Source organism: Coregonus clupeaformis, unplaced genomic scaffold (genome assembly GCF_020615455.1).
Source record: "Coregonus clupeaformis isolate EN_2021a unplaced genomic scaffold, ASM2061545v1 scaf0085, whole genome shotgun sequence".
In the NCBI taxonomy this organism is placed as follows: domain Eukaryota; kingdom Metazoa; phylum Chordata; class Actinopteri; order Salmoniformes; family Salmonidae; genus Coregonus; species Coregonus clupeaformis.
The window spans coordinates 191,140-263,228 of record NW_025533540.1 but is presented as its reverse complement, the minus strand read 5'-3'; the positions used below and the strand labels follow the sequence as shown (position 1 = coordinate 263,228).

Below are 72,089 nucleotides of genomic sequence, written 5' to 3'. Positions count from 1 at the left end.
GTTAGTACAGCTAGTAGAGCTAGTACAGCTAGTAGAGCTAGTACAGCTAGTAGAGCTAGTACAGCTAGTAGAGCTAGTACAGCTAGTAGAGTTAGTACAGCTAGTAGAGCTAGTACAGCTAGTAGAGTTTGTACAGCTAGTAGAGCTAGTACAGCTAGTAGAGCTAGTACAGCTAGTAGAGCTAGTACAGCTAGTAGAGCTAGTACAGCTAGTAGAGTTAGTACAGCTAGTAGAGTTAGTACAGCTAGTAGAGCTAGTAGAGCTAGTAGAGCTAGTAGAGTTAGTACAGCTAGTAGAGTTAGTACAGCTAGTAGAGCTAGTACAGCTAGTAGAGCTAGTACAGCTAGTAGAGTTAGTACAGCTAGTAGAGCTAGTACAGCTAGTACAGCTAGTAGAGCTAGTACAGCTAGTAGAGCTAGTACAGCTAGTAGAGTTAGTACAGCTAGTAGAGCTAGTAGAGTTAGTACAGCTAGTAGAGTTAGTACAGCTAGTAGAGCTAGTACAGTTAGTACAGCTAGTAGAGCTAGTACAGCTAGTAGAGCTAGTACAGCTAGTAGAGTTAGTACAGCTAGTAGAGCTAGTACAGCTAGTAGAGCTAGTACAGCTAGTAGAGCTAGTACAGCTAGTAGTGTTAGTACAGCTAGTAGAGTTAGTAGAGCTAGTAGAGCTAGTACAGCTAGTAGAGCTAGTACAGCTAGTAGAGCTAGTACAGCTAGTAGAGTTAGTACAGCTAGTAGAGCTAGTACAGCTAGTAGAGCTAGTACAGCTAGTAGAGTTAGTACAGCTAGTAGAGCTAGTACAGCTAGTAGAGCTAGTAGAGTTAGTACAGCTAGTAGAGTTAGTACAGCTAGTAGAGCTAGTACAGCTAGTAGAGTTAGTACAGCTAGTAGAGCTAGTACAGCTAGTAGAGCTAGTACAGCTAGTAGAGTTAGTACAGCTAGTAGAGTTAGTACAGCTAGTAGAGCTAGTACAGCTAGTAGAGCTAGTAGAGCTAGTAGAGCTAGTACAGCTAGTAGAGCTAGTAGAGCTAGTACAGCTAGTAGAGCTAGTACAGCTAGTATAGTTAGTACAGCTAGTAGAGCTAGTAGAGTTAGTACAGCTAGTAGAGTTAGTACAGCTAGTAGAGCTAGTACAGCTAGTAGAGTTAGTACAGCTAGTAGAGCTAGTACAGCTAGTAGAGCTAGTACAGCTAGTAGAGTTAGTACAGCTAGTAGAGCTAGTACAGCTAGTAGAGCTAGTACAGCTAGTAGAGCTAGTACAGCTAGTAGAGCTAGTAGAGTTAGTACAGCTAGTAGAGCTAGTAGAGCTAGTACAGCTAGTAGAGTTAGTACAGCTAGTAGAGTTAGTACAGCTAGTAGAGCTAGTACAGCTAGTAGAGCTAGTACAGCTAGTAGAGCTAGTACAGCTAGTAGAGTTAGTACAGCTAGTAGAGTTTAGTACAGCTAGTAGAGTTAGTACAGCTAGTAGAGCTAGTAGAGTTAGTACAGCTAGTAGAGCTAGTACAGCTAGTAGAGCTAGTAGAGTTAGTACAGCTAGTAGAGTTAGTACAGCTAGTAGAGCTAGTAGAGTTAGTACAGCTAGTAGAGCTAGTACAGCTAGTAGAGCTAGTACAGCTAGTAGAGTTAGTACAGCTAGTAGAGCTAGTACAGCTAGTAGAGTTAGTACAGCTAGTAGAGCTAGTACAGCTAGTAGAGTTAGTACAGCTAGTAGAGTTAGTACAGCTAGTAGAGCTAGTACAGCTAGTAGAGCTAGTACAGCTAGTAGAGCTAGTACAGCTATTAGAGTTAGTACAGCTAGTAGAGTTAGTACAGCTAGTAGAGTTAGTACAGCTAGTACAGCTAGTAGAGTTAGTACAGCTAGTAGAGTTAGTACAGCTAGTAGAGTTAGTACAGCTAGTAGAGTTAGTACAGCTAGTAGAGCTAGTAGAGTTAGTACAGCTAGTAGAGCTAGTACAGCTAGTAGAGTTAGTACAGCTAGTAGAGCTAGTACAGCTAGTAGAGCTAGTACAGCTAGTAGAGTTAGTACAGCTAGTAGAGCTAGTACAGCTAGTAGAGTTTGTACAGCTAGTAGAGCTAGTACAGCTAGTAGAGCTAGTACAGCTAGTAGAGCTAGTACAGCTAGTAGAGCTAGTACAGCTAGTAGAGTTAGTACAGCTAGTAGAGTTAGTACAGCTAGTAGAGTTAGTACAGCTAGTAGAGTTAGTACAGCTAGTACAGCTAGTAGAGTTAGTACAGCTAGTAGAGTTAGTACAGCTAGTAGAGTTAGTACAGCTAGTAGAGCTAGTAGAGCTAGTACAGCTAGTAGAGTTAGTACAGCTAGTAGAGTTAGTACAGCTAGTAGAGCTAGTACAGCTAGTAGAGCTAGTACAGCTAGTAAAGTTAGTACAGCTAGTAGAGTTAGTACAGCTAGTAGAGTTAGTACAGCTAGTAGAGCTAGTAGAGTTAGTACAGCTAGTACAGCTAGTAGCAAGGCAGCCCTCTCTGTCGGCATCATTTTCTTTCTTTCTAGGAGATAAAGGTCAGGGGTCAGGGGCCAGGCTGCCCCAGAAAGAAAACATTAAGGAAACATTACAGTTCAATATGCCTCCTAAAGCAGGAAACATTACAGTTCAATATGCCTCCTAAAGCAGGAAACACTACAGTTCAATATGCCTCCTAAAGCAGGAAACATTACAGTTCAATATGCCTCCTAAAGCAGGAAACATTACAGTTCAATATGCCTCCTAAAGCAGGAAACACTACAGTTAAATATGCCTCCTAAAGCAGGAAACACTACAGTTCAATATGCCTCCTAAAGCAGGAAACATTACAGTTCAATATGCCTCCTAAAGCAGGAAACACTACAGTTCAATATGCCTCCTAAAGCAGGAAACACTACAGTTCAATATGCCTCCTAAAGCAGGAAACACTACAGTTCAATATGCCTCCTAAAGCAGGAAACATTACAGTTCAATATGCCTCCTAAAGCAGGAAACACTACAGTTCAATATGCCTCCTAAAGCAGGAAACACTACAGTTCAATATGCCTCCTAAAGCAGGAAACATTACAGTTCAATATGCCTCCTAAAGCAGGAAACATTACAGTTCAATATGCCTCCTAAAGCAGGAAACATTACAGTTCAATATGCCTCCTAAAGCAGGAAACATTACAGTTCAATATGCCTCCTAAAGCAGGAAACACTACAGTTCAATATGCCTCCTAAAGCAGGAAACACTACAGTTCAATATGCCTCCTAAAGCAGGAAACATTACAGTTCAATATGCCTCCTAAAGCAGGAAACATTACAGTTCAATATGCCTCCTAAAGCAGGAAACATTACAGTTCAATATGCCTCCTAAAGCAGGAAACATTACAGTTCAATATGCCTCCTAAAGCAGGAAACATTACAGTTCAATATACCTCCTAAAGCAGGAAACACTACAGTTCAATATGCCTCCTAAAGCAGGAAACATTACAGTTCAATATGCCTCCTAAAGCAGGAAACATTACAGTTCAATATGCCTCCTAAAGCAGGAAACACTACAGTTCAATATGCCTCCTAAAGCAGGAAACACTACAGTTCAATATGCCTCCTAAAGCAGGAAACATTACAGTTCAATATGCCTCCTAAAGCAGGAAACATTACAGTTCAATATGCCTCCTAGAGCAGGAAACATTACAGTTCAATATGCCTCCTAAAGCAGGAAACATTACAGTTCAATATGCCTCCTAAAGCAGGAAACATTACAGTTCAATATGCCTCCTAAAGCAGGAAACACTACAGTTCAATATGCCTCCTAAAGCAGGAAACATTACAGTTCAATATGCCTCCTAAAGCAGGAAACACTACAGTTCAATATGCCTCCTAAAGCAGGAAACATTACAGTTCAATATGCCTCCTAAAGCAGGAAACACTACAGTTCAATATGCCTCCTAAAGCAGGAAACATTACAGTTCAATATGCCTCCTAAAGCAGGAAACACTACAGTTCAATATGCCTCCTAAAGCAGGAAACATTACAGTTCAATATGCCTCCTAAAGCAGGAAACACTACAGTTCAATATGCCTCCTAAAGCAGGAAACATTACAGTTCAATATGCCTCCTAAAGCAGGAAACATTACAGTTCAATATGCCTCCTAAAGCAGGAAACACTACAGTTCAATATGCCTCCTAAAGCAGGAAACATTACAGTTCAATATGCCTCCTAAAGCAGGAAACATTACAGTTCAATATGCCTCCTAAAGCAGGAAACATTACAGTTCAATATGCCTCCTAAAGCAGGAAACATTACAGTTCAATATGCCTCCTAAAGCAGGAAACATTACAGTTCAATATGCCTCCTAAAGCAGGAAACACTACAGTTCAATATGCCTCCTAAAGCAGGAAACATTACAGTTCAATATGCCTCCTAAAGCAGGAAACATTACAGTTCAATATGCCTCCTAAAGCAGGAAACACTACAGTTAAATATGCCTCCTAAAGCAGGAAACACTACAGTTCAATATGCCTCCTAAAGCAGGAAACACTACAGTTCAATATGCCTCCTAAAGCAGGAAACACTACAGTTAAATATGCCTCCTAAAGCAGGAAACATTACAGTTCAATATGCCTCCTAAAGCAGGAAACACTACAGTTAAATATGCCTCCTAAAGCAGGAAACACTACAGTTCAATATGCCTCCTAAAGCAGGAAACATTACAGTTCAATATGCCTCCTAAAGCAGGAAACATTACAGTTCAATATGCCTCCTAAAGCAGGAAACACTACAGTTCAATATGCCTCCTAAAGCAGGAAACATTACAGTTCAATATGCCTCCTAAAGCAGGAAACACTACAGTTCAATATGCCTCCTAAAGCAGGAAACACTACAGTTCAATATGCCTCCTAAAGCAGGAAACACTACAGTTCAATATGCCTCCTAAAGCAGGAAACACTACAGTTCAATATGCCTCCTAAAGCAGGAAACATTACAGTTCAATATGCCTCCTAAAGCAGGAAACATTACAGTTCAATATGCCTCCTAAAGCAGGAAACACTACAGTTCAATATGCCTCCTAAAGCAGGAAACATTACAGTTCAATATGCCTCCTAAAGCAGGAAACATTACAGTTCAATATGCCTCCTAAAACTCTCTGTGTGTGCACGTGTGTGACGTCAAGACGTCACTAAGCTTCCAATGAATGGTAGGAATGACTCACCTTTTAAAATGATTGACTGTAGTTCTGTGATGACTAAACTGAACAGATGTTCAGGTTTTGGTTGCTTAAAGGAGGGAAGGATTCTCCCCGTTCCTTTGTCAGCGGAAGCCTGGAATGTCAGCTGGGGCCACCTGGAGGAAAATAAGATTAGGAAATTCAGCTGTGATAGAATGGATGGGGATTTGGAGGACTCAGTCAATAACCTATAGTGGAGGCCTCACAGGCAGCGCTCGCTCTCTCTCATTTGGAACACACGATGAGGTCCAATGAGGACTGATTCTGCCCCTGTTTGAACAGTCCAGGCTGCATCCCAAACAGCACTCTATTCCCTCCATACAGCGCCTTCACAAAGTATTCACACCCCTTGACATACAGCGCCTTCACAAAGTATTCACACCCCTTGACATACAGCGCCTTCACAAAGTATTCACACCCCTTGACATACAGCGCCTTCACAAAGTATTCACACCCCTTGACATACAGCGCCTTCACAAAGTATTCACACCCCTTGACATACAGCGCCTTCACAAAGTATTCACACCCCCTTGACATACAGCGCCTTCACAAAGTATTCACACCCCTTGACATACAGCGCCTTCACAAAGTATTCACACCCCTTGACATACAGCGCCTTCACAAAGTATTCACACCCCTTGACATACAGCGCCTTCACAAAGTATTCACACCCCTTGACATACAGCGCCTTCTACAAAGTATTCACACCCCTTGACATACAGCGCCTTCACAAAGTATTCACACCCCCTTGACATACAGCGCCTTCACAAAGTATTCACACCCCCTTGACATACAGCGCCTTCACAAAGTATTCACACCCCTTGACATACAGCGCCTTCACAAAGTATTCACACCCCTTGACATACAGCGCCTTCACAAAGTATTCACACCCCTTGACATACAGCGCCTTCACAAAGTATTCACACCCCCTTGACATACAGCGCCTTCACAAAGTATTCACACCCCTTGACATACAGCGCCTTCACAAAGTATTCACACCCCTTGACATACAGCGCCTTCAAAGTATTCACACCCCTTGACATACAGCGCCTTCACAAAGTATTCACACCCCTTGACATACAGCGCCTTCACAAAGTATTCACACCCCTTGACATACAGCTCCTTCACAAAGTATTCACACCCCTTGACATACAGCGCCTTCACAAAGTATTCACACCCCTTGACATACAGCGCCTTCACAAAGTATTCACACCCCTTGACATACAGCGCCTTCACAAAGTATTCACACCCCTTGACATACAGCGCCTTCACAAAGTATTCACACCCCTTGACATACAGCGCCTTCACAAAGTATTCACACCCCTTGACATACAGCGCCTTCACAAAGTATTCACACCCCTTGACATACAGCGCCTTCACAAAGTATTCACACCCCTTGACATACAGCACCTTCACAAAGTATTCACACCCCTTGACATATAGCGCCTTCACAAAGTATTCACACCCCTTGACTTTTTCCACATTGTGTTGTGTTACAGCCTGAATTTTAAATGGATTAAAATGAGATTGTTTTGTCACTGGCCTCCACACAATACCCCATAATGTCAAAGTGGAATTATGTTTTTCAAATCTTTTTTCAGATTAAAAATGAAAAGCTGAAATGTCTTGAGTCAATAAGTATTCACGCCTTTGTTATGGCAAGCCTAAATAAGTTCAGGAGTAAAAATGTGCTTAACATTTAAATTTTTACATTTTAGTCATTTAGCAGACGCTCTTATCCAGAGCGACTTACAGTTAGTGAATACATATTTTATTTTTTCATACTGGCCCCCCGTGGGAATCGAACCCACAACCCTGGTGTTGCATGCTCTATCAACTGAGCTACATCCCTGCCGGCCATTCCCTCCCCTACCCTGGGCCAATTGTGCGCCGCCCATGAGTCTCCCGGTCGCGGCCGGCTGCAACAGAGCCTGGATTCGAACCAGGATCTCTAGTAGCAAAGTTAGCACTGCGATAGTGCCTTAGACCACTGCGCCACTCAGGAGTACATAACAAGTTAACAAGTGACATAATAAGTTGCATGGACTCACTGTGTGCAATAAGTGTTTAACATGATTTTTGAATGACTACCTCATCTCTGTACCCCACACATACAACTATCTGTAAACTCCCTCAGTCGGGGAAGGGAATTTCAAACACAGATTAAACCACAAAGACCAGGGAGGTTTTCCAATGCCTCGGGCAAAGAAGGGCACCTATTGGTAGATGGGAAAAAAAAAAAAAGCAGACATTGAATATCCCTTTGAGCATGGTAAAGTTATTAATTACACTTTGGATGGTGCATCAATACACCCAGTCACTATAAACATACAGGCATTCTTTCTTAACTCAGTTGCCAGAGAGGAAGGAAACTGCTCAGGAATTTCTGCATGAGGCCAATGGTGACTTTAAAACAGTTACAGAGTTTAAAGGCTGTGATAGGAGAAAACTGAGGATGGATCAACAACATTGTAGTTACTCCACAATACTAACCTAAATGACAGAGTGAAAAGAAGGAAGCCTGTCCAGAATACAAATATTCCAAAACATGCATCCTGTCTGCAACAAGGCACTAAAGTAATACTGTAAAAATGTGGCAAAGCAATTCATTTTTTGTCCTGAATACAGGTGTTATGTTTGGGCCAAATCCCATACAACACATTACGGAGAACCACTCTGTCAGGTCAAATCCCGCTCCCCCGCTCCAGCGCTCAACATCACCGGATTACTAACCACCGGTCCTGGCAACCCATCATTATGCACACCTGGCAACCCTCATTATATGCACACTTGCGCCCCATCATTAGGCACACCTGGACTTTATCAATAAACTGATCACTCCCCCTTTATTTACCCCTCATTTGTCATCAGTCCTTAGGTGTTGTTGGGTTTCTCTCACGTTCAGTACGCTTCCCATGTTTGTTCTTTTGTATCTGTTCCGTATTAAACTCCCCTTCTGCACCTGCCTTCTGACTCCCGCCGTATACATTACACACGCTCCATATTTTCAAGCATACTGGTGGCTGCATCATGTTATGGGTATGCTTGTAATCTTTAAGGACTGGGGAGTTTTCTAGGATAAAAATAAATGGAATAGAGCTAAGCACAGGCCAAATCCTAGAGGAAATCCTGGTTCAGTCGGATTTCCACCAGACACTGGGAGATGAATTCAACTTTCAGCAGGACAATAACCTAAAACCCAAGGCCAACTCTACCAAGGAGACAGTGAATGTTCCTGAGCGGCCAAGTTACACATTTTGACATAAATCTGCTTGAAAATCTATGGCAAGACTTGAAAATGGCTGTCTAGCAATGATCAACAACCAATTTGACAGAGCTTGAATAATTTTGAAAAGATTAATGGGCAAATGATGGCCCGATTCCAATTTAGGAAATTACGCCTTTCTTACGCACTTCTCAGTAGTTGTATTCAGACTTACCTTATGAAGGTGCATAATAGACTTTGCAGGCGTGGTTCCCTTCCGCTGAAAACCCTCCCACTTGCTGGCCAAGAGATTTTGTCATGGAGTTTTCATTCAATAGGGTTTTCTGTACATTTATCTTACGCCATCCCTTTAAATACGATGTACCTTTAATTTGAATTTTATCGACAGACTAGAACATGGAGAGAACGGGTTCAGAAAATACAAATAAATTAAAGAGATCCATCTATGCAGATTCGTCTCAGTTTCAGCACAAACTGGTAGATTAAAAAAATACTCTGATTTTGTAGATTATTTAGGCACATTTTTGGGTTAGAAAAGTATGAATCATTAAAAAAAACAGGTTTGGAGAGCCTTTATGCCCCTAATATATTGATGAATAAAAAAGACAGTGGTTTGATTCATCCTGAAAGTCATATTCAAGTTCAATCCATAAAATATTGGAAGGTGGAAAAAAGTGTACAACAAGGGGTTGAACAATAGTCCAATAGATCTACGCTGATCACGGAACTGGACGACAACGGTCCAGTCGTGGTGAACCGTGCGCCAGGCTCCAGGTTTAACCTGCTACGTGTGGTCTGAATCCCATAATGACTCAAATAGACTACATGTCACAAATTATTGCATGTTAGCCTAATATGATCCCCTAATGCTAGCTACTCTCAGGAACAACTACACTGACATGACAGAGGAAATAAAAGGTAAACGGAATGGAATGATGCTAAATGGAAGCTATAAATTGAAGAAAACAAACACTAAAGTGTCAGTTATAAATGTATGTGTGTATTACCGACGGCGGCTCCCGATGGTGGGTAATATTTAACAGGATACAAATTGTAAAATAAAACGGAGAAAAAGCCGGGCAATAGGCTATAAATGAAACATTCTAAAGCGCATATATCAATTACAGAGACCTATAGCTTGGGTGTCCAGAGACCTATAGCTTGGGTGTCCAGAGACCTATAGCTTGGGTGTCCAGAGACCTATAGCTTGGGTGTCCAGAGACCTATAGCTTGGGTGTCCAAATTTCATCCACACAAATTATGAGGGCACACAATTACAATTTTGAATAACTGCACAGCTGTTTATAGCCTACTTCACTGTGGAAAAGGGGCTGATGTACACATTTGTTTACCTTTAAGTCAGTCAAGAACAAATTCTTATTTACAATGACGGCCTACCAAAAGGCAAAAGGCCTCCTGCGGGGACGGGGGCTGCGATTAAAAATACAAAAATAAAATAAACAACAACACACGACAAGAGAGACAACACAACACTACATAAAGAGAGACACCACAACACTACATAAAGAGAGACGCCACAACACTACATAAAGAGAGACACCACAACACTACATAAAGAGAGACACCACAACACTACATAAAGAGAGACGCCACAACACTACATAAAGAGAGACGCCACAACACTACATAAAGAGAGACACCACAACACTACATAAAGAGAGACGCCACAACACTACATAAAGAGAGACACCACAACACTACATAAAGAGAGACCTAAGACAACAACACAGCATAGCATCAACACATGACAACACAGCATGGTAGCAACAGAACATGACAACAACATGGTAGCAACCCAACATGAAAACAACACGGCAGCAGCACAACATGGCAGCAGCACAACAGGGTAGCAGCACAACAGGGTAGCAGCACAAAACATGGTACAAACATTATTGGGCTCAGACAACAACACAAAGGGCAAGAAGGTAGAGACAACAATACATCACGTGAAGCAGCCACAACTGGCAGTAAGAGTGTCCATGATTGAGTTTTTGAATGAAGAGATGGAGATAACTGTCCAGTTTGAGTGTTTTTTGCAGCTCGTTCCAGTCGCTAGCTGCAGCGAACTGAAAAGAGGAGCGATCCAGGGATGTGTGTGCTTTGGGGACCTTTAACAGGATGTGACTGGCAGAACGGGTGTTGTATGTGGAGGATGAGGGCTGCAGTAGGTATCTCAGATAGGGGGGAGTGAGGCCTAAGAGGGTTTTATAAATAAGCATCAACCAGTGGGTCTTGTGACGGGTACACAGAGATGACCAGTTTACAGAGGAGTATAGAGTGCAGTGATGTGTCCTATAAGGAGCATTGGTGGCAAATCTGATGGCCGAATGAGAGCACCCTTACCTGCCAATCTATAATTTACGTCTCCATAATCTAGCATGGGTAGGATGGTCATCTGAATCAGGGTTAGTTTGGCAGCTGGGGTGAAAGAGGAGCGATTACGATAGAGGAAACCAAGTCTAGATTTCACCTCAGCCTGCAGCTTTGATATGTGCTGAGAGAGCGTGGGGCCTAGGATGGAGCCTTGGGGTACTTCCTTGGTGACAGGCAGTGGCTGAGACAGCAGATGTTCTGACTTTATACACTGCACTCTTTGAGAGAGGTAGTTAGCAAACCATTTGATAGCCCTATTTGGTAAAAGACCAAGTCAATATTATGGCAAGAAAAGCACAAATAAGCAAAGAGTAACGACAGTCGATCATTACTTTAAGACATGAAGGTCAGTCAATACGGAACATTTCAAGAACTTTATTTCTTCAAATGCAGTCGCAAAAACCATCAAGCGCTATGATCAAACTGGCTCTCATGAGGACCAACACAGGAAAGGAAGACCCACAGTTACCTCTGCTGCAGAGGATAAGTTCATTAGAGTTACCAGCCTCAGAAATTGCAGCCCAAATAAATGCCACAGAATTCAAGTAACAGACACATCTCAACATCAACTGTTCAGAGGAGACTGTGTGAATCAGGCCTTCATGGTCGAATTGCAGCAAAAAAAACACTACTAAAAGGACACCAATAAGAAGAAGAGACTTGCTTGGCCCAAGAAACACAAGCAATGGACATTAGACCAGTGGAAATGTATTATTTGGTCTGGAGTCCAAATTTGAGATTTTTGGTTCAAACCGCTGTGTCTTCGTGAGACGTGGTGTGGGTGAACGGATGATCTCCGCATGTGTATTTCCACTTAACCAGCATGGCTACCACAGAATTCTGCAGGGATACGCCATCCCATCTGGTTTAGGCTTAGTGGGACTATCATTTGTTTTTCAACACGACAATGACCCAACACACCTCCAGGGTGTGTAAGGGCTATTTTACCAAGAAGAAGAGTGATGGAGTGCTGCATCAGATGACCTGGCCTCCACAAACCCCCGACCTCAACCCAATTGAGATGGTTTGGGATGAGTCAGACCGCAGAGTGAAGGAAAAGCAGCCAACAAGTGCTCAGCATATGTGGGAACTCCTTCAAGACTGTTGGAAAAGCATTCCAGGTGAAGCTGGTTGAGAGAATGCCAAGAGTGTGCAAAGCTGTCATCAAGGCAAAGGGTGGCTATTTGAAGAATCTCAAATATATTTTGATTTGTTTAACACTTTTTGGTTACTACATGATTCCATATGTGTTATTTAATAATTTTGATGTCTTCACTATTATTCTACATTGTAGAAAATAGTAAAAATAAAGAAAAACCCTTGAATGAGTAGGTATTCTGAAAGTTTTGACCGGTAGTGTATATAATCTGAAAAATTATGAAAGTATCTTTGTTAAGATAGGATTTTAGTTTTCTAATGAGATAATTGTTTTTCATATAAGCTTTGTACAAGTATGTAGCCACGCCCCGAGGGAGCTCAGAGAGCATATCAGCATGACGGAAAGCCCTTCGGCCAGAGTGCATAAAAAGCCTTGGGCGGTGGCTACACGTCCGAAAATGGTTGGAACGTTGAACCTCAACATGAAGTAAGGCGGCAGGTAGCTTAGTGGTTAAGAGCGCGTGCCAGTAACCGAAAGGTCGCTGGTTCTAATCCCCGAGCCGACTAGGTGAAAAATGTTGATGTGCCCTTGAGCAAGGCACTTAACCCTAATTGCTCCTGTAAGTCGCTCTGGATAAGAGCGTCTGCTAAATGACATTTTTTAAAAATTTTAAGTAAAGAAGATCAACTCCCAGACTAGATCCGAACATTGCCAGGCTGCAGCTGTGCATGTAAAGTGGTTCAAACTCTGTCTAACCACACGAGGTGGGAAGGAGAAAATCCCCTCTCAGACAATCACTGGGACAGCTAAGTAGCTGCTCTGAAGAAAGACCCCACTACTAGACCAGACAACTAAGAAGAAGGACATTGTGACCTCTTGTGGACAATCAGAGCCTTACACCCACAGGATCAAAACCCAAGAAGGCTTGATGTCGACGGAGAAACGACGAACGATGCCGTTTCATGCATTCATGATTTCTTACTCCAAACGGGCGGTGGTTCGTGAACAAAGTATTATGATTACTTTGAGAGTTTCCAAATGTATAAGTGTCTCTTTGTCTCTCTCTCCCTCTACCCCTCCCTATTTTGGTAACAAAGCAGTCATGTTGTTGTTAGTCCGCTAGGGACTTTTTCTCATGTATTAAGTGTGTATGTTATTCTGTGTTATTATTTAGTTAGCTAGTAAATAAATAATTTAACCAATTTGTGTAGTGCTGAATCATAAGTAAAGCTGGGGTTCTTGCGGATCCAAGAAGTCTACGACCGTTCAGAATGACGACTGATAAGAGGTAATGGTTAATACGTTGACTGTTTTATATATATTGATAGGTAAAGTATGAAAAATGTATGCACTCACTAACTGTAAGTCGCTCTGGATAAGAGTGTCTGCTAAATGACTAAAATGTAAAAATGTAAAGACCTTTATAGTTTAATTTGGGAGATGGTAACTCTATAAACAACTTCTTCTGTGGTTCCCCAAATCCTAATGAGTTAATTTAATCAAGTAACAATTAAACATGGTTAGTTGATTGGATAAATAACAGTCATCAGATTAATGAAAGTCACATCTTAGACAATTGCTTAGAATCAAGGGCAATGGTGACATCATTTAGGCCTTTAAGGTTGCAAGGACACATCCATAACCTGTCATAACCTGTCATGTTGATATGATTTTCAGTTTGCTTCCATCCATAACCTGTCATGTTGATATGATTTTCAGTTTGCTTCCATCCATAACCTGTCATGTTGATATGATTTTCAGTTTGCTTCCATATGACTGTTTTCACAATCGTCTCCAGGGATCATAAAGAAAAATCACCTCAAAACAATTGCTGTGCATTTAAAATCCCCTTCTCCAAACGGATTACTAATTTACCTAGTTCTTATCAATAGCTCTTATCAATGTGTAAATTAGAGTGCATGGAGAATGCTGTTATTTCTATTGGAAAAAATAAAGTGGATGCTTTTTCCACTTGGAACTGGCAGGTTCGCTCAACCTTATTCAGGTTTCCCCGTGCATAAAGATGGTGGAATTATGAGGGGAATTAAGTCAAATCAAATCACATTTTATTTGTTACGTGCGCTGAATACAACAGGTGTAGACCTTACCGTGAAATGCTTACTTACAAGCCCTTAACCAACAATGCATTTGAAAGAAAAGTAAGAGTTAAGAAAATATTTACTAAATAAACTAAAGTAAAGAAAATTAAAGAGCAACAATAAAATAACAATAATGAGGCTATATACAGTGGGTACCGGTACCAGTCAATGAGCGGGGTACAGGTTAATTGAGGTAATATGTACATGTACTGTAGGTAGGGTAAAGTGACTATGCATAGATATTAAACAGCGCATAGCAGCAGCGTCAATGCAAATAGTCCGGGTAGCCATTTGATTAACTGTTCAGCAATCTTATGGCTTGGGGGTAGAAGCTGTTAAGAAGCCTTTTGGACCTAGACTTGGCGCTCCGGTACCGCTTGCCGTGCGGTAGCAGAGAGAACAGTCTATGACTAGGGTAGCTGGAGTCTTTGGCAATTTTTAGGGCCTTCCTCTGACACCGCCTGGTATAGAGGTCCTGGATGGCAGGGAGCTTGGCCCCAGTGATGTACTGGGCCGTACGCACTACCCTCTGTAGCGCCTTGCGGTCGAAGGCCGAGCAGTTGCCATACCAGGCGGTGATGCAACCAGTCAGGATTCTCTCGATGGTGAAGCTGTACAACCTTTTGAGGATCTGAGGACACATGTCAAATCTTTTCAGTCTCCTGAGGGGGAATAGGCGTTGTCGTGCCCTCTTCACGGCTGTCTTGGTGTGATAGTTTGTTGGTGATGTGGACACCAAGGAACTTGAAGCTCTCAACCTGTTCTACTACAGCCCCGTCGATGAGAATGGGGGCGTGCTCGGCCCTCCTTTTCCTGTAGTCCACGATCAAATGTTACAACTTTTCTTCCACTTTGACATTACAGAGTATTTGTGTAGATCGTTGACAAAAAAAATGACAATTCAATCCATTTTAATCCCACTTTGTAACACAACAAAATGTGGAGGGGTGGGAACACTTTCTGGAGATACTGTAGTATAAAGGATAATAATATAATATATATGAGATACTAGGAATAGGTTGTAATTTGGGAGAATCTCATTTGCATACTTCTTGTGTCCTCTCTCCTCGCCTCCTTCTCAAAACTCATTGGAGGAGAAGGTCAGAGGGGAGGGACCTCTGGCTTTCTCATCCAATGGGTTTTCAGAAGGAGGCGAGGAGACAGGACACGAGAAGTATGCAATTGAGATTTTCGGCATGTATCACGTTCCACACAGGATTTAGGCCATGGATTGACCTCCTGGTTTGACCTGGAATTCACTAGGGACTTTTATTTAACCAAGACCTATTTTTAAGCCAATACATTTACAAGATGTCAGACTGGCCCTAGCCTTGGCAGGACCAGTTTTGCCTAAAATATTTTGGCCCTCATGTGGAAAGCAATAAAAGCTAATTTATGCTAGCAGTTGAGTACAATCTGGACTGGCCTATTCTGTGTTGTTTAAATTACTTTTTGGTTCAAAACAAATTCTAATTTATGCTATGAAGAAATATAGACTAACCTTGACTGATTCTCTTGATTTTTCTCTTCCAGAGTAGTGTGCCCGGGCTTGTTGTCGCAGTTAGCACATTTCAGTCATCTGTTGTTTTGAAGTAGCCCATGACAGGCATGCAATGGCACATCACTATAATGAGTGTGTCAGCTATCTACTGTATCTAAGCACACAGGAAACCGCACACAGGAAATGATGTTTATTTAGTTATGCAGTATGACATAAGACCAATCACATGATGTCATTCCTGCTAAGGCACAGTAGGTCACTACAGTAATGCAGCATGTCCGACATCATAAATATTATGATAATATTTTATATAGCATCCTCATCTACCTCTGAGCCTATTTCATTAATCGAACCTCAGAAGCATGACTTCAGTGTGTATGTTATGTTGAGTGTGTGTCTTCTCAGTAAACATGTTCACACTGGCACCATGTGGGGCCCAATGCGGGCTAAAATATTGGTCTCACGTAGGCTGCCAAACATGGGCCGATGTAGCTTTGCTCACCAGCTCCACATCGGCCCCAAGGTCAGCCCTCACGTCTCCTGATATAGTTTTGGATCAGCTGCCTGTTACATTGTATCAAAAAAGACAACATAGTTGTTACTATCATATATACAGTATTGACCAAAAACAGAAAAGTTTCTCATATGTCAAATGCACGTATCTTTTTACAGACTTAAGCATTGCCAGTTTACAAGATAACTTTTTTGTTGAAATCACAGTCACACAACAGAACACTCAAACTAGAACTTCAGTTCACACAAAAAGTGGTGTGGGCTTGGTGTAGGCTAGCCGGTGTTGGACTGGTGTGGGCTTGGTGTAGGCTTGGTGTAGGCTAGCCGGTGTAGGCTAGCCTGTGTTGGACTGGTGTGGGCTTGGTGTAGGCTAGCCGGTGTTGGACTGGTGTGGGCTTGGTGTAGGCTAGCCGGTGTTGGACTGGTGTGGGCTTGGTGTAGGCTAGCCGGTGTGGGCTTGGTGTAGGCTAGCCTGTGTTGGACTGGTGTGGGCTTGGTGTAGGCTAGCCGGTGTAGGCCTGGTGTAGGCTAGCCGGTGTTGGACTGGTGTGGGCTTGGTGTAGGCTAGCCGGTGTTGGACTGGTGTGGGCTTGGTGTAGGCTAGCCGGTGTTGGACTGGTGTAGGCTTGGTGTAGGCTAGCCTGTGTTGGACTGGTGTGGGCTTGGTGTAGGCTAGCCGGTGTTGGACTGGTGTAGGCTTGGTGTAGGCTAGCCGGTGTAGGCTTGGTGTAGGCTTGGTGTAGGCTAGCCGGTGTTGGACTGGTGTGGGCTTGGTGTAGGCTAGCCGGTGTTGGACTGGTGTAGGCTTGGTGTAGGCTAGCCGGTGTTGGACTGGTGTGGGCTTGGTGTAGGCTAGCCGGTGTTGGACTGGTGTAGGCTTGGTGTAGGCTAGCCTGTGTTGGACTGGTGTGGGCTTGGTGTAGGCTAGCCGGTGTTGGACTGGTGTAGGCTTGGTGTAGGCTAGCCGGTGTGGGCTTGGTGTAGGCTAGCCGGTGTAGGCTTGGTGTAGGCTAGCCGGTGTTGGACTGGTGTAGGCTAGCCTGTGTTGGACACAAAACGCCTTTGACTCAGCGTCTGCAGTATAGCACAGAGCAAATATAGATATTCGGAACTTCTTCCAAAAGAGAGCCAAAAATAACTGAGCAGGTTGAGGCAGCAGGGAATTTGGTGGAAAGGGCAGAGTTCATCAGCAGCAGCAGGTTGAGCCACAGGTTTGGTGGTAGCTAACTACTTTAGCTAGTCTCCCTCAACATAAGGGTTGGGTAATGCTAATAAGCTAGTGTTAACGCTCAGCATCCTTAAGCTATTTGTGATGCGTGTGATAGAAGGAGTCAGGCGCAGGACAGTAATACGCATCCAAAGAGTTTATTCCGTCGATAAACAGTTGCGCAAGCATGCGACAACAAAACTCAGGCTAGCCAGGCAACCAAGCACAGGGGAACCAGGCACAGGGGAAAACATCTACCCTGGCAACAACAAGGTAAGGGTAGCTCAACTGAGCTACACACAGCTCACTACAAACAATCACCCACACAGACAAGGAAGCAGAGGGAACACTTATACAATGACTAATTGGGGATAAGGACCAGGTGTGTGTGATTAATTAGACAAGACTAGTGGAGTGATGATAAATGGATCGGCAGCAGCTAGTAAGCCGGTGACGACGACCGCCGAAACCTGCCCGAACAAGGAGGGTAGGCAGCCTCGGCGGAAGTCGTGACACTATTGGGTGTGAGTTATTTAACAATATATTTATTGAATTGGCAAGCTAAAGATGTTGATATTAGGAAACGTTTTTATTTCCAGCGAGTGGATTTGATGGGATTCGTTTCTGTAGGTAGCTACTGGCTGGCTAGCCAGCTGAGACTGAAGAGATTATACGTTTTTCTGACTGAAGCGCAGTATCGTCTGACAGTGACACAGTGCCCCCTTGTGGACTGGAACTGAACTTTACTACAACATATTTAACCCTGTTTAAAATGACCAGTGTTGAGGTGGTACAACTGACTAAATTAAATGAATCATAGAGGTCATAACCTATTCTACAGGTAAACATGCTTGGCTCATGTCTGTTATTTCCATATGTAACTATTTGTAAAAAACTGCCCATGATTAAATTGTTGAAATTATTTCATTGAGCTTTTATTTTTATTAATTTAGCTACTGACTTGCACTGTTTACAAACTTGAACTTAGAAGGGAAAAAAGATGGTCAGCTTTGTGGTTAGATTGTAGGTGAACAAAACTTTGAAAATACATAAGTTATGTCTCCTCAAATGTTATGTAATGTAAAAATCTCACAGCTGGTAGAACTGATGAAATTAATCATAGAGGTCTTATAACTTATTCCATTCTACAGGCACATTATTTTTTGGCTCATGTCTCTTTTTATTCATATAGTCTAGGGACTCTTATCTGTTATGTTTGGAGTTGTGTTGATCTGTTTTGCGGACACTTGAATTTTTCTTTCCAGTTGAGTTGCCCTGGTCGTGTCAGTATACAGTAACTTTAAAGAGCAAGTGCCCCTAAAAACCAACAAATCATTTAGAAAACGGACTATGTGGCATCGATATGACTCAGAAACATTTGTTCCACTGTCAAAATTGACTACAAAGTGTAATTAGGATAATTTTGGTCAAAAAGTCAGTCTCGTCCAAAACTGAGCTTTATGATACTTGTGATCTTGACTGCATCACAACATAAATGAAGGTTGGGTTTGTTTCAATTCTGCCCACATGACCACAGCTGGCAACACACAAGTATTCATCAATTCGGAGTGCAGCTGCACATGACCTGATAGTTATGCCTGTGGTAAATTTGGGTTGACTTTGGATATCCCTATGGAGCGATTTAGGGACCATTGGTAAATTACACAATGTACATGGGACAATATGTTAAAATTCCAATAGCTCCATATTACAATGACTTAAAAACCTCAAACCAACTATAAAATTGTAGAAATGAATATACAGATATTGAAAGCATTTAATGAGAACTAAAAGGTGTGCAACATGAAAATATTGTCACATTTACATTGTGTAATTTATTGACAGTCCCTAACTAGCCACAGCACTAGGGGTCAAAGTCAGGTCACACACCAGCCAGGCTGAAGCTAATTGGCTAACTCTTCCCACCTGCAAACACACACACGAGACACCCACATCAAACCACACCCCGATACCAACTAGTGTTTGAATTCAGTCATGGCTGCTAGCGTTTCTTAATTAATCAAATCTAAAATGAGGCCAAATCAGGAAGTGTAGTCACCCTTTAAAACTAACTAATGACATGTTGAACCTCTACTTTGCTACATTTCAGATGAGAGAAGAGCCCTATTCGCACGGGACTAGTATTATAGAGAATGTTGGTCATGTCATTATTACTCCAGAATGTCTGTTATTCCAGAGGACGATTCGGACGGGATCAAACCGTGAGCAACACCTGTCAAACTCAGCCAGTTCTCTCAGAACACAGGGACGTCGATTTGCACGGGTCCAGTATTATCAGAGGACCTTGGAGTTCGCCAAAAAAACAGTAGATTATTCTGGCTGGAATTGTTGCTCTCCTGCCATGTAAAAATTACTGCCATGGCAGATTTGGACGGGACTAAAATGACAGATGTGGTGATTTGTGCTTCTGCACATAATGACATAACCCGACCTCCCCCATAACCCGACCTCCCCCATAACCCGACCTCCCCCATAACCCGACCTCCCCCAGTAAAACGAATCCTGTCCGAAGGAAGAGAACAGATGACAGCAGCAGGCCAGTGGATCACTCAGAACAGCAGCAGCCAGGGGCAACTGGGAGGATGATTTAGGTGACCCAGACACAGGCCCCAGTGTTCCCTTCACCGTTTTGGATTGCAAAACTAAAGAGACACACCAGACAAGACACAGAGACAGCAACAGAAGAATAGGAGATCTGCTGTCGGATCTGACAGTGAGTACTGTCTGCTGTGGCAGGTGGGAAGGTGCAAATGGCCTGAAAATGATCTAATCTTTCAATGTTCATCTCAAAGTGCTCCAAATTCATGCATTTTGCTGTCGAAATTCCTTATTTTTTTTTGCAAGTGGAGAATGCACGTTGGGCTGGTGTGGGCTGGCCCACGTGGGGCTGGTGTGGGCTGGCCCACGTGGGGCTGGTGTGGGCTGGCCCACATGGGGCTGGTGTGGGCTGGCCCACGTTGGGTTGGTGTGGGTTGGGCCTGGTGTGGGTTGGGCCTGGTGTGGGCTGGCCCACGTTGGGTTGGTGTGGGTTGGGCCTGGTGTGGGTTGGGCCTGGTGTGGGCTGGCCCACGTGGGCCTGGTGTGGGTTGGGCCTGGTGTGGGCTGGCCCATGTTGGCCTGGTGTGGGTTGGGCCTGGTGTGGGCTGGCCCATGTTGGCCTGGTGTGGGCTGGCCCACGATGGGTTGGTGTCGGCATTAATGCAAATCTACAAAATACACAACATGAGCAGCATCAGATTAGCAAAAAATTATATAGGCCATGATCCAAACAGGTTGTCATGGTAGCTTAGTGTATTTACTTCACACTAAGTATAAAATAGCCCATTATCCAAACAGGTTGTCATGGTAGCCTAGTGTATTTACTTCACACTAAGTTTATAGCCCATTATTCAAACAGGTTGTCATGGTAGCATAGTGTATTTACTTCACACTAAGTATAAAATAGCCCATTATCCAAACAGGTTGTCATGGTAGCCTAGTGTATTTACTTCACACTAAGTATAAAATAGCCCATTATCCAAACAGGTTGTCATGGTAGCATAGTGTATTTACTTCACACTAAGTATAAAATAGCCCATTATCCAAACAGGTTGTCATGGTAGCCTAGTGTATTTACTTCACACTAAGTTTATAGCCCATTATCCAAACAGGTTGTCATGGTAGCATAGTGTATTTACTTCACACTAAGTATAAAATAGCCCATTATCCAAACAGGTTGTCATGGTAGCCTAGTGTATTTACTTCACACTAAGTATAAAATAGCCCATTATCCAAACAGGTTGTCATGGTAGCTTAGTGTATTTACTTCACACTAAGTATAAAATAGCCCATTATCCAAACAGGTTGTCATGGTAGCTTAGTGTATTTACTTCACACTAAGTATAAAATAGCCCATTATCCAAACAGGTTGTCATGGTAGCATAGTGTATTTACTTCACACTAAGTATAAAATAGCCCATTATCTAAACAGGTTGTCATGGTAGCATAGTGTATTTACTTCACACTAAGTATAAAATAGCCAATTTTCCAAACAGGTTGTCATGGTAGCCTAGTGTATTCACACTGCACCACACTACACCACACTGTACTACACTGCACTGCACCACACTACACCACACTGTACTACACCACACTACACTGCACCACACTACACTACACTACTCTACACCACACCGCACCACACTACACTACACTACACTGCACTGCACCACACTGTACTACACCACACTACTCTACACTGCACCACACTGCACCACACCACACTACACTGCACTGCACCACACTACACTGCACCGCACCACACTGTACTACACCACACTGCACCTCACTGCACCACACCATACTACACTACACTACACTACTCTACACTGCACCACACCACACTGCACCACACTACACCGCACCACACTACACTGCACAGCACTACACCACACTGCACCACACCACACTACTCTACACTGCACCACACCACACTGCACTGCACCACACTACACCACACTGTACTACACCACACTACACTACTCTACACTGCACCACACTGCACCACACCACACTGCACCACACTACACCGCACCACACTACACTGCACAGCACTACACCACACTACACTGTACTACACTGCACTGCACCACACTACACTACTCTACTCTACACTGCACCACACTGCACCACACTACACCACACTGTACTACACCACACTACACTACTCTACACCGCACTACACTGCACCACACTACACCGCACCACACTACACTGCACTGCACCACACTACACCGCACCACACTACACCACACTAAACTGCACTGCACTACACTGCACCGCACCACACCACACTACACTGCACCGCACCACACTGCACCACACTACACCGCACCACACTGCACTGCACCGCACCACACTACACTTCACTGCACCGCACCACACTGCACCGCACCACACTGCACCACACACCACACTGTACTACACCACACTACACTACTCTACACTGCACCACACTGCACCACACCACACTACACCGCACCACACTACACTACACTACACTGCACCACACCACACTACACCACACTGCACCACACTACACTACACCGCACCACACTACACTGCACCACACTGCACCGCACCGCACCACACTACACTGCACCGCACCACACCGCACCACACTGCACCGCACCACACCACACTGCACTGCACCACACTACATTACACTGCACCGCACCACACTACACCACACTACACCGCACCACACTACACTACACTGCACTGCACTACACTGCACCGCACTACACTGCACCACACCACACTACACCACACTACACTGCACCGCACTACACTGCACTGCACCACACTACACTGCACCGCACCACACTACACTGCACCGCACTACACCACACTACACCGCACCACACTACACCACACCGCACTACACTGCACCGCACTACACCACACCACACTGCACCACACTACACTGCACCGCACCACACTGCACCACACCACACCACACTACACTGCACCACAAAACACTGCACCGCACTACACTGCACTGCACCACACCACACTACACTGCACCACACTACACTACACTACTCTACACTGCACCACACTGCACCACACTACACTGCACCGCACCACACTGCACCGCACCACACTGCACCGCACCACACCACACTACACCGCACCACACTGCACCACACTACACCACACCACACTGCACTGCACCACACCGCACCACACTACACCACACTACACTACACCGCACCACACTGCACCACACCACACTGCACCACACTACACTACACCACACTACACTGCACCGCACTACACTGCACCACACTGCACCACACTACACTGCACTACACCACACTGCACCACACTACACCACACTACACTGCACCACACCACACTGCACCACACCACACTACACTGCACTACACCACACCGCACTGCACCACACCACACTGCACCGCACTGCACCACACTGCACTGCACCACACAACACCACACTACACCACACCACACTACACCACACTGCACCACACCACACTGCACCACACTACACCACACTACACTACACTGCACCACACCACACCGCACTACACCACACTACACTGCACCGCACTACACTGCACCACACTACACTGCACTACACCACACTGCACCACACCACACTACACTGCACCACACTACACCACACTACACTGCACCACACCACACTGCACCACACCACACTACACTACACTGCACTACACCACACCGCACTGCACCACACCACACTGCACCGCACTGCACCACACTGCACTGCACCACACAACACCACACTACACTGCACCACACCACACTACACCACACTGCACCACACCACACTGCACCACACTACACTGCACCACACTACACTACACTACACCACACCACACCACACTGCACCTGACTACACTGCACTACACCACACCACACTACACTACACTACACCGCACCACACTACACTGCACCACACCACACTACACTACATCATGGAATTCTAAAGACTTTTAGGGGCGGGTTCACGGACATAGAGCCTAACCCTAGACTAAATTGCACTTTTAAACTGGACTAACTGAAATGGCATTTCTCAGTCATGGTTTAAAATAGTGTCAGACTTGCCCTATCTAGATTTAAAAAGTTTGATTTCCAGAAGGATGATTAGAGCTAATCTAGATCTAAATGAAGGCTTAAAGTGAAGGCTAAAACTGGCACTTTCACTGAAACGTTGATTAAATCAAATAAAATTTTATTGGCCACATGCGCCGAATACAACAGGTGCAGACATTACAGTGAAATGCTTACTTACAGCCCTTAACCAACAGTGCATTTATTTTTAACAAAAAAAGTAAAAATAAAACGACAACAAAAAAAGTGTTGAGAAAAAAAAGAGCAGAAGTAAAATAAAATAACAGTAGGGAGGCTATATATACAGGGGGGTACCGGTGCAGAGTCAATGTGCGGGGGCACCGACTAGTTGAGGTAGTTGAAGTAATATGTACATGTGGGTAGAGTTAAAGTGACTATGCATAAATAATTAACAGAGTAGCAGCAGCGTAAAAGGATGGGGTGGAGGGGGCAGTGCAAATAGTCCGGGTAGCCATGATTAGCTGTTCAGGAGTCTTATGGCTTGGGGGTAGAAGCTGTTGAGAAGCCTTTTGGACCTAGACTTGGCACTCCGGTACCGCTTGCCGTGCGGTAGCAGAGAGAACAGTCTATGACTAGGGTGGCTGGAGTCTTTGACAATTTTGAGGGCCTTCCTCTGACACCGCCTGGTATAGAGGTCCTGGATGGCAGGAAGCTTGGCCCCAGTGATGTACTGGGCCGTACGCACTACCCTCTGTAGTGCCTTGCGGTCGGAGGCCAAGCAGTTGCCATACCAGGCGGTGATGCAACCAGTCAGGATGCTCTCGATGGTGCAGCTGTAGAATTTTTTGAGGATCTGAGGACCCATGCCAAATCTTTTCAGTCTCCTGAGGGGGAATAGGCTTTGTCATGCCCTCTTCACGACTGTCTTGGTGTGTTTGGACCATGATAGTTCGTTGGTGATGTGGACACCAAGGAACTTGAAGCTCTCAACCTGTTCCACTACAGCCCCGTCGATGAGAATGGGGGCGTGCTCAGTCCTCTTTGCACTGTCCCTGTAAAATGTGTAATGTCTGTTTTTGTAGTTTATTCCAGGGGTTCACAAGCTTTTTTGGCCCACGACCCCATTTGATATCTGAAAATTCTCATGACCCCAACCATATGAAAACAATTATGTAATTAACAGCCAATGTTTACTTTTTTATTTGAGGCTATGGCAGTCAATTTCAAATGAGTCTGACATAATGTATCTCATCTCACCACCACTAATGAGATGGGTGTGGCTTGATGCATGTCACATCTGAGCTTCTCAAAGTCGGGGCGTGGTCGACAGTGCACACCTCATATCTGCTGTCACATCCAACCTGGATCTATATTTGGTTTAAATGCAGACGAGAGCACTGAATCCAACTTCATACAGATATGAGCTGGCGAAGGCTACCATGAGTTTTATGATGCGTTCAAGACAACTGGGAACTCTGAAAAATACGAGGTAAATCATGACGTCAGCGATCATCAGCTCGGAAAGTCAGAGCTCTAGAAAAAGGCCAGAGTTCCCGATTTGGAATTCCGAGTTGGGTGACTGTTCAAAACAAATTTTCCCAGTCGGAACTCGTTTCTTTCCAAGTTCCCAGTTGTCTTGAACGCACTGAGGTCAGAAGTCTGAGATTTCTGAGTTCCTAGTTCCCAGTTGTTCTGAACGCGGCATTGATGCTCAGAGGCAGACGGAATGGTATTCCCTTTTAGTCAAGAACCAAAACGCCTCTGTAGTGACCCGTGAATGCATTCGGTCACATGACAGCTCGATCAGCTGTTCGATTTCACTTACCGGCATGTCAACTGAGCCAGGATCACAGTCAGACGGATTGGGAAGTAGGGCCGTCCCAAACGGATTGGGAAGTAGGGCCGTCCCAAACGGATTGGGAAGTAGGGCCGTCCCAAAGTGCTCTTCCAAGCGTTGGAGGTGAGCAGTCGTCACTCGTGTGGGACATTTACTGATGCTGTTTTCTGTTAGAAACAGTCACAGCCGAGGGAAGGGTGCATGGTTCTCTTTTGAAAGACTCTACAATAAGAATGATTTCCTCTGAATCCACTGATTCGGTCACTCATCTGAAGAATGTTTTCGTATTTCCCCTGCATGCTTGTGTTCAGTTCGTTCAGTTTCCCAAATAAATGTGTCTGTTACAAGGAGACACATTTTATTTTCATTACACTGAAAGTCAACCAAGTCTGTTTTCTTTACATCCATTGTGAATGACAACAGTTTCTCTCTCAACGCGAAACATATTTCTAACACTCCCCCGATAACCACCAAGCTTCGGTGTGAAATAGGACATCGTCATGCGCTGATCCCATATCTCCACATACTGTATCACTCCATAGTACAGTCATAGAAATAGCATCCAGTCAGTGGTTATTATAATACAGAGAATATATCACTCCATATTACAGTCATCAACCACGTTTCCATCCACAGTTTTATGCGAGTAGTCATAATGTATAAAAAAAATTAAGAAGACAGCTGTGATGGAAACAGAATTTCCCAAATGTAATTATATAGAGAGAGATAGAGCGCGCCCTTAGATAATGGGAAAAGGCGCACTTGACCGTTGCACATGAATCATTCCCACGGTGAATGGCTAGGTCCGCTACGCTATGAAACCACAGTATTGCAGACTTTGATATTACCGGACGCAATTGATATGGTAAAAACAATGTGTGGGGAGGCAGAGGCACAGAAACTCACATCAATACCTTTGTCAGATAACACTGTTAAACAAAGAATGTATGTTATTGCTCGCAATCAAGAGGAAACTGACTGAATGACTCAAACTCCCCACCTTATGCTCTCTAAATGGACGTTAGTTGTGAGGGCCGAGATGCCCATGTATTGACTTTTGTTCACTATACATGTCGGGGGATGCTATTTAATAATAATAATATGCCATTTAGCAGACGCTTTTATCTTACAGTCATCTGTGCATATATAACAGTGTTGCTTCTGTCCCTCTCCTCGCCCCTACCTGGGATCGAACAAGGGACCCTCTGCACACATCGACAACAGTCACCCTCGAAGCACCGTTACCCGTCGCTCCACAAAAGCCCTGCAGAGCAAGGGAAACAACTACTTCAAGGTCTCAGAGCGAGTGGCGTCACCGATTGAAACGCTACTAGCGCGCACCGCTAACTAGCTAGCCATTTCACACCGGTTACACATACATTTTTACTTATGGGTGGTCCCGGGGATCGAACCCACAACCCTCGCGTTACGAGCGCCATGCTCTACCAATTGAGCTACAGAGGACATATTCTTCTGTCTCACGATTCCTGAGCATGAAACGTCATATGGGATATTCACTGTACTCCGTGGCTATATTGACGAAAAACAGATTCCATATGGGATGGAATGGTGGGCTTTTGCACAGATGGGGCTGATCTATGGTGGGACGGCGGGCAGGCCTCTGGACTAGTTACGAATACGTCTCCCTCTGCCATATGGACGCATTGTATGATACACCGAGAACAACTAGCAGCAAAAGAGCTGAGCACAGAACTCAGAGATATACTGCAAAAGGTAACTTTGATTGTAAACTACATCAAACCACATCCACTGTGCGCACGCATGTTCACAAAACTACACGACCAAAAGTATGTGGACACCTGCTCGTCGAACATCTCATTCCAAAATCATGGGCATTGATATGGAGTTGGTCCCCCCTTTGCTGCTATAACAGCCTCCACTCTTCTGGGAAGGCTTTCCACTAGATGTTGGAACATTGCTACGGGGACTTGCTTCCATTCAGCCACAGGAGCATTAGTGAGGTCGGGCACTGATGTTGGGCGATTAGGCCTGGCTCGCAGTCAGCATCCAAAGGTGTTCGATGCGGGTTGAGGTCAGGGCTCTGTGCGATGATCTTAGGCTTGTGTGTGGCTGCTCAGCCATGGAAACCCATTTCATAAAGGTCCCGATGAACAGTTATTGTGCTGACGTTGCTTCCAGAGGGAGTTTGGAACTCAGTTGTGAGTGTTGCAACCGAGGACAGGCAATTTTTACGTGCTTCAGCACTCGGCGGTCCCGTTCTGTGAGCTTGCGTGGCCTACCACTTCGTGGCTGAGCCGTTGTTGCTCCTAGACGTTTCCACTTCACAATAACAGCACTTACAGTTGACCGGGGCAGCTCTAGCAGGGCAGAAATTTGACAAGCTGACTTGTTGGAAAGGTGGCATCCTATGATTGTGCCATGTCGAAAGCTCTTCAGTACGGGCCATTCTACTGCCAGTGATTGTCGATGGAGATTGCATGGCTGTGTGCTCGATTTTATACACCTGTCAGCAACCGGTGTGGCTGAAATAGAATCCACTAATTTGACTGCTGTATATACAGTGTAAGTTCCTGTTCTACGGTTCTAATAGGTTGTGCAGAACAGATGATCATTGTTCCTTTAATAAATGCATGGTGTTTGCCACTGCGTTTATAGTAGTTTCAAATACCAAACATGAGGTTAACATGCTTTGTATCCCATAGAACGGTCATATCTTCCTTAGTTAAACTTAGCCGTTCTGTTTAGTTAAGACCGATTTCCACTCAACTAAGGTCATTTGAAAAAAATACGCTAATGTGCCATCAGATGTAGCAGTCCAAAGTGCAGCTATCCTTCCAGCTGCCCAGCAGGACTTCACTATGTAGTAGTCCAAAGTGCAGCTATCCTTCCAGCTGCCCAGCAGGACTTCACTATGTAGTAGTCCAAAGTGCAGCTATCCTTCCAGCTCCCCAGCAGGACTTCACTATGTAGTAGTCCAAAGTGCAGCTATCCTTCCAGCTGCCCAGCAGGACTTCACTATGTAGTAGTCCAAAGTGCAGCTATCCTTCCAGCTCCCCAGCAGGACTTCACTATGTAGTAGTCCAAAGTGCAGCTATCCTTCCAGCTCCCCAGCAGGACTTCACTATGTAGTAGTCCAAAGTGCAGCTATCCTTCCAGCTCCCCAGCAGGACTTCACTATTAAATCACTTCTACTTGGTGCCCCCTACTGTGCTTATTGGGGACTACACATTGGGTATCAGCTGGCATCATGTCTTCCACCCCTGTTGATGACAACTTCCACCAATACGACAAAGATGACAACATCCAACAATATTTTTAGGAGTTTAATTCAAGCAAGCAAAGGTCAAGGTACATTTCACAACGCTGGGTTTTCAACATCCTGGCCGCGTAAATCCCCCACGGGGGGCCAGTATGAAAATGGATGCACTCACTAACTGTAAGTTGCTCTGGATAAGAGCGTCTGCTAATGGACTAAAATGTAAAATGTAAATGTAAATTGATACATGTAAAATAAAACACCAGACGGGAATGCTTTCAGGAAGCCTTAATTCCATCATATGGAATGACCTTTAAACACTTAACATGTTTATTTTGAACCTTTTTACAAAGCCTAGTTTGCTCTTCTCTAGGCCCGGCTGATAAGAGGACTTTCCTTTTTATAACATGTTGTTTTCTTCCTTTTTGCATTGTTTTGGTGTTTTAACTTTTTGATAACGTTTAATCAGAATTATTATTATCGGTGAAGCAAGTTCCAAGGTTCCCAATCCCTGTGAAGACAGAAAAAGCATTCAGTCATGATCGTAGGTATATAACAAGTGTTTGAACATAAGATGACTGATGTATTATGCTGAGTCTAATGCTAGACCTGAGACTGGCCTACCTTGGCTTAGACACTTGGACCACCAGCAGATAGACCTGAGACTGGCCTACCTTGGCTTAGACACTTGGACCACCAGCAGATAGACCTGAGACTGGCCTACCTTGGCTTAGACACTTGGACCACCAGCAGAGTTGTTGACAGTCTTCTGGACTAATTCCTTGGCCTGGTGGGCCTGCAGCACAGCAACAGCCTCATCCACCTACCAGCAACACCATCAACCAGGTTAATAACAGCATGCATCACGTATTACCACAGCTACAAACTAACCTGTACACTACACCATTTGCAGTACGACTCATTTAAAATCTAGACATTTATTTGCCTGAACAACAAAATTGAAATGCCGTCAGGGCTACACTTGTTTTGTTTTTATGAAAAGCAAGCAGTTTCCTCAAATGCTATGACTACTTGGGCTCGCCGGGCTTCAGGGAATTTCTCCTGGTCTTTTTCACAGGTTGGTGACACATTCTGGTCAGGGAGCAGAACTGACCTTCGAGCGGAGAGACTCCGGAGACTCCAGCATGTGAAGCAGCTCAGAGTTGTCGATCTCCAGCAGCATGCCTGTGATCTTTCCAGCCAGGCTGGGATGCATGTTCTGGATGCACGGGAACAGGCGCTCACCTGGGGACAAACAGGGTTTTAGTGTCCTAGCTCAGAAACAGGACGGAGATTGACAGTGTAGTGTGGTGGGTTGAATGGCTGTTAACATCTAACAGACAAGACTGTTTTGTGCAGTTTTATAACACAGTTTGCTTGATCTGAACGATCTAGTTTTAAAATGTCGGCTGCATGTCAAATCTTAGCGAAAGACTTGCAACGAGACGGATCCCTTTAGCCAATCAGAGAACAGTGCGCTGACGTTCTGTGTTTAGCCAAGCAGACAGCTAGCTAGCCAAGCAGACAGCTAGCTAGCCAAGCAGACAGCTAGCTAGCCAGCCAAGCAGACAGCTAGCTAGCCAGCCAAGCAGACAGCTAGCTAGCCAGCCGAGCAGACAGCTAGCCAGCCGAGCAGACAGCTAGCCAGCCGAGCAGACAGCTAGCCAGCCGAGCAGACAGCTAGCCAGCCGAGCAGACAGCTAGCCAGCCAGCCAAGCAGACAGCTAGCTAGCCAAGCAGACAGGACAGCTAGCTAGCCGAGCAGACAGCTAGCTAGCCGAGCAGACAGGACAGCTAGCTAGCCGAGCAGACAGCTAGCTAGCCGAGCAGACAGCTAGCTAGCCGAGCAGACAGCTAGCCAGCCAAGCAGACAGCTAGCCAGCCAAGCAGACAGGACAGCTAGCCAGCCAAGCAGACAGGACAGCTAGCTAGCCGAGCAGACAGCTAGCTAGCCGAGCAGACAGCTAGCCAGCCGAGCAGACAGCTAGCCAGCCAATCAGACAGCTAGCCAGCCAAGCAGACAGCTAGCCAGCCAAGCAGACAGCTAGCCAGCCAAGCAGACAGCTAGCCAGCCGAGCAGACAGCTAGCCAGCCGAGCAGACAGCTAGCTAGCCAAGCAGACAGCTAGCTAGCCGAGCAGACAGCTAGCCAGCCGAGCAGACAGCTAGCTAGCCGAGCAGACAGCTAGCCAAGCAGACAGCTAGCCAAGCAGACAGCTAGCCAAGCAGACAGCTAGCCAGCCAAGCAGACAGCTAGCCAGCCAAGCAGACAGCTAGCCAGCCGAGCAGACAGCTAGCTAGCCGAGCAGACAGCTAGCCAAGCAGACAGCTAGCCAAGCAGACAGCTAGCCAGCCAAGCAGACAGCTAGCCAGCCAAGCAGACAGCTAGCCAGCCAAGCAGACAGCTAGCCAGCCAAGCAGACAGCTAGCCAAGCAGACAGCTAGCCAGCCAAGCAGACAGCTAGCTAGCTGTTTTGCTGCAGTAATAACTAGCCTAGCTTGCTGATATTTCTCTGGAAAGTCACAAAGTGTACCCTGTTTCTGGAGCATGTATTTCATGAAACTCGTTTGCTACAACACCTTGCTACATCAAGTGACAACTTTGTTAAAATTTTTCATCACGTCATTGTAAAGAGGCACCACTACCGTGGAAACGGTCTTATTGATCTGAATGCCTGGTCTTCAGTCAGCTAAAAGCTAGTTTTGTCTCGTCTTAGGTGGGGTTTAGACTCACCCAACATCTGCTTCTGTTCCTGGGGAGGAGCAGCGGCCAGCATGGAGGCAGTCAGAGGCTCCTGCCCCTGGACGTGGACAGCCGGCTGCACACACGGAGACAAGGTTAGAGGGAATACACCAGCCGGCTGCACACACGGAGACAAGGTTAGAGGGAATACACCAGCCGGCTGCACACACGGAGACAAGGTTAGAGGGAATACACCAGGGTAATATTGACACAGTAAATGTTTTTTGTTTTTTGTGGTCCTCTGTAACTCTGTGTGGTCCTCTGAGTTGGTAGAGCATGGCGCCTGTAGTGGGTTCGATTCCCGGGACCACCCATACGCAAAATGTATGCACGTATGACTAAGTCACTTTGGATAAAAGTGTCTGCTAAATGGAACATTATCTATTATTTTTAAATCCTGCTTTCAGTTGCCATTTGATAGGAGAGAGGGGGCCTACCTGCTGCATAGTGAGTTGGGGCTGTGTGTTCATGTGGTGCTGAGGGTTGCGGACTCCTGCGGCGTACTTATACTGAGGCACGCCACGCAAAGGGGCGCCACTCACTGGGGCCGAAGAGGGGGCACGGGGCCCCATGGTCTGGGGGGCTGCAGAGGGGCAAGAAGAGATCCATTTGACGTTATGGAATTGGGGTTATAATGCATTTCCAATGTAACTTCATAAAGCACCTAAATCCAATATAAATCCTCCATTAGCATGTTCATAATGCAAAAGCACGCTACAACATATTACAAAGTCTGGGGCACAAATGAGTATCTCATGGTTACTCACCCATGCAACGCGTGGACATCATGCGAGGCCCCTGGCTGGTGGGTCTCATAGGGCTGGGCTGTCTGGGGGCAGAGGGACGCATGGAGCCTGGCATGTTCTGGAAGTCTGAAGTCCCAACAGGACCAGGGAGGGTCATTTAGGAAGACTTTTAACACTAAACTCTATAATTGTAGAGGTCAGAGGTCATGTTGTAAAGTAGTAGAGGTTATGAGGGAGTACTACTCACGTTGAGGTCTCACGCCATGGGTGGCCCAGCGAGGGCTGGGTCTCAGCTGGGCCATCTGGTTGGCAGGGTAGTAAGCAGCTCTGTTATGAGCCTATAGGGATGGAGAACACAGAGCAGATAGTATCTACATCCAACAGCATCCAGTCTGACACCCTTTCACTGTCAAGGGCTAGATCCATTGACATAAATGTGATTGTTTGACATGAATGTGATTGATCGATAGACCGAGTGGTGACCTGGGGGATGGCAGCCATGAAGTACCCAGAGGGAGGGGCAGGCTGGTAGGGGTTGAGGACTGGGTTGGGTACGGGCCGGACGGTGGCCATCCTCTGCATGTACTGGTTGGTGAGGTGAGCCTGGCGCTCCTCTTTCCTCTGAGCCAGAGCCACGTACAGCGGCTTGGTGGCCACGATGCGCCCGTTCATCTCCGTCACAGCCTTGGTGGCCTCCTCGGGGGAGGAGAAGCACACGAAGCCGAAGCCCTTGCTGCGGCCACCCTCCATCATCACCTAATGGAAGAGCGGGGAGAGGAAACGGTTTGCTTAGTACACAGCTGAACAGAACAAAGCAGTTCTCTTTAACATGTGTCAACAGCCAGGAGGTTGGTCCCTACCTTTGCACTGGTGATGGTGCCGAATGGGGAGAACTCTTTACGCAGGCGCTCGTCATCAATTCCATCGTCAAGATTCTTCACGTACAGATTGACACCCTGGAGGAGACATGTGGAACACACTTTTACAAAACAATACTCCAACATTCCTTTTGAATCCAACCTTGCATTGGGCAGACATCATCTGAACCTTTGGTGAACTGGTAACTGTCTGTAGTACACATTTATCCAGCCATGCCAGAGGGATGTGGGGCTCATTAACAACTCACTATGGCAGCCATTTTGGCCAGTACAGTCCATTGTAGAGAAAACACGGAATTTGACGACAAGGCTGCAACAAAAACTGCACAACATCACAAAGTGCAGATTCACTGTCTGACCTGGTAACGTGTCACACGGTCCTGTTTCATCTGCTCAAACTTGCGTTTCAGCTCTGTCTGGCGCTCCACCTTCTTCTGGGCGCGGCCAACGTAGACCAGCTGTCCATTCAGCTCCTTCCCATTCAGCTCATCAACAGCCTGGAACACACGTCCTCTTTTAGAATATGGCCATTGGCCTTCCTATCCTTGATTGAGACCCTCCGTTGGCCTTCCTATCCTTGATTGAGACCCTCTGTATGGAACACAACCAACCAAGCAACCATTTCAAAGTACATTAACATTCTGCTCACCTTTTGGGCGTCCTCGTGCCTCTCGAAGCTCACGAAGCCAAAGCCTCTGGATTTGCCACTGTCATCAGTCATGACGCGGATACTCATGGCACTGCCTAGATGTTAGAGACAGTTCAGATACTCATTGCACTGTCTAGATGTTAGAGACAGTTCAGATACTCATTGCACTGCCTAGATGTTAGAGACAGTTCAGATACTCATTGCACTGCCTAGATGTTAGAGGAGACAGTTCAGATACTCATGGCACTGCCTAGATGTTAGAGGAGACAGTTCAGATACTCATTGCACTGCCTAGATGTTAGAGGAGACAGTTCAGATACTCATTGCACTGCCTAGATGTTAGAGGAGACAGTTCAGATACTCATTGCACTGCCTAGATGTTAGAGGAGACAGTTCAGATACTCATGGCACTGCCTAGATGTTAGAGGAGACAGTTCAGATACTCATTGCACTGCCTAGATGTTAGAGGAGACAGTTCAGATACTCATGGATCTGTCTAGATGTTAGAGACAGTTCAGATACTCATGGCACTGCCTAGATGTTTGAGGAGACAGTTCAGATATTCATGGCACTGCCTAGATGTTAGAGGAGACAGTTCAGATACTCATTGCACTGCCTAGATGTTTGAGACAGTTCAGATACTCATTGCACTGTCTAGATGTTAGAGGAGACAGTTCAGATACTCATGGCACTGCCTAGATGTTAGAGGAGACAGTTCAGATACTCATTGCACTGCCTAGATGTTAGAGGAGACAGTTCAGATACTCATTGCACTGCCTAGATGTTAGAGGAGACAGTTCAGATACTCATGGCACTGCCTAGATGTTAGAGGAGACAGTTCAGATACTCATTGCACTGCCTAGATGTTAGAGGACAGTTCAGATACTCATGGCACTGCCTAGATGTTAGAGGAGACCGTTCAGATACTCATTGCACTGCCTAGATGTTAGAGGAGACAGTTCAGATACTCATTGCACTGCCTAGATGTTAGAGGAGACAGTTCAGATACTCATGGCACTGCCTAGATGTTTGAGGAGATAGTTCAGATACTCATTGCACTGCCTAGATGTTTGAGACAGTTCAGATACTCATTGCACTGCCTAGATGTTAGAGGAGACAGTTCAGATACTCATGGCACTGCCTAGATGTTAGAGGAGACAGTTCAGATACTCATTGCACTGCCTACATGTTTGAGACAGTTCAGATACTCATGACACTGTCTCGATGTTAGAGGAGACAGTTCAGATACTCATGGCACTGCCTAGATGTTAGAGGAGACAGTTCAGATACTCATTGCACTGCCTAGATGTTAGAGGAGACAGTTCAGATACTCATTGCACTGCCTAGATGTTAGAGGAGACAGTTCAGATACTCATTGCACTGCCTAGATGTTAGAGGAGACAGTTCAGATACTCATGGCACTGCCTAGATGTTAGAGACAGTTCAGATACTCATGGCACTGCCTAGATGTTTGAGGAGATAGTTCAGATACTCATTGCACTGCCTAGATGTTAGAGACAGTTCAGATACTCATTGCACTGCCTAGATGTTAGAGGAGACAGTTCAGATACTCATGGCACTGCCTAGATGTTAGAGGAGACAGTTCAGATACTCATTGCACTGCCTAGATGTTAGAGGAGACAGTTCAGATACTCATGGCACTGCCTAGATGTTAGAGGAGACAGTTCAGATACTCATTGCACTGCCTATATGTTAGAGGAGACAGTTCAGATACTCATTGCACTGCCTAGATGTTAGAGGAGACAGTTCAGATACTCATGGCACTGCCTAGATGTTAGAGGAGACAGTTCAGATACTCATGGCACTGCCTAGATGTTAGAGGAGACAGTTCAGATACTCATTGCACTGCCTAGATGTTAGAGGAGACAGTTCAGATACTCATTGCACTGTCTAGATGTTAGAGGAGACAGTTCAGATACTCATGGCACTGCCTAGATGTTAGAGGAGAGAGTTCAGATACTCATGGCACTGCCTAGATGTTAGAGGAGACAGTTCAGATACTCATTGCACTGTCTAGATGTTAGAGGAGACAGTTCGGATACTCATGGCACTGCCTAGATGTTAGAGGAGCCAGTTCAGATACTCATTGCACTGCCTAGATGTTTGAGGAGACAGTTCAGATACTCATGGCACTGCCTAGATGTTAGAGGAGACAGTTCAGATACTCATTGCACTGCCTAGATGTTAGAGGAGACAGTTCAGATACTCATGGCACTGCCTATATGTTAGAGGAGACAGTTCAGATACTCATGGCACTGCCTAGATGTTAGAGGAGACAGTTCAGATACTCATGGCACTGCCTAGATGTTAGAGGAGACAGTTCAGATACTCATTGCACTGCCTAGATGTTAGAGGAGACAGTTCAGATACTCATTGCACTGCCTAGATGTTAGAGACAGTTCAGATACTCATTGCACTGCCTAGATGTTAGAGGAGACAGTTCAGATACTCATGGCACTGCCTAGATGTTAGAGGAGACAGTTCAGATACTCATGGCACTGCCTAGTGTTAGAGGAGACAGTTCAGATACTCATTGCACTGCCTAGATGTTAGAGGAGACAGTTCAGATACTCATTGCACTGCCTAGATGTTAGAGGAGACAGTTCAGATACTCATGGCACTGTCTAGATGTTAGAGACAGTTCAGATACTCATGGCACTGCCTAGATGTTTGAGGAGATAGTTCAGATACTCATTGCACTGCCTAGATGTTTGAGACAGTTCAGAAACTCATTGCACTGCCTAGATGTTAGAGGAGACAGTTCAGATACTCATGGCACTGCCTAGATGTTAGAGGAGACAGTTCAGATACTCATGGCACTGCCTAGATGTTAGAGGAGACAGTTCAGATACTCATTGCACTGCCTAGATGTTAGAGGAGACAGTTCAGATACTCATTGCACTGCCTAGATGTTAGAGGAGACAGTTCAGATACTCATTGCACTGCCTAGATGTTAGAGGAGACAGTTCAGATACTCATGGCACTGTCTAGATGTTAGAGACAGTTCAGATACTCATTGCACTGCCTAGATGTTAGAGGAGACAGTTCAGATACTCATTGCACTGCCTAGATGTTAGAGACAGTTCAGATACTCATTGCACTGCCTAGACGTTAGAGGAGACAGTTCAGATACTCATGGCACTGCCTAGATGTTAGAGGAGACAGTTCAGATACTCATTGCACTGTCTAGATGTTAGAGACAGTTCAGATACTCATTGCACTGCCTAGATGTTAGAGGAGACCGTTCAGATACTCATTGCACTGCCTAGATGTTAGAGGAGACAGTTCAGATACTCATGGCACTGTCTAGATGTTAGAGACAGTTCAGATACTCATTGCACTGCCTAGATGTTAGAGACAGTTCAGATACTCATTGCACTGCCTAGATGTTAGAGGAGACCGTTCAGATACTCATTGCACTGTCTAGATGTTAGAGACAGTTCAGATACTCATTGCACTGCCTAGATGTTAGAGACAGTTCAGATACTCATTGCACTGTCTAGATGTTAGAGGAGACAGTTCAGATACTCATTGCACTGCCTAGATGTTAGAGGAGACAGTTCAGATACTCATTGCACTGTCTAGATGTTAGAGGAGACCGTTCAGATACTCATGGCACTGCCTAGATGTTAGAGGAGACAGTTCAGATACTCATGGCACTGTCTAGATGTTAGAGACAGTTCAGATACTCATTGCACTGCCTAGATGTTAGAGGAGACCGTTCAGATACTCATTGCACTGTCTAGATGTTAGAGGAGACAGTTCAGATACTCATTGCACTGCCTAGATGTTAGAGGAGACAGTTCAGATACTCATTGCACTGCCTAGATGTTAGAGACAGTTCAGATACTCATTGCACTGCCTAGATGTTAGAGACAGTTCAGATACTCATTGCACTGCCTAGATGTTAGAGGAGACAGTTCAGATACTCATTGCACTGCCTAGATGTTAGAGACAGTTCAGATACTCATTGCACTGCCTAGATGTTAGAGGAGACAGTTCAGATACTCATTGCACTGTCTAGATGTTAGAGACAGTTCAGATACTCATTGCACTGCCTAGATGTTAGAGGAGACAGTTCAGATACTCATTGCACTGCCTAGATGTTAGAGGAGACAGTTCAGATACTCATTGCACTGCCTAGATGTTAGAGACAGTTCAGATACTCATTGCACTGCCTAGATGTTAGAGACAGTTCATATACTCATTGCACTGCCTAGATGTTAGAGGAGACAGTTCAGATACTCATGGCACTGTCTAGATGTTAGAGACAGTTCAGATACTCATGGCACTGACTAGATGTTAGAGGAGACAGTTCAGATACTCATTGCACTGCCTAGATGTTAGAGGAGACAGTTCAGATACTCATTGCACTGCCTAGATGTTAGAGGAGACCGTTCAGATACTCATGGCACTGCCTAGATGTTAGAGGAGACAGTTCAGATACTCATTGCACTGCCTAGATGTTAGAGGAGACAGTTCAGATACTCATTGCACTGCCTAGATGTTAGAGGAGACAGTTCAGATACTCATTGCACTGCCTAGATGTTAGAGGAGACAGTTCAGATACTCATTGCACTGCCTAGATGTTAGAGACAGTTCAGATACTCATTGCACTGCCTAGATGTTAGAGGAGACAGTTCAGATACTCATTGCACTGCCTAGATGTTAGAGGAGACAGTTCAGATACTCATGGCACTGCCTAGATGTTAGAGACAGTTCAGATACTCATGGCACTGTCTAGATGTTAGAGGAGACCGTTCAGATACTCATGGCACTGCCTAGATGTTAGAGGAGACCGTTCAGATACTCATGGCACTGCCTAGATGTTAGAGGAGACAGTTCAGATACTCATGGCACTGCCTAGATGTTAGAGGAGACAGTTCAGATACTCATGGCACTAACTAGATGTTAGAGGAGACAGTTCAGATACTCATTGCACTGCCTAGATGTTAGAGGAGACAGTTCAGATACTCATTGCACTGCCTAGATGTTAGAGGAGACAGTTCAGATACTCATTGCACTGCCTAGATGTTAGAGGAGACAGTTCAGATACTCATTGCACTGCCTAGATGTTAGAGGAGTCAGTTCAGATACTCATTGCACTGCCTAGATGTTAGAGGAGACAGTTCAGACACTCATTGCACTGTCTAGATGTTAGAGGAGTCAGTTCAGATACTCATTGCACTGCCTAGATGTTAGAGTCAGTTCAGATACTCATGGCACTGCCTAGATGTTAGAGGAGACCGTTCAGATACTCATTGCACTGTCTAGATGTTAGAGGAGACAGTTCAGATACTCATTGCACTGCCTAGATGTTAGAGACAGTTCAGATATTCATTGCACTGTCTAGATGTTAGAGGAGACAGTTCAGATACTCATGGCACTGCCTAGATGTTAGAGGAGACCGTTCAGATACTCATTGCACTGTCTAGATGTTAGAGGAGACAGTTCAGATACTCATTGCACTGCCTAGTTGTTAGAGGAGACAGTTCAGATACTCATGGCACTGCCTAGATGTTAGAGGAGACAGTTCAGATACTCATTGCACTGCCTAGATGTTAGAGACAGTTCAGATAGTCATTGCATTTCAGATACTCATGGCACTGCCTAGATGTTAGAGGAGACAGTTCAGATACTCATTGCACTGCCTAGATGTTAGAGGAGACAGTTCAGATACTCATTGCACTGCCTAGATGTTAGAGACAGTTCAGATACTCATTGCACTGCCTAGATGTTAGAGACAGTTCAGATATGCATTGCACTGTCTAGATGTTAGAGACAGTTCAGATACTCATTGCACTGCCTAGATGTTAGAGACAGTTCAGATACTCATTGCACTGCCTAGATGTTAGAGGAGACAGTTCAGATACTCATTGCACTGCCTAGATGTTAGAGGAGACAGTTCAGATACTCATTGCACTGCCTAGATGTTAGAGACAGTTCAGATACTCATTGCACTGCCTAGATGTTAGAGGAGACTGTTCAGATACTCATTGCACTGCCTAGATGTTAGAGGAGACAGTTCAGATACTCATTGCACTGCCTAGATGTTAGAGACAGTTCAGATACTCATTGCACTGCCTAGATGTTAGAGACAGTTCAGATATGCATTGCACTGTCTAGATGTTAGAGACAGTTCAGATACTCATTGCACTGCCTAGATGTTAGAGACAGTTCAGATACTTATTGCACTGCCTAGATGTTAGAGGAGACAGTTCAGATACTCATTGCACTGCCTAGATGTTAGAGGAGACAGTTCAGATACTCATTGCACTGCCTAGATGTTAGAGACAGTTCAGATACTCATTGCACTGCCTAGATGTTAGAGGAGACAGTTCAGATACTCATTGCACTGCCTAGATGTTAGAGGAGACAGTTCAGATACTCATTGCACTGCCTAGATGTTAGAGGAGACAGTTCAGATACTCATTGCACTGTCTAGATGTTAGAGACAGTTCAGATTCTCATTGCACTGCCTAGATGTTAGAGGAGACCGTTCAGATACTCATTGCACTGTCTAGATGTTTGAGACAGTTCAGATACTCATTGCACTGCCTAGATGTTAGAGGAGACCGTTCAGATACTCATTGCACTGCCTAGATGTTAGAGACCGTTCAGATACTCATTGCACTGTCTAGATGTTAGAGGAGACAGTTCAGATACTCATTGCACTGCCTAGATGTTAGAGGAGACATTTCAGATACTCATTGCACTGTCTAGATGTTAGAGGAGACCGTTCAGATACTCATGGCACTGCCTAGATGTTAGAGACAGTTCAGATACTCATTGCACTGCCTAGATGTTAGAGGAGACAGTTCAGATACTCATTGCACTGTCTAGATGTTAGAGGAGACAGTTCAGATACTCATTGCACTGTCTAGATGTTAGAGACAGTTCAGATACTCATGGCACTGTCTAGATGTTAGAGACAGTTCAGATACTCATTGCACTGTCTAGATGTTAGAGACAGTTCAGATACTCATTGCACTGCCTAGATGTTAGAGGAGACAGTTCAGATACTCATTGCACTGCCTAGACGTTAGAGACAGTTCGATACTAATGGCACTGCCTAGATGTTAGAGGAGACAGTTCAGATACTCATTGCACTGTCTAGATGTTAGAGACAGTTCAGATACTCATTGCACTGTCTAGATGTTAGAGGAGACAGTTCAGATACTCATGGCACTGCCTAGATGTTAGAGGAGACAGTTCAGATACTCATGGCACTGTCTAGATGTTAGAGACAGTTCAGATACTCATGGCACTGCCTAGATGTTAGAGACAGTTCAGATACTCATGGCACTGCCTAGATGTTAGAGGAGACAGTTCAGATACTCATGGCACTGCCTAGATGTTAGAGACAGTTCAGATACTCATGGCACTGCCTAGATGTTAGAGGAGACAGTTCAGATACTCATGGCACTGTCTAGATGTTAGAGACAGTTCAGATACTCATGGCACTGCCTAGATGTTAGAGGAGACAGTTCAGATACTCATGGCACTGCCTAGATGTTAGAGGAGACCGTTCAGATACTCATGGCACTGCCTAGATGTTAGAGACAGTTCAGATACTCATTGCACTGTCTAGATGTTAGAGGAGACAGTTCAGATACTCATTGCACTGCCTAGATGTTAGAGGATACAGTTCAGATACTCATTGCACTGTCTAGATGTTAGAGACAGTTCAGATACTCATTGCACTGCCTAGATGTTAGAGACAGTTCAGATACTCATTGCACTGCCTAGATGTTAGAGGAGACAGTTCAGATACTCATGGCACTGTCTAGATGTTAGAGACAGTTCAGATACTCATGGCACTGCCTAGATGTTAGAGGAGACAGTTCAGATACTCATTGCACTGCCTAGATGTTAGAGGAGACAGTTCAGATACTCATTGCACTGTCTAGATGTTAGAGGAGACCGTTCAGATACTCATGGCACTGCCTAGATGTTAGAGGAGACAGTTCAGATACTCATTGCACTGCCTAGATTTTAGAGGAGACAGTTCAGATACTCATTGCACTGCCTAGATGTTTGAGACAGTTCAGATACTCATTGCACTGCCTAGATGTTAGAGGAGACAGTTCAGATACTTATGGCACTGCCTAGATGTTAGAGGAGACAGTTCAGATACTCATTGCACTACCTAGATGTTAGAGAAAGTTCAGATACTCATGGCACTGCCTAGATGTTAGAGGAGACAGTTCAGATACTCATTGCACTGCCTAGATGTTAGAGGAGACAGTTCAGATACTAATTGCACTGCCTAGATGTTAGAGCAGACCGTTCAGATACTCATTGCACTGCCTAGATGTTAGAGGAGACAGTTCAGATACTCATTGCACTGCCTAGATGTTAGAGGAGACAGTTCAGATACTCATTGCACTGCCTAGATGTTAGAGGAGACAGTTCAGATACTCATTGCACTGCCTAGATGTTAGAGGAGACCGTTCAGATACTCATTGCACTGCCTAGATGTTAGAGGAGACCGTTCAGATACTCATGGCACTGCCTAGATGTTAGAGGAGACAGTTCAGATACTCATTGCACTGCCTAGATGTTTGAGGAGACAGTTCAGATACTCATGGCACTGCCTAGATGTTAGAGACAGTTCAGATACTCATTGCACTGTCTAGTGTTAGAGGAGACAGTTCAAATACTCATGGCACTGCCTAGATGTTAGAGGAGACAGTTCAGATACTCATTGCACTGCCTAGATGTTAGAGGAGACAGTTCAGATACTCATGGCACTGCCTAGATGTTAGAGGAGACAGTTCAGATACTCATTGCACTGCCTAGATGTTAGAGGAGACAGTTCAGATACTCATTGCACTGTCTAGATGTTAGAGGAGACAGTTCAGATACTCATTGCACTGCCTAGATGTTAGAGGAGACAGTTCAGATACTCATTGCACTGCCTAGATGTTAGAGGAGACAGTTCAGATACTCATTGCACTGCCTAGATGTTAGAGGAGACAGTTCAGATACTCATGGCACTGCCTAGATGTTAGAGGAGACAGTTCATATACTCATTGCACTGCCTAGATGTTAGAGGAGACAGTTCAGATACTCATGGCACTGTCTAGATGTTAGAGACAGTTCAGATACTCATGGCACTGCCTAGATGTTAGAGGAGACAGTTCAGATACTCATTGCACTGCCTAGATGTTAGAGGAGACAGTTCAGATACTCATTGCACTGCCTAGATGTTAGAGGAGACAGTTCGGATACTCATTGCACTGCCTAGATGTTAGAGGAGACAGTTCAGATACCATCTGGCATGCATCCTGCCTAGAGTCAGAGTCAGTTCTGATCTCATCTGCACTGCCAAGATGTCTGAACTGTTCAAACACTCTAGGCAGTGCTAGAGTGAGGAGACAGTTCAGATACTCATGGCACTGCCTAGATGTTAGAGGAGACAGTTCAGATACTCATTGCACTGCCTAGATGTTAGAGGTAGACAGTTCAGATACTCATGGAACTGCCTATATGTTAGAGGAGACAGTTCAGATACTCATTGCACTGCCTAGATGTTTGAGGAGACAGTTCAGATACTCATGGCACTGCCTAGATGTTAGAGGAGACAGTTCAGATACTCATTGCACTGCTTAGATGTTAGAGGAGACAGTTCAGATACTCATTGCACTGCCTAGATGTTAGAGACAGTTCAGATACTCATGGCACTGCCTAGATGTTAGAGGAGACAGTTCAGATACTCATGGCACTGCCTAGATGTTAGAGACAGTTCAGATACTCATTGCACCGTCTAGTGTTAGAGGAGACAGTTCAAATACTCATGGCACTGCCTAGATGTTAGAGGAGACAGTTCAGATACTCATGGCACTGCCTAGTGTTAGAGGAGACAGTTCAGATACTCATGGCACTGCCTAGATGTTAGAGGAGACAGTTCAGATACTCATTGCACTGCCTAGATGTTAGAGGAGACAGTTCAGATACTCATGGCACTGTCTAGATGTTAGAGACAGTTCAGATACTCATTGCACTGCCTAGATGTTTGAGGAGACAGTTCAGATACTCATTGCACTGCCTAGATGTTTGAGACAGTTCAGAAACTCATTGCACTGCCTAGATGTTAGAGGAGACCGTTCAGATACTCATTGCACTGCCTAGATGTTAGAGGAGACAGTTCAGATACTCATTGCACTGCCTAGATGTTAGAGGAGACAGTTCAGATACTCATTGCACTGCCTAGATGTTAGAGGAGACAGTTCAGATACTCATTGCACTGCCTATATGTTAGAGGAGACAGTTCAGATACTCATTGCACTGCCTAGATGTTAGAGGAGACAGTTCAGATACTCATTGCACTGCCTAGATGTTAGAGGAGACCGTTCAGATACTCATTGCACTGCCTAGATGTTAGAGGAGACAGTTCATATACTCATTGCACTGCCTAGATGTTAGAGGAGACAGTTCAGATACTCATTGCACTGCCTAGATGTTAGAGAGCCAGTTCAGATACTCATTGCACTGCCTAGATGTTAGAGGAGACAGTTCAGATACTCATTGCACTGCCTAGATGTTAGAGGAGACAGTTCAGATACTCATTGCACTGCCTAGATGTTAGAGAGACAGTTCGGATACTCATTGCACTGCCTAGATGTTAGAGGAGACAGTTCAGATACTCATTGCACTGCCTAGATGTTAGAGGAGACAGTTCAGATACTCATGGCACTGCCTAGATGTTAGAGGAGACAGTTCAGATACTCATTGCACTGCCTAGATGTTAGAGGTAGACAGTTCAGATACTCATGGAACTGCCTATATGTTAGAGGAGACAGTTCAGATACTCATGGCACTGCCTAGATGTTTGAGGAGACAGTTCAGATACTCATGGCACTGCCTAGATGTTAGAGGAGACAGTTCAGATACTCATGGCACTGCCTAGATGTTAGAGAGACAGTTCAGATACTCATTGCACTGCCTAGATGTTAGAGACAGTTCAGATACTCATTGCACTGCCTAGATGTTAGAGGAGACAGTTCAGATACTCATTGCACTGCCTAGATGTTAGAGACAGTTCAGATACTCATTGCACTGCCTAGATGTTAGAGACAGTTCAGATACTCATTGCACTGCCTAGATGTTAGAGACAGTTCAGATACTCATTGCACTGCCTAGATGTTAGAGAGACAGTTCAGATACTCATTGCACTGCTTCGATACTCATTGCACTGCCTAGATGTTAGAGGAGACAGTTCAGATACTCATTGCACTGCCTAGATGTTAGAGACAGTTCAGATACTCATTGCACTGCCTAGATGTTAGAGACAGTTCAGATATGCATTGCACTGTCTAGATGTTAGAGACAGTTCAGATACTCATTGCACTGCCTAGATCAGGGGTCCCCAAACTTTTTCCTGTGAGGGCCACATAACTTTTCCCTTCTCTGATGGGGGGCCGGTGTCAGTTTGTAACAGAAAAAGTGTGACGATCGTAGGGGAGCTTAAAAAATTTATTGTTTTCCAGAAAGCCACACATAACCAAATAACCCTTTCCAGGTTCTTTACAGAAAAAAAGTCAGGAAACAAATAATAACACTATTAATGAAATAAATAATAACTAAATAACCCTCTCTGAGTTCTTCACAGAAAAAACAGGAAATAAATAACACTATTTATGAACTAAATAATAACTAAATAACTCTCTCTGGGTTCTTCATAGAAAAAAAGCCATGGAACATTAACTTTCTGTTGTGCCATGCACAATCTTAACAGATAAAAGTTCAGCTCAGTTGTCAGAGCAGAATCTCTCTGACACATATGAGCAGTCTCTTAAAGTTCTTGTGTTCCTTCCTTATAATCCTTTTGTAGGTTCCAGTAGGCTTGTAGACACCGCTGTTTGCAGCTCTCTCTCATCAACTTCCCTGTGAAAACCACAAAGGAAGCAGGTTGAGAAACTGAACTAAGTGATACAGCACCTACACAGCACAATACATTTCACTACCAGTATGGTTGTAAAGATGGATTTTATCCCAGTAGATTTTATTATGATTATATTTGTTTATGCTCAGAATGACTCATTCAAGTCAGAAAAGTGAGCTTACCTATGTATGTTCATCAGTGTGAACTGTGGGCCTGCATCTGGCTGGTGAGAAGTTGAATATCAGGTTCCATTCTAGTTACAGCCAGTCTCAAGCACTGATGCAAATGTTCATCTGTCAATCTTGATCTCATCTGAGTTTTCAGCAGTTTCATGCGAGAAAAGGTTTTCTCGCAGATATACGTGCTACCAAAAACTGTGGACATTTTCATTGCGTGTTTTTGATGTTTGGATATGTGTCGTTTGGGAGGGCGGCATAGAAGTCAATGAGACTGTTGGGCTTGAATGCGTCTTTCAGAACATCACAGTTCTGTAACTCAGCCAACTCAAACTGATATGAAGGCTGGGCTTCATCAATGTCGGCAACAAAGGGGTTCTGAAAAAGACGGATTTCTTTTGCATGAACATGTAGTTCACTGAATCGCACACCGAACTCCGCCTTCAGCATTTCCAGTGCTTCCACGCACTTTTCAGCTGGGAACGGGACCGCTGGGTTCTCTGTCGACAGGTTTTGGGTAGCAGGAAGATGGACGAAGTTGCGCTTTTTCACTTGTTCCAAAAGCAGCGCTAATTTCACCTCAAATGCTTTTATGTGTGAATACATGTCGCAAATGAGTTTCCCCTCGCCTTGTAGCTGCAAGTTAAGGCTGTTAAGTATTTCTGTCACGTCTGTTAAAAATGCGAGGTGCCATTTCCATTCTGGGTCGATCAGCTCTGGGACCGTTTTGTCTTTTAAATGAAGAAATGCGTTAATTTCGGGTAGCAGCTCGTAAAACGCCTCAAAACTCTGCCCCGGCTCAGCCATCGGACCTCTGTGTAGTACAGCACATCTCCGTGCGTAGACTCCAGTTCAGACAGGAATTCTTGGAACTGCCTGTGTTTAAGTCCCTTTGCTCTGATGAAGTTTATGCACGACACCACAACCTTCATTACAGAATCCCACGTCAACACTTTGCAGCACAGTGCTTGCTGGTGAATTAGGCAGTGGACTCGTAGCGGGGCGGTGAGACCCCTTTTTTCCAACTCCCGGTTCATCGTCCCTATTAGACCGCGAAGTTTCGCCCACCATGCTAGGAGCCCCGTCAGTCGTGATGCTAGCTAGCTTTGACCAGTCCAGGTCCAACTTCTCCATGGTTTGGCACACTTTGTCAAAAATATCCTCTCCCGTTGTAGTCCCTTTGAGACTTTGGAGGGCTGCCAGCTCCTCGCATATCTCAAAGTTTGCGCTAACTCCACGAATAAAAATGAGCAGTTGCGCTGTGTCTTGCACGTCCGTGCTCTCATCCAGTGCTAATGAAAAAAAGTCAAATTCTTTCGTCTTCTGCTGCAGCTGGGCATATACATTACTCCCGATTTCTTCAACGCGTCTGGTGATTGTACTCGCACGACAGACTTACGGCATTAAATGCATCTTTCTTCTCGGGACACACCTCCTCCGCGACAGCATCCATACATTTCTTAACAAACTCTCCGTCAGTGAAAGGCTTACCGCTGCTTGCTATCAGTTTAGCAACCCGAAAGCTGGCCCGAACGGATGCCTGGTTCAGCTGAGCTTGGCGTACAAATGTATTCTGCTGAGATAGTAGTCCACTTTTTAGCTTTGAGAGTTTGTCTGCTCGTATTTGGCCTTGCAAGCTATCGTACTTGTCTTTGTGACGGGATTCATAGTGTCGGCGAAGATTGTATTCTTTGAATACCGCCACCGTCTCTTGACAGATGAGACAAACAGCCTTTTCTTTGCATTGAACAAAAAAATAATCGTTTGTCCACTGCAGGTTAAATACCCTGCATTCTGAATCAATTTTTCTCTTACCTAACCTTTTCGCCATTATTCCGTTCTCTCTTTGACAGGGCCGGGCCTAGGATTTTTTTTCTGGAGGCCAAATAGGAAAAAAATCCGATAGCGTCTCTGGTATTGTTCAGAGGGCCGGGCCAAATGTGCTGACGGGCCGTATCCGGCCCGCGGGCCGTAGTTTGGTGACCACTGGCCTAGATGTTAGAGACAGTTCAGATACTTATTGCACTGCCTAGATGTTAGAGGAGACAGTTCAGATACTCATTGCACTGCCTAGATGTTAGAGACAGTTCAGATACTCATTGCACTGCCTAGATGTTAGAGGAGACAGTTCAGATACTCATTGCACTGTCTAGATGTTAGAGGAGACAGTTCAGATACTCATTGCACTGCCTAGATGTTAGAGGAGACAGTTCAGATACTCATTGCACTGCCTAGATGTTAGAGGAGACAGTTCAGATACTCATGGCACTGTCTAGATGTTAGAGGAGACAGTGCAGATACTCATTGCACTGCCTAGATGTTAGAGGAGACAGTTCAGATACTCATGGCACTGCCTAGATGTTAGAGGAGACAGTTCAGATACTCATTGCACTGCCTAGATGTTTGAGACAGTTCAGATACTCATGGCACTGCCTAGATGTTAGAGGAGACCGTTCAGATACTCATTGCACTGCCTAGATGTTAGAGGAGACAGTTCAGATACTCATTGCACTGTCTAGATGTTTGAGACAGTTCAGATACTCATTGCACTGCCTAGATGTTAGAGACAGTTCAGATACTCATTGCACTGTCTAGATGTTAGAGACAGTTCAGATACTCATTGCACTGCCTAGATGTTAGAGGAGACAGTTCAGATACTCATTGCACTGCCTAGATGTTTGAGACAGTTCAGATACTCGTGGCACTGCCTAGATGTTAGAGGAGAGTGTTCAGATACTCATGGCACTGTCTAGATGTTAGAGGAGACAGTGCAGATACTCATTGCACTGCCTAGATGTTAGAGGAGACAGTTCAGATACTCATGGCACTGCCTAGATGTTAGAGGAAGACAGTTCAGATACTCATTGCACTGCCTAGATGTTTGAGACAGTTCAGATACTCATGGCACTGCCTAGATGTTAGAGGAGCCCGTTCAGATACTCATTGCACTGCCTAGATGTTAGAGGAGACAGTTCAGATACTCATTGCACTGTCTAGATGTTTGAGACAGTTCAGATACTCATTGCACTGCCTAGATGTTAGAGACAGTTCAGATACTCATTGCACTGTCTAGATGTTAGAGACAGTTCAGATACTCATTGCACTGCCTAGATGTTAGAGGAGACAGTTCAGATACTCATTGCACTGCCTAGATGTTTGAGACAGTTCAGATACTCATGACACTGCCTAGATGTTAGAGGAGAGTGTTCAGATACTCATGGCACTGCCTAGATGTTAGAGGAGACAGTTCAGATACTCATTGCACTGCCTAGATGTTAGAGGAGACAGTTCAGATACTCATTGCACTGTCTAGATGTTAGAGGAGACAGTTCAGATACTCATTGCACTGCCTAGATGTTAGAGGAGACCGTTCAGATACTCATTGCACTGCCTAGATGTTAGAGGAGACAGTTCAGATACTCATGGCACTGTCTAGATGTTAGAGACAGTTCAGATTCTCATTGCACTGCCTAGATGTTAGAGGAGACAGTGCAGATACTCATTGCACTGCCTAGATGTTAGAGGAGACAGTTCAGATACTCATGGCACTGCCTAGATGTTAGAGGAGACAGTTCAGATACTCATTGCACTGCCTAGATGTTTGAGACAGTTCAGATACTCATGGCACTGCCTAGATGTTAGAGGAGACCGTTCAGATACTAATTGCACTGCCTAGATGTTAGAGGAGACAGTTCAGATACTCATTGCACTGTCTAGATGTTAGAGACAGTTCAGATACTCATTGCACTGTCTAGATGTTAGAGACAGTTCAGATACTCATTGCACTGCCTAGATGTTAGAGGAGACAGTTCAGATACTCATTGCACTGCCTAGATGTTTGAGGAGACAGTTCAGATACTCATGGCACTGCCTAGATGTTAGAGGAGACAGTTCAGATACTCATTGCACTGCCTAGATGTTAGAGACAGTTCAGATACTCATTGCACTGCCTAGATGTTAGAGACAGTTCAGATATGCATTGCACTGTCTAGATGTTAGAGACAGTTCAGATACTCATTGCACTGCCTAGATGTTAGAGACAGTTCAGATACTCATTGCACTGTCTAGATGTTAGAGACAGTTCAGATACTCATTGCACTGCCTAGATGTTAGAGGAGACAGTTCAGATACTCATGACACTGCCTAGATGTTAGAGGAGAGTGTTCAGATACTCATGGCACTGCCTAGATGTTAGAGGAGACAGTTCAGATACTCATTGCACTGCCTAGATGTTAGAGGAGACAGTTCAGATACTCATTGCACTGTCTAGATGTTAGAGGAGACAGTTCAGATACTCATTGCACTGCCTAGATGTTAGAGGAGACAGTTCAGATACTCATTGCACTGCCTAGATGTTAGAGGAGACAGTTCAGATACTCATGGCACTGTCTAGATGTTAGAGACAGTTCAGATTCTCATTGCACTGCCTAGATGTTAGAGGAGACAGTGCAGATACTCATTGCACTGCCTAGATGTTAGAGGAGACAGTTCAGATACTCATGGCACTGCCTAGATGTTAGAGGAGACAGTTCAGATACTCATTGCACTGCCTAGATGTTTGAGACAGTTCAGATACTCATGGCACTGCCTAGATGTTAGAGGAGACCGTTCAGATACTAATTGCACTGCCTAGATGTTAGAGGAGACAGTTCAGATACTCATTGCACTGTCTAGATGTTTGAGACAGTTCAGATACTCATTGCACTGCCTAGATGTTAGAGACAGTTCAGATACTCATTGCACTGTCTAGATGTTAGAGACAGTTCAGATACTCATTGCACTGCCTAGATGTTAGAGGAGACAGTTCAGATACTCATGGCACTGCCTAGATGTTAGAGGAGACAGTGCAGATACTCATTGCACTGCCTAGATGTTAGAGGAGACAGTTCAGATACTCATGGCACTGCCTAGATGTTAGAGGAGACAGTTCAGATACTCATTGCACTGCCTAGATGTTTGAGACAGTTCAGATACTCATGGCACTGCCTAGATGTTAGAGGAGACCGTTCAGATACTAATTGCACTGCCTAGATGTTAGAGGAGACAGTTCAGATACTCATTGCACTGTCTAGATGTTAGAGACAGTTCAGATACTCATTGCACTGTCTAGATGTTAGAGACAGTTCAGATACTCATTGCACTGCCTAGATGTTAGAGGAGACAGTTCAGATACTCATTGCACTGCCTAGATGTTTGAGGAGACAGTTCAGATACTCATGGCACTGCCTAGATGTTAGAGGAGACAGTTCAGATACTCATTGCACTGCCTAGATGTTAGAGACAGTTCAGATACTCATTGCACTGCCTAGATGTTAGAGACAGTTCAGATATGCATTGCACTGTCTAGATGTTAGAGACAGTTCAGATACTCATTGCACTGCCTAGATGTTAGAGACAGTTCAGATACTCATTGCACTGTCTAGATGTTAGAGACAGTTCAGATACTCATTGCACTGCCTAGATGTTAGAGGAGACAGTTCAGATACTCATGACACTGCCTAGATGTTAGAGGAGAGTGTTCAGATACTCATGGCACTGCCTAGATGTTAGAGGAGACAGTTCAGATACTCATTGCACTGCCTAGATGTTAGAGGAGACAGTTCAGATACTCATTGCACTGTCTAGATGTTAGAGGAGACAGTTCAGATACTCATTGCACTGCCTAGATGTTAGAGGAGACAGTTCAGATACTCATTGCACTGCCTAGATGTTAGAGGAGACAGTTCAGATACTCATGGCACTGTCTAGATGTTAGAGACAGTTCAGATTCTCATTGCACTGCCTAGATGTTAGAGGAGACAGTGCAGATACTCATTGCACTGCCTAGATGTTAGAGGAGACAGTTCAGATACTCATGGCACTGCCTAGATGTTAGAGGAGACAGTTCAGATACTCATTGCACTGCCTAGATGTTTGAGACAGTTCAGATACTCATGGCACTGCCTAGATGTTAGAGGAGACCGTTCAGATACTAATTGCACTGCCTAGATGTTAGAGGAGCCAGTTCAGATACTCATTGCACTGTCTAGATGTTTGAGACAGTTCAGATACTCATTGCACTGCCTAGATGTTAGAGACAGTTCAGATACTCATTGCACTGTCTAGATGTTAGAGACAGTTCAGATACTCATTGCACTGCCTAGATGTTAGAGGAGACAGTTCAGATACTCATGGCACTGCCTAGATGTTAGAGGAGACAGTTCAGATACTCATGGCACTGCCTAGATGTTAGAGGAGACAGTTCAGATACTCATTGCACTGCCTAGATGTTAGAGGAGACAGTTCAGATACTCATTGCACTGCCTAGATGTTAGAGACAGTTCAGATATGCATTGCACTGTCTAGATGTTAGAGACAGTTCAGATACTCATTGCACTGCCTAGATGTTAGAGACAGTTCAGATACTTATTGCACTGCCTAGATGTTAGAGGAGACAGTTCAGATACTCATTGCACTGCCTAGATGTTAGAGGAGACAGTTCAGATACTCATTGCACTGCCTAGATGTTAGAGACAGTTCAGATACTCATTGCACTGCCTAGATGTTAGAGGAGACAGTTCAGATACTCATTGCACTGCCTAGATGTTAGAGGAGACAGTTCAGATACTCATGGCACTGTCTAGATGTTAGAGACAGTTCAGATTCTCATTGCACTGCCTAGATGTTAGAGGAGACAGTTCAGATATTCATTGCACTGTCTAGATGTTAGAGACAGTTCAGATACTCATTGCACTGCCTAGATGTTAGAGGAAGTTCAGATACTCATTGCACTGTATAGATGTTAGAGACAGTTCAGATACTCATTGCACTGCCTAGATGTTAGAGACAGTTCAGATACTCATTGCACTGCCTAGATGTTAGAGGAGACAGTTCAGATACTCATTGCACTGCCTAGATGTTAGAGGAGACAGTTCAGATACTAATTGCACTGCCTAGATGTTAGAGACAGTTCAGATACTCATTGCACTGCCTAGATGTTAGAGACAGTTCAGATATGCATTGCACTGTCTAGATGTTAGAGACAGTTCAGATACTCATTGCACTGCCTAGATGTTAGAGACAGTTCAGATACTTATTGCACTGCCTAGATGTTAGAGGAGACAGTTCAGATACTCATTGCACTGCCTAGATGTTAGAGGAGACAGTTCAGATACTCATTGCACTGCCTAGATGTTAGAGACAGTTCAGATACTCATTGCACTGCCTAGATGTTAGAGGAGACAGTTCAGATACTCATTGCACTGTCTAGATGTTAGAGGAGACAGTTCAGATACTCATTGCACTGCCTAGATGTTAGAGGAGACAGTTCAGATACTCATTGCACTGCCTAGATGTTAGAGGAGACAGTTCAGATACTCATGGCACTGTCTAGATGTTAGAGACAGTTCAGATTCTCATTGCACTGCCTAGATGTTAGAGGAGACAGTGCAGATACTCATTGCACTGCCTAGATGTTAGAGGAGACAGTTCAGATACTCATGGCACTGCCTAGATGTTAGAGGAGACAGTTCAGATACTCATTGCACTGCCTAGATGTTTGAGACAGTTCAGATACTCATGGCACTGCCTAGATGTTAGAGGAGACCGTTCAGATACTCATTGCACTGCCTAGATGTTAGAGGAGACCGTTCAGATACTCATTGCACTGTCTAGATGTTTGAGACAGTTCAGATACTCATTGCACTGCCTAGATGTTAGAGACAGTTCAGATACTCATTGCACTGTCTAGATGTTAGAGACAGTTCAGATACTCATTGCACTGCCTAGATGTTAGAGGAGACAGTTCAGATACTCATTGCATTGCCTAGATGTTTGAGACAGTTCAGATACTCATGGCACTGCCTAGATGTTAGAGGAGACAGTTCAGATACTCATGGCACTGCCTAGATGTTAGAGGAGACAGTTCAGATACTCATTGCACTGCCTAGATGTTAGAGGAGACAGTTCAGATACTCATGGCACTGCCTAGATGTTAGAGACAGTTCAGATACTCATTGCACTGCCTAGATGTTAGAGGAGACAGTTCAGATACTCATGGCACTGTCTAGATGTTAGAGACAGTTCAGATACTCATTGCACTGCCTAGATGTTAGAGGAGACAGTTCAGATACTCATGGCACTGCCTAGATGTTAGAGGAGACAGTTCAGATACTCATGGCACTGTATAGATGTTAGAGACAGTTCAGATACTCATTGCACTGCCTAGATGTTAGAGGAGACAGTTCAGATACTCATGGCACTGCCTAGATGTTAGAGACAGTTCAGATACTCATTGCACTGCCTAGATGTTAGAGGAGACAGTTCAGATACTCATTGCACTGCCTAGATGTTAGAGGAGACAGTTCAGATACTCATTGCACTGTCTAGATGTTAGAGACAGTTCAGATACTCATGGCACTGTCTAGATGTTTGAGACACGACTCCGTAACCAGTTCGTAGCCTACAGCTATGTGACTTGGATTCTGAGTGTGGGCGGAATGTAAAGAAGCGATATCGTACCATACTCAGCATACTTGTTAAAGACCTCCCTCAGTTTTTCATCATCCATATCTTCACCAAAGTTCTTGATGTAAACGTTGGTGAACTCTTTGGCTCGGGCTCCAAGCTCAGCCTCGCGTTCTTTGCGAGATTTGAATCGCCCCACAAACCTGCGATAGAAAAACTAGAGTTGAGGCTGGCAGACAAAACCTTGCCAAAATGTCCTAACCTGCTCCCCGTAGCCTACTACACAAGGGTTTCCCAAACTCGGTCCTGCCCCCCCCCCCCCTCTTCCCTGGGTGCACGTTTTGGTTTTTGCCCTAGCACTACACAGATGATTCAAATAACCACCTCATCATCAAGCAAAAAACTAAACGTGCACCAAACGGGGGGCCCCAGGACCGAGTTTGGGAAACCCTGTACTACACAACCTGGTTACCAGAACGTACACCTACAGGTAGAAATGTGTAATTGCAGCATCTAATACCTTATGTCAAATTCCAAACAAGAAACCAAGGTCACAGTCAGAGATGCAGGTTTAAAAAAAAACGAACAACCGAACCAAGACTATTCGTATTAAAAACAATTGTGATTAGTGCAATAAAGATCTAAGACAGAAGACACCTTTAATGTACACACTTACACTTTTCTGTCGTTGAGCAACATGCCGTTCATTTTCTCAATGGCTCTTTCAGCAGCCTCCTGGGTCTCAAAGTGCACAAAGCCGTAGCCCTTTGAGCCATTCTCATCACAAACCACCTTGGAGAAAGGACAGTTGGCATAAGCTTTAGATAAGTAAGGTCAACTTGAGGATAAAAACTATCCATCATGCAACACATTTCTACCCAACACAACAGCACTGTTGGAGCAGCCTCCCTGGGGCTGAAAGGTTGTGTGAGTTACAGCGGCTTGCGAAAGTATTCACCCCCCTTGGCATTTGTCCTATTTTGTTGCCTTACAACCTGGAATTAAAATGGAGTTTTTGGGGGGTTTGTATAATTTGATTTTGATAGATTAATTATTAATGACTAATTATTACACCCTGAAACTGTGTATAATGTGTGAGTGTAGGACCAGTAAAGGCTATGGCATTGAGCCACTATTTAGCAATGTGAGTAAGAGTCAGGCCAGACAACAAAGACAACTGAGAAACTAAGATAAAGAGGCCTCCCAATTTAGGGAGGGGAGAAACTGTTATGAAAACATGGTGCAGAATATTGTGAGAACGGCAATAACTGAGTAAAGCAGGGAGTAGGATATGTGTGTGTGTGTGTGTATGTATGTGTGTATGCATGTGTGTATATGTGTGTGTGTGTGAACTGAAGGTCAGTAGAGCAGTTTTAGAGTGGAAAACTACAGCCCGCCTACAGAGGGAAGGGATTTCTTTTTGTATGACGTATGAGTATAAAAGATGGACTCTGAAATTGTGATGGCAGAATTCTCAATGAATAAATATCTCTGACTATGCAGACCGGGACTCTGGCCGTTACTTAAATCCCAAAAGACTTACAACCTTTTGGGAGACGCACAGAGACACTAAAATAGTTTGTTAAATAATTCACTTAACAGCTTGGTCCTTCTGAGCCGGACTCCAATACCCTGTTTCTGTCATTCCAGGTAACTCTGAAAACCGTCGACGGGCGAATGATACATTCGTAAATAGAAAGTCCTGCCCTTTGACATTAAGGGTTAAAACAGGCCAGAGGACACCTGATTAATGACAGAGACGGTGACGGAATCCAAACCTACATTGAATCTCGGCTGCAAGGATAAGGTCAGTAGTCTTTATTCATTAACTTGGTGAAATTGATTTGAGAACTTGCTAAAATATTGAAAAGTAGCAAATTGATCAATGCGTAGCCATTTTAAGTGAAATGTGGGGTTGACTGTCAGGAATTATCAAGATTACATTGTGAGGATAGACTCCTCCGTAAAGTATGAGATAATTCTGGGGGACTAGTCAACCTGGTGGTGGGTCCGTAATGATTCACGGTAATAGGCCATTACCAAAAGAAACTACCCGGTGTTGAAATAGAAGGAACTATTAAAAGTACACCTATGGGATGTAACCTGTAAGAGATTATTGAGCAGTCAACAAATAATCCGGGTTAAACAAATACAAAAAGTACACCAGAAGGAATTAAAATAGCATGTGTGAGAAATAGAATATTAGTTAAGTCAAAAGTCACAAACAACTGTAGATTTTGCTGTAACTCTATCCGTTCTGGAGCCTTATAAACTCCAGGTTACCGATACAACACCAATAATCATGTAAGGTTGTATACGTGTGAGACCTAATGTTTGCTCAAAAGTCACATGAATAATTCCAGGTGGTTGTATAGAGGAGGGGAGAACCCATTCCTGTTGTATGAGACTGTCAGGAATTATCAAGATTACATTGTGGGGATCAATCCCTCTGTAAAAGTATGAGATAATTCTGGGGGACTAGTCAAGATTACATATACAGGAAGGGGTGATTCAAGGTGTTGTTGTGTGAAGCTATTTTGAATTACTTGTTAAATTGACTTGTTATATAGAAGAGGTGGCTAAGGGATTTTTAACAACAGTACCAACCATGGGGGGGGCAAATCCTCACAAGAGGTCCCAGAATTTACTGGGGACGAGAAATACTTTATGTAATTAAAATGGAATCCAGGGATAGAAGAAATGTCCATTATGTAACCAGGTGGAGGGAGAGGTATGGTTTTGAGGGACGTCTAGACGCAGATAAACTCGAATCCATGCTTAAACAGATACATAAGGTGTGTAAAGGAGAAATAAGCAGTGAGAGAGAGAGAGAGAGAGAGTAGGAGGGGGCCAGTACCCACTGATAGCCTTACCTAATCTATTGGTGGGGAATGAAAGGGGCCCCAGCAACCTTAGATGTATACAGTAATAATAATAATATGCCATTTAGCAGACAGGCCATGAACACAGAGGACGTGGCCAGAGCGGTAGAAGGAATGACCCACCCCGAAACAGGAATAGTAAGGTTTGGGCTGCCGTTAGAGGGCAGTGGGTTTCAGGGGATGCCCAGAGGACACTTTTGCCATGGGCCGATTACGGAGAGTATGTTGGGAAAATAACTGAATTGTGTAATAGCCTCAGAGAGACATGCAATCCATCATGAGCAGAATTACAGACAGGACAGAGCCAAGAAAGAAGAGGAAGATGCAGAGTAACTAATTGCCACTCTGGGAGAGATGGCGGGTAGAACTAGAAACTTAGGAGAGAGAGGAGATAAGGCAGGAAGAAAAGAGAAGTGAGTGAGAGGAAAAGAGAAGTGAAGGTTGAGGTCTCCGTGCCTCCCCCAGAGCAGAGGGCAGAAAGGTTATATCCAAACTTGGCAGACCAGGCATGGAGAGAAAATCCAGATGATGAATACGTAGGGAGGAGAAGGAGAGTGCAGGGGAATAATGTTGCCCCCAACCGGCCCCACCTCCCTATGAGGAAGAAGGGGCTGGAGGAGGAAGGGAAGATGAAGGTGAGGAAGAGCCAGAGGTAGAGGAGTACCAGACAAGGGCAGAGAAAGTCAGACAGGAGAGAAAAGAGAGAAAAGAGAGAAGAGTGGGAGAGAGAAGTCCATCCCCCAGCTTTGAGCGTGAGGAAGAGGAAGAGGAAGATAAGGCATGACTAGTCCTTGAGGGAGAAATAGTAGACTCTAGTGAGGGGAAGACTAAGGAACCCTTTGATCCAAATTGTGAGGTGTTTGAATTGGCTACTATTGACTTAGCACTTCAACAGGAACAGAAACCTTATTTGACATTGACAGTAATGGGTATGAAAATTAAATTCCTTTGTGATACGGGAGCCTGCAGGACAGCAACCTGTGCAACAGACAAGCCAGATGGAGTCAGGCTTGATGGGGAGAAAATCATAGTGCGATCTGCCTCTGGTCATCAATTTATTGAAAGGTTATCAGCCCCAATAACCCTAAAACATGACCAATCAGGATGAGAGGCAACCATACCCATCCTGATATCTAAGCTGTGTCGGGTAAATTTACTAGGACGTGATGTAATTACTAAATTGAATGTGGCTGTCATTTCCGCTGAGAGGGGAATGAAAGTACACATAGTCAGAGACAATATGGTGGTCTGTGTGGAAGGGGAGCCATGTTATTGGTATAGGCAAGATTTGTTTAGGGGGGGAATAACTGATATTCCCCGAACCTTGATGGAACTTGCTGATAATGTAGTACCAGGCCCCACTAAAATGTCCCCCGATGACCTACACTGTATTCTCTGGTATAACAAACACCCAGGTCCAGATGCAATCTATGAGAAAGCATTATTTAAAACCACAGAAAGGACTATAGCCTTGAAATGGTTTCACTATGACAACACCCACGCAGTAGTGGAGGTGGAACTAGGGCCCCAAAGTCAGAGACTGTTCAGGGAAATATGGAGCCCACATGTGTCCCTAGCAAAGGAGCCAGCAGAGGACTGGAAAGACATGGGCCAGTGGGTATCCAAGGGTAAGAGGATCACTGATTGGGTCAATATTGTGAGTGGCGATCAACACAGCCCATCCACAGATAGTACATTTAGATGAGAATAGCAGATGCTGATGAGAGGAATACCTGTTGACAGAACAACAGGAGTCAGACTTAAAAGAAGTTCCAGAGCATTTGTGGTCCCGGGGTCCAGCAGACGTAGGATTAATAAAAGGGGTAATTCCAGTACAGGTGATACCCAAATCTAATCATAGGCCATATCAGAAGCAATACCCTATGTAACCAGAAGCAATACAAGGTTTGCAGTTACCAAGAGCAGATTGGGAGGGACCTTGAGGGAGGGCCAATTCCCGGGGAGATAGTGAGGCCAGAAACAAAGGTGCAGTGTCCTGGAAATCACAGTCTGTTTTGTTTTTTTCAGTTCTGCTGGGAGTACATTGGATGATGGGGTTTTGTGTTGAATTAGAGACAGTGAGACTATTAGTCAATAGTGTGATGTCACGAGAGGCTGTGTCCTGGAGGGACGTTACATCCCCCTGAGGTGGCTGCAAACCCAGACAGCTATGGCTCCATCTGCTGGTATGGTCGGGAACTCCACCCCTCTATGGCCAATCTTCCCACGCAGCTGAAACAAATGAGGAGCTGATGAGCTGAAGGTTTGGGAAGGGAAGAGACACGGTCTCCAACCTGGGCTCTCTGGAGGACAAGAGTGCTGCACGTCCACTTCCATGAGGAATATAAGGATTTGGAGATACTTACCTTTGGGAAATACTCACCTTTGGATATATGCACCTGTGGAAATACGTGTGGGACATTTGGAAGGACGTTTTGCTGGGTTGGCCACTAGCTGCAACGGGAATACAGTAAGACTGGGGAAAAGTTATTTGAGCGAGGGAGAGTTATGATTTTGGATGTGGAAGAGACATCCCTGAACTGTTAACCCTTAAAGAGCCACCAGAGAACAGAGTTGTGTTATACTTTCGTTAGTTTCCCAAGACCTTTAATAAAATCCTTGTTTTGATTGAACCTGGTCTCCTTGCACTACTTGAGCAATCCCGCTGAAAGCTGTGTAGCCTCTCGTGACATCACAGATGGTGGAGAATACAGGCACGCTCAAGCGTTAATAGTGCATGTCAGAGGAGGATATCGAAGGTTTGATCACCCAGTTTTCCAAGTTGGCCGTAGGCTCCCCGCCGACTGAAATGGAGGACATATTGAAAGCCCTTGTTGCTGGCCAGCACGCCCAGATGCAAGCAAACGTGGCTCTCTTGGAGGAGCAAAAGAAAGCCAACCTTCTGAAGGCAGAGGAATTGCAGTTGCAGAGACAGAGGGTTGTCCAAAATACCCGCCCAATAAAGGCAAGTGACTTTATATCTAAGATGGGAGCTACCGATGACATTGAGGCATACCTGCATGCATTTGAGGCCACGGCCACTAGGGAAGCCTGGCCCAAGCAACAGTGGGTTGGTCTGTTAGCCCCCTTTCTAACCGGGGAATCGCTGAATGCTGTCCGGGACCTGGGCCCTGACCAGGTTACTGACTATGATGCCCTGAAGTCTGAGATCCTCAGCAGATATGGACTCACAAAGTTTGGTATGGCCCAGCGCTTTCACAGCTGGACCTTCCAACCAGACCAACCTCCTCGGGCGCAGATGCATGAACTTGTCCGAATCGCAAGGAAATGGCTGGATCCGCAGAGGAATACAGCAGCGGCGGTGGTGGAGGCCGTGGTGGTGGATCGTTACCTACGCGCCCTGCCTTATGAGGCAAAACGGTTCATCAGTCAACAGGCCTTGACCACGGCTGATCTGACCGTGGAAGCTGTGGAAAAGTACCAGGCCACAGCGGAGATGCTGAATGCTTCCCGAAAGGACCCCAAGGTCTCGAACCCAGCCACGTCAGGACTTATCCCGGCTCCAGGGGGCCAGAAACCAGGCGGGTCCAAGAAGAGTACACCAGGAGGGGGAAACTCGACAGTGTTACCGGTGTGGGGAGATGGGACATATCTCCTGGCAGTGTGGGAAACCAGCCGATGAACCTATGCCCACTGCGGAGTCCTCCAGCTCAGCACCCACACACCGTGTTGCCTCGCTCTTGGGAGTCGTAGATGGCGGCCCAGATCGACCCCCCACCTGCCCGGTAACTGTGAATCACCATGATGTGGAGGCCTTACTGGATTCTGGTAGCCGGGCCACCCTGGTGCGTAAGGATTTGGTGGGCCCAACGTGTCTGACCCCGGGGAAAGTCCTCCCAGTTTCCTGTGTCCATGGGGACACCAGAGAATACCCCATTACTGAACTTACAATGACCAGCACACGGGGAACCATACACACGACGGCGGGGGTGGTTGATTCCCTCCCCGTCCCTGTCCTAATTGGACGAGACTGCCCAGCCTTTTACCCACTCTGGAGAGAGTCTCAGGAGAGGATAACCCGAGTACCTCGGAAACGGAGAGGCAAGACTCATCCTGGGAAGGCTCCGGTGCAATCCTCCGAGTTACTCACTCCCGCCCGGGCTCGGATAGGGATGGCAGGTGCCCAGACCGACACAGAGACGGAGCTACCGAATCTGGACAAAGAACTGTCTGGTCTGAAGGGGACCGCTGAGAGGTATCGTTTGTTAAAGCAACAGTTAGACATGAAGACAGAAGAGTTAGATATCCTCCAGGCTAAACTCCAACAGAGCTCCTTCCATAAGCAACAGGAGGAGCTGGAGAGGCTGCGCAGGACCATCGAGGAGTGTGAGGAGACCCTGCGCAGTAGTAAGGAGGTCCAGAAGAAGGCAGAGGAGAAGTACAAGGTGTTGGAGAACAAGATGAAGAATGCGGAGGCAGAGAGAGAGAAGGAACTGAAAGCTGCTCAACAGAAGCTAAACTCTGCTAAAACCAAGGCTGATGCGTTCAGTAAGAAACTCAAGGAGAGACAACAGGAGGCTGAGTCCCTGGTCCTAGAGGTGGAGGAGTTGAAGAGAGAGCAGGCTGGCAAGCACCACGGCAATGCGGACGCCCTCTCCCGGCGTGATGCCTTCTTCGCTGCCTTTACCCCGACGAGGACGTCGGTCCCGAGGAGGGGGATGTGTGATGTCACGAGAGGCTGTGTCCTGGAGGGACGTTACATCCCCCTGAGGTGGCTGCAAACCCAGACAGCTATGGCTCCATCTGCTGGTATGGTCGGGAACTCCACCCCTCTATGGCCAATCTTCCCACGCAGCTGAAACAAATGAGGAGCTGATGAGCTGAAGGTTTGGGAAGGGAAGAGACACGGTCTCCAACGTGGGCTCTCTGGAGGACAAGAGTGCTGCACGTCCACTTCCATGAGGAATATAAGGATTTGGAGATACTTACCTTTGGGAAATACTCACCTTTGGATATATGCACCTGTGGAAATACGTGTGGGACATTTGGAAGGACGTTTTGCTGGGTTGGCCACTAGCTGCAACGGGGAATACAGTAAGACTGGGGAAAAGTTATTTGAGCGAGGGAGAGTTATGATTTTGGATGTGGAAGAGACATCCCTGAACTGTTAACCCTTAAAGAGCCACCAGAGAACAGAGTTGTGTTATACTTTCGTTAGTTTCCCAAGACCTTTAATAAAATCCTTGTTTTGATTGAACCTGGTCTCCTTGCACTACTTGAGCAATCCCGCTGAAAGCTGTGTAGCCTCTCGTGACATCACAATAGCTAGGAGAGAAGAGAGGTTACGGTAGCAAAGACAGACAAGAAGGAAATGGTAATAGTGGAGACAGGAGTGAGTGGAAGTGTTACAATTGTGACAAAACGGGACATTTTGCTAGAGAATGTGAGGAACCGTGTAGTTACTGTGCAAGGAAAGGGCACCAGTTAAGAAACTGTAGGCAGAAGGGGAAGAGAGAAATCAGGAGTCCTCATGACCTGGCTGTCTGGTTGTTGGCTTTAATTGGGGTTTTCAAATAGAAAACAACACACCTAGTATGATGTTTATAAAGCCTTGTTGTTTCAATTTTGGGGGGTTTTCAGCAGGTCAAGGGTGATAGGTCTTAGAGGAGCACACAGTGAATTTTATGGAGTTTTTTAGGTTTTGGCTGAGTTTGGGGTATATATATGATTTCTTATGAGAATGAATGTCATGAGGATTAATGAACACTTGGGATAAGTAACATTTATTAAATATTTAGAATAATGGTAATGTTTGGTATTCTATGGGATGGTATTTCAATTGCCTCTGAACTCTGTTTTAACTTTCTGGTGTTAATTAATCATCCACACTGGTAAATTCTAAAGGCATGAGAGGAGGACTTTAAGATAGTTTATTTTACCAATAAATAAAAATAAGGGATGGCAATTGGATGATAAATTACCAATATTACCTAAGTGATTGTTAGGTAGGTGATAATATTGACACATGGGCAGTGACATGTGTCAAAAGGAGGGATGGATGGTAGAACAGATTAGACAACACTTTGTTGCACATGGGATTACTAATTATTTTTTAAAAAAAGATGTGTTATCTGTGCTCAAAATAATCACCAGGGCAGACAAAGGGCACCTCAGGGTGAGTATCCTCCGGCTAAGTACCCTTTCCAGCAATTGGAAATTGATTTTATAGAGTTATCACGGAGTGAAGGGAAGAAATTTAGAGTAACCCCAGATAAAGATGGGTTATCCCCCTTTGAGAAAGTGTTTGGAAGACCTTACAGAATGCCACAGTTGGCAGGACCAGACAGGCAGACATAGAACTAGAGAGCACCCTAGCAGAACACGTGAGAAGGTCGTTTATTAACCACACCTGTATGTCAGAGGTTTTGTGCCACCACAGGTGAATTAAAGGAGAAGGTGACCCACTCTATCTAACCAGGAGACTGAAGCAGGCCTGGCGGGAAGGGCCCTACCAAGTACTGCCTTTGCCAGCAGAATAGCTGAGAGATCCATCTGGGTGCATGTCACACACTGTAAAAAGGTAAAACCAGCTACACCTGACGAACAAACACAGAGTTAGGAGAAAGATCCGATCACCACTAGGGCTCGGGGGTTGGCTCCTTAACGAAGATTCCCTTACCCTGTCTGATCATCCCTGTGTGAGTTCGATAGAAGGTAAAGCAATGGGTTGGCCTCTGGCATCTGACATGTTCTCAGGGCGAGGGTGGGGATTCACAGGTCTCCCGACGGTAGGTAGCTGTCTGATTGTGGGGGCCATATTCCTAACACACACAGACCCTCCTGTTTCAGCCAGAAGTGGTAGTTAACCTAACACAAGTTGAAAAGGCATAGGAGACAGCTAGACGTAGGGAAAGGGGAAATACTAGGGACTTTAGGGAAGGACATCACCATATGTATGTCACCATGTACATCCTGGGACTATGTAGTTGCTTATACCAAGCGGGGGGGGGGGGATGTGTCAATCTCCATACACAGTTTAGGGACAGGTGTAGTATTGTGAAAGTAGGGAATTATCAGAAATGGCAGTGCGACCCATATGAGGGTAGGTACTGTCTGAAAGTCTGAATTATGCTAAAACAGATTACAGACCTGACAAGTGAGATATCTTCTTCAACTGGGGCACCCTATAGAGTAAACCTCTCTGAGGGAGGTAGTGAGACAGTGCAAACTATAGACCTGAAGGAAGTAGTACAGATGGAGACGGAGTAAATAGATTTTAACCTGTGGTTGGAATGGGTTCAGTATACGGTCTAAAGAGGACTGTTATGCCTGTAGGACAGCCAAACCAAGGTTAACAACTACTCCGTTCCCCTTGACAGGCTTTAACTCTCTGTCAGGTTCCATGCAAGCCACCTGGGAATGTGGTGAAAGAGTCTTGTAGTAACTTGCACTATCTGTATCCCCCCGATAACAAAGTCATCCCGACCTGGGTTGCCTCCGTTTGAAGTCACAGGGGAGTCTTATTGTTTTTCTATGACTAATAAGATAGGATACAGGGTAAGGCATCTTAGCTCCTGCTCCCACACAGAGAATATCACAACTAAAAGAGACCATGACTAATCTCTCCTCTTTGTTGCAGCCAGAGGATTTTAGGACCCAAAACCAGGCCCGTGCTGACATCTGATGGTTGTGTGGTGATAACTGATTGTGAACTCACCTACATACGCAAACAATCAAACGTGTCAGAGACTGGTGAGTTGTCACGTAGAAAGTAGAACCTCCTCCCGGGATCCTTTGATGAAAGGATATATATTGATGGGATAGGAGTACCTCGAGGGGTTCCAGAACAATTCAAAGCTAGGAATCAGATCGCAGCTGGGTTTGAATCAAGTATTTTCTGGTGGTCAACAATTAATAAAAACGTAGATTGGATGAATTATGTTTACTATAACCAGCAAAGATTTATAAACCACACTTGTGATGCAATAAAGGGATTAGCTGAGCAGACAGCGGCAACTAGCTTAATGACATGGCAGAATAGAATAGCTTTAGATATGCTTTTGGCTGAGCGGGACGGGGTTTGTGTTCTGTTTGGATCTATGTGCTGTACTTTCATCCCCAAACAATACAGCACCGGACGGGTCCGTGACCAAAGCACTTCAGGGACTCAGCACGCTGGCGAACGAACTGGCTGAGAACTGGCTGAGCTCCCTAAACGGTTAGTTTGATAACATATTTGGTAAATGGAAAACTATTGTTGTAACTATTCTGGGTGAAGTTATAGCTTCTATGGGTATACTTGTTCTTTGTGGATGTTGTCTTATTCCCTGTGTCTGAGGGTTGGTGAGCAAGGCGGTTTCCCAACAGATGGTGAGATACGGCCCAATCCCGGACTCCGACCTAAGGAATGAAGGATATGACCTACCAGGCTTGGTGGAGGACGACGACGATCCAGATAATTTGAGACTGGATGTTTTCCTAGAACTATAAATCTCTAGTTTAAAAGTTATTGTAATGATCTTTTGTGTATTAAAGTCTCGTTTTTAAGTATGATGTACTAGTTACCATTGCTAAAAAGTAACGTTATGCTTTTAATCATGGGGTAACCCTGATGAACCTGTAATGTTTTAATATGCAAACCAACTTATATACTTCAATGAGTGTGATTCATTTCTATAACAACATATATTTTGTATGTGTGTAATATTTAGTCAAAGGGTGGAATTGATAGATTAATTATTAATGACTAATTATTACACCCTGAAACTGTGTATAATGTGTGAGTGTAGGACCAGTAAAGGCTATGGCATTGAGCCACTATTTAGCAATGTGAGTAAGAGTCAGGCCAGACAACAAAGACAACTGAGAAACTAAGATAAAGAGGCCTCCCAATTTAGGGAGGGGAGAAACTGTTATGAAAACATGGTGCAGAATATTGTGAGAACGGCAATAACTGAGTAAAGCAGGGAGTAGGATATGTGTGTGTGTGTGTGTATGTATGTGTGTATGCATGTGTGTATATGTGTGTGTGTGAACTGAAGGTCAGTAGAGCAGTTTTAGAGTGGAAAACTACAGCCCGCCTACAGAGGGAAGGGATTTCTTTTTGTATGACGTATGAGTATAAAAGATGGACTCTGAAATTGTGATGGCAGAATTCTCAATGAATAAATATCTCTGACCATGCAGACCGGGACTCTGGCCGTTACTTAAATCCCAAAAGACTTACAACCTTTTGGGAGACGCACAGAGACACTAAAATAGTTTGTTAAATAATTCACTTAACAGATTTACACAACATGCCTACCAATTACAGCTGCAAGTCTCTTGGGGTATGTCTCTAGAAGCTTGGCACATCTAGCCACTGGGATTTTCGCCCATTCTTCAAGGAAAAACTACTCCAGCTCCTTCAAGTTGGATGGGTTCCGCTGGTGTACAGCAATCTTTAAGTCATACCACAGATTCTCAATTGGATTGAGGTCTGGGCTTTGACTAGGCCATTCCAAGACGTTTCCCCTTAAACTACTCGAGTGTTGCTTTAGAAGTATGCTTAGGGTCATAGTCCTGCTGGAAGGTGAACCTCCGTCCCAGTCTCAAATCTCTGGAAGACTGAAACAGGTTTCCCTCAAGTATTTAGCACCATCCATTATTCCTTCAATTCTGACCAGTCGCTGACGATGAAAAACATCCCCACAGCATGATGCTGCCACCACCATGCTTCACTGTGGGGATGGTGTTCTTGGGGTGATGAGAGGTGTTTGGTTTGCGCCAGACATAGCGTTTTCCATGATGGCCAAAAAGCTCAATTTTAGTCTCATCTGACCAGAGTACCTTCTTCCATATGTTTGGGGAGTCTCCCACATGCCTTTTGGCGAACACCAAATGTGTTTGATTATTTTTTTCTTTAAGCAATGGCTTTTTTTCTGGCCACTCTTCCGTAAAGCCCAGCTCTGTGGAGTGTACGGCTTAAAGTGGTCCTATGGACAGATACTCCAATCTCCGCTGTGGAGCTTTGCAGCTCCTTCAGGGTTATCTTTGGTCTCTTTGTTGCCTCTCTGATTAATGCCCTCCTTGCCTGGTCCGTGAGTTTTGGCAGGTTTGTTGTGGTGCCATATTCTTTCCATTTTTTTATAATGGATTTAAATGGTGCTCCGTGGGATGTTCAAAGTTTAGGATATTTTTTTATAACCCAACCCTGTTCTGTACTTCTCCACAACTTTGTCCCTGACCTGTTTGGAGAGCTCCTCGGTCTTCATGGTGCCGCTTGCTTGATGGTGCCGCTTGCTTGATGGTGCCGCTTGCTTGGTGGTGTTGCAGACTCTGGGGCCTTTCAGAACAGGTGTATATATACCGATCATGTGACATGATGTAGCTCAATTGGTAGAGCAATTGGTAGAGCATGGCGCTTGTAACGCCAGGGTAGTGGGTTCGATCCCCGGGACCACCCATACATAAAAATGTATGCGCACATGACTGTAAGTCGCTTTGGATAAAAGCGTCTGCTAAATGGCATATTTTTTAATTTTTTTAAAATAAAGTCCACCTGTGTGCAATCTAACTAATTATGTGACTTCTGAAGGTAATCGGTTGCACCAGATCTTATTTAGGGGCTTCATAGCAAAGGGGGTGAATACATATGCACGCACCACTTTTCCGTTATTTATTTTTTATAATTTTTTGAAACAAGTTATTTTTTTCATTTCACTCCACCAATTTGGACTATTTTGTGTATGTCCATTACATGAAATCCAAATAAAAATCAATTTAAATTACAGGTTGTAATGCAACAAAATAGGAAAAACTCCAAGGGGGATGAATACTTTTGCAAGGCACTGCATTACCTTGCAGGACAGGATGTTGCCGAAGGCAGAGAAGGTGTCGTAGAGGGCCTTGTTGTCAATAGACTTGTCTAGGTTCTTGATGAAGATGTTGCCCACGCCACTCTTCCTCAGGGATGGGTCACGCTGAGACCACATGATGCGGACAGGTCGGCCCTTGATCACGTCAAAGTTCATGGTGTCTAGAGCCCTCTCAGCTGAGAAGAGGAATTCTATTAACACATTATGTTGAGCCTGGATTCATATGCCTTCAGTGATAGATCAACTCCCCCAGTGATAGATCAACTCCCCCAGTGATAGATCAACTCCCCCAGTGATAGCTCAACTCCCCCAGTGATAGATCAACTCCCCCAGTGATAGATCAACTCCCCCAGTGATAGATCAACTCCCCCAGTGATAGATCAACTCCCCCAGTGATAGATCAATTCCCCCCAGTGATAGATCAACTCCCCCAGTGATAGCTCAACTCCCCCAGTGATAGATCAACTCCCCCAGTGATAGATCAACTCCCCCAGTGATAGATCAACTCCCCCAGTGATAGATCAACTCCCCCAGTGATAGATCAACTCCCCCAGTGATAGCTCAACTCCCCCAGTGATAGCTCAACTCCCCCAGTGATAGCTCAACTCCCCCAGTGATAGATCAACTCCCCCAGTGATAGATCAACTCCCCCAGTGATAGATCAACTCCCCAGTGATAGATCAACTCCCCAGTGATAGATCAACTCCCCCAGTGATAGATCAACTCCCCCAGTGATAGCTCAACTCCCCCAGTGATAGCTCAACTCCCCCAGTGATAGATCAACTCCCCCAGTGATAGATCAACACCAGTGATATAACTAAATTTCGACCCCATACTAGATTTACTTCCCTATTTCTTCAATAACTGGCTTAGATCTGACCAAATTAACTGGCTGTAGTATAAACCATATCACTGGATGGCTTTTAAATTGGTCAGATCTTAAAAACCATCCAGTCATATGGATTACACACGATGCCCCACCCAAAACAAACAGGACAATTCAACTGTTGTCCTGTCCGTATAATCCCAGCCTTTCATCTCTACTATGATTCAATAGTTAGTGATAGCTATATGTAGAATCAAACTTTATTGATCAGTCATGCAGACAGTTATGCGTAGGTCGCCAGTTTGACTACACTAGCCAAGCAAGCCAGTGATGCTGATGGGCATGTCCAATATGTCTGCTTCACCGTGGAGGAGAGACAGACTAGCTGTCTCATCTTTACAGGCTTTGATAACCTTTCAAAATAAAGACATATTTACATGACAGTTCGCTACTTACCATCAGCTGGCTGTTGGAAGTTGACATAAGCGTATCCGAGGGAACGACGGGTGATCATATCCCTGCAGACCCGAATTGAAAGGATGGCCCCGGCGGGGCTGAATTTCTCGTATAGCAAGGCTTCGGTCACATCTTGATGAAGATCACCGACATACAGGGATGCCATGGGGTAAGTAGGAGCGCTGGGGTTCATTTTCGTAACGAAATCCGACAATTTTATCTTTCAGACGAAAATGTTCGTAATGTAATGGTCTGGTTACGCTAGCTAGCTCGGGGTCGGATCTAAACCATCTGGCTAGCAAAGTTTAGCAAGCTTGACAAGTTCTAATGAAGTTCAAATTTAGAAGATAAATATTTGAAACATTTAAAATACGACCAGCTCGTTACGTATATGTTGCTTAAAATGTCTATCTAATTGACAAAAATAGAGCATGAAATCAACTTGTCCTTCCTTGCTTTTCCCGTTGCAGATGGTAACAGTAACCAGAGAAACGTATGTTTCTAAATTCTGTTCGTTCCACTCTTCAGTTCAACTCCTGCCTCACCGACTTTGTACAAAAAAATAAAGAAAATAATTTTTTGAAGTTTTTAAGGTTTTAAGATTTTTTTGTTGATTTTTTGATTTTTTTTATAGGAATGTGTGCGGAGCAAGCGCTGGAGCTCACACAGCACTATCAGCTGGGGTTCAGGGGGAGGGAGAAGGGGAAATATGGTCATACTTATAGCCTTGCACACGTCACATCGAGGTGTTTCTGTACTGCGGCTTCTCAACAACTATGATGCTGATTGGTTCAAAAACTTTTGTCTCTCATGATCAACCAATAGAATGTGAAAGCGATGAATCATGGTTGAATTTAAATGTTTGGTCTGCTCCTTGAACTTGACAGCCATCACGAGACCATGGGTGTCCTGTCCTCCACATTGTTGTAGAACAAAATCACTTGGGTGATCTGGCAATGTCCTGCAGGAAATGAATAATGCATAATATTATAGGATAAAGCTACAATGTGCAATGAATGTGGAAACAGGTATAATAATAAGATAAAGCACATATTATGTTGAAAAGACGTCACCATAGAGTCCCTCCGTGCCCCTCGTGCACAGCACCAAATACTCTATTGTATATTATTGACATCACCTTTTCAAATGTATAACCAATCATCCGATTGTATAACCAATCATACCACTGAGATGAGGGCCTTTTTTAATTGTCCTTTACTGCATGATCAAAGGAGAATATTATTCACAGAGTGCCACCTAGATCAAAACGTTTGGATGGTTGTCCTTATATCGAGGAGAATCCTCTCATTAGAGCCCGATCTTGATTTGATTGGCTGGCAGATAGACAATAGACCTCCATGCTCATGCCCTGTTTTCTATGTTGAAGAATGTTCTATGATAAATAATGGTACTGCAGGCTTTCATATAATAATGCAGACGGGGGGGGTTAATAATCTAATTAGAGAGTTATCTAAGCAGTGTTGGCATCAGTATCTTCTACTTGTCTGGTTTCAAAAGATACCCGTGTAACTCAGTTGGTAGAGCATGGCGTTTGCAAAGCCAGAGTTGTGGGTTCGATTCCCATGGGGGGCCAGTATGGAAAATGTATGCACTCACTAACTGTAAGTCGCTCTGGATAAGAGCTTCTGCTAAAATGACTAAAATGTAAAAAAAGGAAAATATGTTCTCAAGGTCAATTTATTTGTCCAATATAAACCAGTGGGGTATCATGGCATTACTAACAAGAGAATACATTATATTATAATATATTTTATTCGTTTATTATAATTTATTAGAATGAATATTATTCCCCAGACTAGAACAACCTACTATGGCTTTCCAACCTATCCTGAATGACACAAGCAGTTGGTCAGATTTATTCACTGACTGATTAACAGTCTATTAAAACTAAACCAACAGGTCAATTGTAAATTAGATTCCAGTAACATACTACGAAACACCTCATAATGCCCCTAAAATGAAAACCACTACTTTATGGGAAGGTTTGATATGACTGGGTCAGTGTTATACCCCAGAGGGCAGTATTGTCACTGTAAAATAGATGGTATTCCAGTCAGAGCCTACAATGAACGTTCTGTTACAGTACATAAGGATCTATGTTATTTTATACCACTGATGTGGCTTCACATAATGCAGAGGTTGTGATGACTGGTTGGTATTAGTAGCAATTCCTTAGACTACTGTACATGTATGTAGGATGACCCTGTCTGTGAATGACATTACCTCTTTCACATGTGGCTTTATCCCAGTGGAGAGTAGAACTGATTTCATTCAGTCACAATGAAGCTCGTAAATTACCTCTATAGAATATCCATTCTTGAAGAAGAGAATAGCGCACAGAGAGAAAATATGTTTTTTCATTTATTTTCCACATTTCAAACATTAGTGGTCAGCGGCATATCAAGACTGTTTAATCCTGGAGCCTTGTGCCAAATCAAATCAAATCAATTTTGATTTGTCATATGCTTGATAAACAACAGGTGTAGACTAACAGTGAAATGCTTACGGGTCCTTTTCAAACAATGCAGAGTAAAGATAAAAAATAAATCTAGTGACACCAGGAATAAATACACAGTAAATTACAATAACGAGTAACAATAACATGGCTATAC

General features: G+C 44.6%; 1 protein-coding gene and 1 non-coding gene across 4 annotated transcripts; both read right to left on the bottom strand.

Annotated features, from left to right (window-relative positions):
• Positions 1 to 28,985: 28,985 nt before the first annotated feature.
• LOC121555491 (polyadenylate-binding protein 1-like) lies at positions 28,986 to 70,133 on the bottom strand. Of its 3 annotated transcripts, none has more exons than XR_006658199.1 (15): positions 69,457 to 70,133; positions 68,157 to 68,365; positions 55,152 to 55,267; positions 54,530 to 54,678; positions 33,947 to 34,041; positions 33,657 to 33,794; positions 33,280 to 33,375; positions 32,903 to 33,175; positions 32,667 to 32,757; positions 32,441 to 32,545; positions 32,111 to 32,256; positions 31,665 to 31,749; positions 30,046 to 30,176; positions 29,606 to 29,754; positions 28,986 to 29,442 (listed from the first exon to the last, which is right to left on the bottom strand). XR_006658199.1 is itself a non-coding variant. In XM_045213169.1 (15 exons), exons 1-14 carry the CDS (start codon positions 69,647 to 69,649, stop codon positions 29,662 to 29,664), a joined length of 1,920 nt encoding a protein of 639 aa, XP_045069104.1. In that variant the 5' UTR covers positions 69,650 to 70,133; the 3' UTR covers positions 28,986 to 29,442; positions 29,656 to 29,661. The 3 variants fall into 3 exon arrangements, 2 of the variants coding, with proteins under 2 accessions (XP_045069104.1, XP_045069105.1); XM_045213169.1 differs by having other exon boundaries at positions 29,656 to 29,754; XM_045213170.1 differs by having other exon boundaries at positions 29,656 to 29,754; positions 68,157 to 68,350.
• On the bottom strand, positions 33,482 to 33,612 carry LOC121555509. Its single transcript, XR_005997930.1, has one exon. It is a non-coding gene; the product is annotated as a small nucleolar RNA SNORA5 (small nucleolar RNA).
• Positions 70,134 to 72,089: the final 1,956 nt, after the last annotated feature.

What these genes read in the sequence shown, in the direction of transcription:
- LOC121555491 (XM_045213169.1), bottom strand. Translation starts at nt 69,649, where the DNA reads ATGAACCCCAGCGCTCCTACTTACCCCATGGCATCCCTGTATGTCGGT. An exon ending in GATGTCCACGCGTTGCATGG is followed by an intron (nt 32,257 to 32,440) that starts GTGAGTAACCAT and finishes GCCCCTCTGCAG; the next exon opens with CCCCCCAGACCATGGGGCCC. An exon ending in GGAACAGAAGCAGATGTTGG is followed by an intron (nt 30,177 to 31,664) that starts GTGAGTCTAAAC and finishes GTTTGTCCCCAG; the next exon opens with GTGAGCGCCTGTTCCCGTGC.